The 72089-nt window shown below is 39.5% G+C and overlaps 1 protein-coding gene across 1 annotated transcript; it reads left to right on the top strand.

Moving 5' to 3' along the window:
* The first annotated feature begins 31142 nt into the window (after positions 1–31142).
* On the top strand, positions 31143–40229 carry KLF6 (KLF transcription factor 6). The gene is made up of 4 exons (XM_057398866.1): positions 31143–31682; positions 34537–35110; positions 36823–36946; positions 37371–40229. The coding sequence occupies exons 1-4, from the start codon at positions 31581–31583 to the stop codon at positions 37420–37422; spliced, it is 852 nt and encodes a 283-aa protein (XP_057254849.1). The 5' UTR covers positions 31143–31580; the 3' UTR covers positions 37423–40229.
* The last annotated feature ends 31860 nt before the right edge of the window (positions 40230–72089 follow it).

The raw sequence follows: 72089 nt of genomic DNA, 5'->3' as shown, positions 1-72089 counted from the left end.
CTGCCTATGAAAAATTTCCAGTTGGACAGGACAGCTTATACAAATAAGTAAGTAAACAAGTAAATGCTCTATTAAAAACAGTTTCTAAGCTACCCTAAAGCTACTTTCTTATGTTAAGAAAAGAAAGGAGGGAAAACCCCAAAACCAGACCTTAGCAGATCCTTTCCAATCTCACTTTTGGAAGGAAGATGCTTTTTTTGATAACACACATACACTATAGTCCTCAGTGCATCTAAAAGAAATCCTTGTTATAACGTGCAACAAAATCCAGTTGATAGAATTAAATAACATTGTCAAACCACACTTACCTTGTTTGTGTAAAGTCTGATTATTTTGCAATGCTTGCTAATTTTTGAACTTCATGGAGCCTGTTTTCTTCATAGAGCTGTACTCTAATTCTATAACATTTCAATATAAATATATATATTTTTTTTTTAAAGCTGAGACTGCCAAGACCATAAAAATATTTCTAGTGAAGGAAGAAATGACATCTTTTAAGATCATCAGGAGCATTAAAAAGGATTTACAAACATAACAAACAAGTTTACAAACTGCACACTAAAGGTTGCCATTGGTTTTGCAGATTGCAGGCCAATTCCCATTAAGTGATCACAGCAGCTCCACAACAGGTACAAAGATAGAAAGATATATTCTGGCCTATATTTCTTTAAGCATTTCTTAGAAAATCTCATCTTTTATCGGCTATGGAATACTAATCCATAGTATTTCACAACATGTAATAAAAATTAGGAGGTTTTAATATCTGTATCTATATTGTATTAATGTATCTATATACTGGTATCTATATTGTGATATAGATACCATTTTCATGCACCATTTAACAACAGTCTCATATATAATATGAAGTGATAATAATTTGAATTGATTTTAACTGTTCTTCTATTGGGCTTGGAAAAAGACAGGAATCTCTCTATTTTAGCTATGATAGTGGAGCCAACATTCTTATTCTGTGATGAAAACACAGCTGTATCAGTGATCTCAGATGATTAGGCCTATGTACAGACATCCTTAAGTCAGTGTGTGGAAAACAGACTTTGGAAGTGGCCTGTATTATTTCATGTAATGACAGGTTTTCAAGGTTTTGATCCCTGACCCCCTGCAGAACAGGCCAGTTGCCAATTTATTACATATCCTTTGTGATTATTTAAAAGTGTTCTGATTATTCCATATTATAGGTTATATGAGAATTGTATGCGTACTAGACAACTTCCAGCTGTCTAGTATTAGGCCAGTAATGAAAGTGCATTACTGAGTCAATCAGAAATCCATTGAAGCCTACTGCAAAGTTCTCATTGATAACATGAGGCTTTCTGCCACTAAAAATCTTTTATAGAACAAGAGAAAAATTAGTCCCATTGTAGAATAACCAAAACTTTTTTTTTTTTTTCACAGTATGGAAATAGCTAAGCATCACAATAACGCCAGACCCGGCTTTCTAGGAGGAACACAGGCAACTTGGATAAGTCTTGAAAATGCCACATGAATTGCTCATGTAATTTCAGTAAATAGATGGAAAAGACATGGCTTTAAGTAACTACAGACAGATCATTAAAATCTAAACAGCTATATAATATGTATTAAGAGAATAAAAAAAGTGACAGTTTTGAATGATGCCAGTGTTATTTTTCTTGAGGACACTAAGAAGAACATTCAGCATGTCTGCAGGTATGTAAGTAATTGTTACCTGCACAGGTCAAGAACCATCTAAACTACACAGGTTTACACAATCCAAAGATTTTGTTAACTGTTCAATGGCTGATGTTAACTGTTCAAAAGCATCAAGTGAGTCATTTGAAAAGAAAATCAAGAATATTTCAGTTTAAACAATCCTTCAGTGAGGGCTGCCCTACCTTGAAGGCCTGTTTAATGAACTTGTAAACTGCACTATAAAGTTAAAGGAAAATCTGACTGCTCATTTTCCTTGTTTATAGCTTCTTTAGGAAACATCTGCTAGCCATTCTGCTGCTGCTTCTTCCCCTGGCCCCTCCTACCCCCCCCCCCCCTTTTTCCCCTTCTACTGTTATTTCTTACATGCTATTGAGTCAGGGGTTGAAAGTTTAGCCAATTTTTTAGTCTTTAAAACCTGGCATTTCTGGTTTAGTTGAGGTCACCTGAGCAATGAAGAAACTAACAACTGTTTGTTGGAATTCGACTGGGGAAATGATTTTTTTCCCCAGGGGGCAGAATTGTGACCTGGTTACAATGTGGGAACAGAAGTGAGCTTTTTTTTTTTGTAGGATTTACCCCTCTTGCAACTATGTCACCACACATATACAATCCCAAGCTATTAGGCTGATAGAAAATGCAGTTTGAACACTATGTGCAAGCCTGACTGCTACAAAGCTGACATTTTATTAACAAGTGTTATATTTGTAAGTTGTGTAGTCCCAACTTTACTCTGGAATTTAAAAGGTCACTGCAGGCACTAAATAAGGCTTCAAACCTCTAAGACCTGCTGTGAAGGACAGCTGGCATGGCACACAGAGCTCTGCCACAGGGTGATAAAAGAATGAAGTGAATATTTTAGCAGTGAGCTGTCACTAATTAACACAGATTTTATTAACTTGAAAGATAAATATACTTGGAAATGGTAAGTGCTCCAAAAAGAATGTTTGGCCATCAACTGTGCAAGTGTTAGTTAAGTAGGAAACACACAAGACATGCCTTGGCTAGGAACTGAAGCATCGAGGCTGAGCATCTCCAGACTCAAGAGACATGAAGCTGTTGAATTGGATGACGACATCACACCGACTTCAGGAAATCTTCTGGGTACAGTGGAATGACTTCTGGTTGGCACCCTTTTAAAATGAGACAAGAAAGGCATCTTCTGAGCATCATGCCTAACACTTGAACTTTCCTGCAACTCCATAGCCTGGTGACACCAACCTCCAGCTGCTGTGGAGCACCAGCATTTTGAAACAGCAATACCAGAGACTTTCATCCACAGGATTACAAATATGAGGCACCAGGAAAAGTGTTTCTCCAACATCTGGCTCTAAGTATTGGGCATGACAGGACTGACAGTACTGTCTCACATTTTCAAAAGGTTCAGGGGTGTGCAGCATGTGAAGGGAGAGTTATAAAAGTAAAGTTCCCATTGATTTTTTTTATCCTTCAAGGATATTTCATATTGCTTCTTTACTCCCAGGAAATTTTAATATACATGAAATGCTGATTTCTGTGGGTATATTTTCTTGTATAAATGTCAAATAGAGCAGGGGTGAAGCTTTTGCTGTTAATACAGAATAATCTTACACGGTTCCTATCCAATCACACAGAGCATGAAAAAAGGCTGCTGAAAAACTGAAGACCACAGATATACTACCTGGGACTGGGGGGGAGAGTAAAAATATGAACAATCATTATAATTTGAAAGTGCTTCTTTGATAATGACCTTTAAGAGGGACCACAGACATTTCCTCTTGAAAGGAGTTTGAAATGGCCATGTTGCCCCAGCATTAAGTAAAAAAATATCTCCTTAAGCATTAAACATATTTAAACCCTGTGGTAATATGGAGACAACTTATTGTGGATTCCTTCATGGAAGACCACATCACATGCTAGCAAATCGTAAGCCATCTTATGAGTGTGTGTGTGACCACCAAGATCTTTATGCGTGGTCACCATGTCAAACCATATTCTCCCAAATAGCTCCAATACAATGCTTTAATGGGCGCTTTAATGGTCAGTATGCAGTGGCCACATCTCAGCAACAAACAATTTTGAGAACACCCATCCCAATATTGATATACAGCACCAAACTTATTCTAGCTACTAAATAAAAAGTCAAACTGCTGGACAAGTGGTCTGCAGAGTAACTGTCCACCAGTGTACATCACTCACATTTGCAAATTACCAGAGCATTGCAGACAATGGCAGGCAATCATAGAATCATACAATAGTTAGGGTTGGAAAGAACTTTAAGATCATCTAGTTCCAATCCTCCTGCCATGGGCAGGAACACCTCACACTAGACAATTTCACCCAAGGCTCTGTCCAACCTGGCCTTGCACATTGCCAGGGATGGAGCATTCACAACCTCCCTGGCAAACCCATTCCAGTGCCTCACCACCCTTACAGTAAAGAACTTCCTCCTTATATCCAATCCAAACTTCCCCTGTTTAAGTTTGAACCTGTTACCCCTTGTCCTATCACTACAGCTCCCCATCTCCCCATCATACTTACATAATTTTAAACTGTCTTAATGTGCTGCCCAGCCAGTCTTCAGAGCAACTGGAAAGCACATACATCTGAGACAGTTAAAGAGATGTGGTGCTTATCAAGGTGCTGACTGAATGGATTCCACTATGTTAACTGAGAATCCATCTGTTTTTGCCAGATGTTAAATAAACCTCATCTCAGCATGACATAATTGTTTCTTAATATATGCTTTTTTCTTTAGACTCATTTCAGTTTACACAATTAACCCAAAGCCAAGAAATAGATGTACGCCATTACTAATAGCATCATGCCTTGTCCCTGAGTGAGAATATGTATGAGAACTATATATTCACAGGTCACTGGGTTCAACTGAAATCCATTCATTACAAAACCTCTGCAAGGGGAGGTGACCCTAAAGCACAGTAGCAGTAACTCAGAGATTGTACAACTCCAGAACTGCTCAGTCTACAGCACAATTTAGTGAAGCTTTTGGATGCTTAGATGCTATCCAACAGAGAAAATCCACTGGAGCTGCCCCTCCACTGGAAGCTGTGTGAAAGAGAATATCAAAAATTTCTATGACATCTTAAGTCACCAAGTAACAAAGAAGTTCACCAGTCACAAAATCTAGACAATGCATCACCCTTTTGAGCCTCTGGAATAACACATTGGGAAGATGAATGGAAACATGAGATTGTCCTTTTGTCTGCTTTTCCCTTACAAATCTTAAATTCAAAACACATTTTATACAGTATAATAAAACCTCAGAAGCACTAATGCATAGTCTATATGATTGAAAAGAGAAGCAAAGAAGTGGGCAGTCTCAGAATGCTTTTCTTTGTAATTGCCTACTGCAGTTGGAATGAAACATTCTACTTAAATTATGCTTTATTCTGTGTTTTTTCTTTTAGTTTCAAAAGTGCAGAGACACTGCTGAAATGAAACATTAGGACTCCACTCAGTTTTCAATGACTGAAGATGATGTGCTTCCATGTAGTACAGTATCTCATTAAATCAGGGTCTAATCCAGCCATAAATGAAACATGCCAAGGCACTGGCTAGCTGAACTGTCTCATTAGGATGCAACCTCCACTTTCAGAAAAACTCCATAAATACCAACTTCCAAAATGTGAATATTTTTGTTTCATGAAGAATATTGTACTGAATAGTGTGTAGTTATGGTACAGGGTTACTTCAATGTACTCAGGCAGGGCCTGGAAGTTTAATTCTGCACGATGCACTGTTTCTTCAGAGCACTTTCAATTCAGATTATCTTAAGAGAAATTGAAAATACCAATGAATCCACATCTGAACTAAAAGGCAGGATCCATCTTACCTATTGATCTGTGTTCTGCAGAACCAGGGCTTGATTCCAGTAGTCATCAACCTCTGATTCAGAACCTACAGCTGTGATAACAAGTCTGCTGCTTTGAGGGCCATATTCTGCCCTGTATTTAATAGTATATATGGAACCAACATGGTGAAACAACTGTATGTAGAAAATCCATTAGCAGCAATTTCACAATTTCTTACAGCTTCCTTTTATTTCTTCTGAAACATGTTCTTCCCCTTTGTTACATCATAGTAGTGCTAAGGCTAGAGGAAGAGACATGAAGAACACAAAAATCTTTCTAGCATCCCTCTGTTTCAGGGCTGAGAAGAAAGATATGGACAATTTTGACATGATTGAAGCTAAATACAAACTTGACCCATATTTCTTTGCAAATAAACCTTGCCAGAAATCTTCAGCATCTTCCATCTCCTGGCTACTGTATCTTGATTACAGAGCTCCCCATAATTTTTACAAGAATTGTCTCAGAAGATGGCAGACAATTCTGGTGCAGATAGTGGCAAAAATCTGGCATCCAGCATCTTACACAGGAGGGCAGAATTGAGAAATAAAGACGAAAAAAGATTCTTACAAATATTATGAGATCTTCAAAAGTTCAGATAAAGTAGACATGACCCCAGCCCTTAGCATCTACTCCAAAAAGCACAAAGAATAATAACTAAAAGTGCTAATAATAAATGCTATTGAATATAAGGAAAAAAGTGTAAGAGACTCACTGACCATTTTGGGTAGCTGCAGGACTGAAATGACCTTTTTGTAATGTTGGAAAGTTTTCTAAAAAGAAATGTTTAAGTTTCATAAGCAGAAGTCAGTGGGAGTTCTGCCATTGACTTAACAGACCGTGCTTTTTTAAGTCACTGAAAGGGAGGAAAGCGTGTAACATAGTTAGCATTTGGAAGAAAAGAAAGGAGTGCTGAATTTGCTGGAAGATGTCCTGGAAGAGTAAAGTTGCAAACATGAAGCATATGTGTAATTTGAAGCTGAGGGGCACTTCACATGCATAAAGCTGAGCACATTACCATGTCGTCATGGAATTGGGATCTTGAAAATTCTTAAAGACAGGTCACATATGTATGTTTGCATTACCACATCTGTCACTTCCTAGATTTCATTAAGAGACAGCTATTACATTAATCTTGGTATCAGTAACATTCCATAACTGAATCTTTTTCATCATTTTGGAATCTTTCTCTTCATTAAACTTCTCTCCTTCTCCCTTTGGAAAAGAGAATCTTTACATTAAGAAAGAGGATTTGATAACTATTATAAGTTAATTTTATGCACAGAAATTCTTCTTATATCATGGTTGGTGGCCAAAAATTGTAACATTTCTCTTAGAAATATCACTTAACTCTGATGGCTTTCTGGTATCATTTCCTTGCGCAGTACTTGGTTTTATGTTTAAATGTGTTCAAGCTTTCAAAATTAGAAAACTTCAAAATTAGCATTCCTAGAGTGCAACAAAATTCTGAGTACTTTTCAAAATATAACAAATTAAACAAAAATAAAAGGATGCAGTATACCACTGAATGTTGTCCTGTGCTAGTTCTAAAAATTGAAACAACCACACAAAATGACAGAAAAAGACTAAAAGATGCAAAACAGGTAATAAATTGCATTTCTGTATTTCCAGAGCTAGTTTCTTTATTTATTTTTAAAAAGGAAAGCCACAAATGACGAAGTCTCCACAACTTCCAAGAGCAGTGAGTGATAGAAGCCAGTATTAGTAATTTTGTAATTGTAATTTGTAATTAGTAATTACACATTTTAGTCTCAGGAAATGGTAGAAGTCAAAGCAAAGTACTGCTGCTGCAGTCATTGAGGTATATGCCTGACTTTAAGTGTATGAACTAGGGTCCAGTGTGTACTTCATGTCCGTGGGCTTAGCTGCATGCTTGGGACCTAAATTTCAGTAAGTAATGCCCATCTGTGTGTTGTAAGTTCTGTTGCTGGCTTCTGGAATTGCATGTGAGATATGGCATACACACATGAAAAAAATAAATATGTATCTCACTATTTAAGAAAATAAAAATGCCTTTATAGATGTCCAGTGCTGTATCGGCAACAGTACGTTGACAGCCAACATTACTGCTTTTTTATCACAGCAGTATTCCTTATCATGTTTGAATGCTGCCTCTTTCCGTCAGTGTAATTCTGCTGTTTATCCCTTTGCTCTATCTTCCCCTTCTCTCTGTGTAAGTATAATAAATGTGCAGTATGACTGGTATTTTAGTCAGTGAAACCAGCAATCACTCCCTGGTGCTGGCATTTCACCTTTGACTGAATGCCCTGTAATCCTGCTGGATGCCAAGCTCTAAAGTTCTCAGGCTGTGTCCGTGGCTGCAACCAAGAGGATAGGTATCAGATGTGTCACAATGACCTCACCAGTGACTATGTGCACACTGCCAGCTATTACTAAATGTTATTTGTTTCAGTGATGCTACAAATTGGACTATGATGTTATTCAGTACTAGTGAGATTTTAAAGATAGGTTTCGAATGTCCTCATCACATTATTTAACTTTTGTGAAAAGAGCTAAATCTTCCCTTCCTCCCATCTCTTCCCTCCCCTGCTGAGTCATGTACTGATCAAGTGACATGGAACCAACATATGACTACTGAAATTCTGTTCAGCTGGTCTGAAGAGGGTCTTTATGTAGGGAAAAAAATAAACAAACGCAAAGTAAAACAGTCTGCAAGATTGTTTCAAACATTCAGTTTATCTCTGCTTCGTTGGAATGTTATTTTCAGAAAAAGGCTGAATCTGCAAAGGTTCTTCAAGCGCTAGCCTTGTTAACTCCCATGATTTTATCAGGAGTCTTGTGATACTTGCTGTCCTGCGAAAAGCTTCACTGCAGAAAGGAAAATATTAGAGAATCTGCTTTTCCATGATTAAACAAACCAAGCTTCGTAGCTGCGAAGAAATCTCACAATACCTAAACCCTACAGCTCAAAAAGCTAAGTTAATAAATTTGGTAGGAAGAAAGTGGGGGCAACTTAAAGGTTTGTTATCAGTGATTTTAGCACATACCCTGGGCTTGTGGCTCTGGGATACATGATGGCCCTGTTATAAAGGCATGGGCCAGCGGCAGAACCCAGACCCATGCGTATTAAAAATTTCAAATGTCCCCAAGGCTGGGTTGAGCCCCCTGAGGACAACACACAGTCAGAAGTGGTGTGAAGATGCTTGTCACCAGAACAAGCAAAACAAAGCCCTGCCCAGCTCGTAGGCATAAAAAAACTAAGTAATTGCTCACTTCCCCATGCGATAGGCAAGATGGGAGAAGGAAAAAGAGTCATGGTGTTGCATCATTCACCCCTTATCCAAGGAGAAGGAGGACGGGCAACGTGCCAGGACCTTTCACTGGGATTTTTTTTATGCAGTGCATGCAGAAAAGAAAAAGGAGGAATCCAGCCCTCAGATTTTGATTGATAATAAATTATCACATAGTGACTAGTCAAAGGCATGCCTTAAAAACATCAACATTGGCACCTACTGTTTTGTTTTGCAAAAGACTCCATCCTGTCTCCCCCTCCCCCTCTTCCACATGCACACTCACACACACACACTTTTGGCATTTTTCTGTTCCTGGCGTTGTTCTCATTAGTGATACAAGAACACAACCAGCCTCATTTTCAACACATTTTCTTCAACAGTGCAGAGACAGACTTATTTTCCTAAATGCTTTTCATTTGTATTCTAATTAAAAAAAAAAAAAAAAAAAGCAAAGAAATTTTGAAAGGGAGACTACTTCTATCCCATAGCAACTGTGGTAGGGAGAGTTTTCCAGCCCTTAGAGGTCCCTAGAGAACTTTGAACACATTTACTAATATCAAAGCAGGGCAATAGTTTTTAAATGACATCATCTTCCCACTCCCTGTAACTGAGAACTCACCGTTCCCGAACTAGATAGTCAGGAGGTTTGAGTGCCAAAGGTCTTACACCATAGTTTCACCTACACGTATTAGGATTTTCAGGCAATCAGTGGCTGACCTGCTGCATTTGATATAGTTTGCTGGTGGCAAAGTTCTTTGCTGTCTACACATCAATACTCGAGTTACTCATGTCAAAATGCAAGGTTTATTTTAAGACACCCCTAAGAGGCTTGAATCCAGTATTAATATGATATGTGTTCTTAAAAAAAATGCATGAGATTCTTAATATCCAAACTTAGGGCTCAATTATATTCACAGATGTATTCAGGGAATGAATAAGCTCACAGACACGGAAAGCTGCCCACAGCAGAATGAATGTTCAATATATGTGGCACCAAACACTCATGAAAAATGAACCTTAGGTTGCAGCGATATTCTCAGTGTCCGATATGTTAAACTGAAAACAAAGACAATCATCTCAGGCAAATACAAATCCTTTCCACTGATATAGCCTGGAACACTGTAAGTGCAGTTTACAGCCAACATTTGTTCTGTTCTAGGGAAAAAAAAAGAAACGTATACAAACAACTGTTCTTTTCCATGCTGAAACAATGGAATAACACATGATAGCTCCTTTACAGTGGTGAAATTACGACAGCGATCTCAACAGCTGCTTAGCCACCAACCACAGCATTTACAACTGGTTAATTACAGACACCCAAACCCTTGCAACACATTTTGCTTTCATGGCCCAAACAGTATAATCAGTGACTTTATCCAGGACTGCACAATAACGTCTCTGTCTATCAAAGAACAGAGCATAGTAACTGATCCCAGATTTATCATGGTCAACTTAAAAATATCAACTTACATTTTCTGTTTTCTTATTTAAACTAAGGAGAAAGAGAGGAGTTGAAAAATGGTGGACTTTCTTCTGTAAAAATGTGAAAGCAAGAAAACTGCAAATTAAGCTTGGCTTGCTATTAGCAGGATCTTTGTTCTGTGACATGTTTATAATAACTGGATTTTGAAAGTGGGAGGATAAAAAGGATGTTCAAATTGACACACAATCAGTGTGATGCCCATCCTCTTGTGAGTCGCTTTCACAAGAACTTTCATTCAGCTAGGCTCCTCTGGATTTGTATGAAGAGCGCAGGCACGAGAGATGCAGGCTATCTAGGACTACCCAACACATGGCTCTCAGGAAGAACTAGCATAAATGATCCTGCAGGATGGACATTAAATATAGAAAACAGAGCAAAACAAACTCAAAAGGATCAGTTTTCTGTGTGTCTGCTTCTGCTTCTCTATATAAATACCAAAACAATTTAGAAGTTTTACCTTTTTTCTTTCATGGGAGGGGAAACTGAGGCAAAAAAAAAAAGTGCAGGTTAATTTTTTTTACTGCCTTTTAATTTAGAGGAACAAATATGACACTTGATTTTTAGGGCAGAATGCAAGGATGAAAATCCCAAAGAACATGTAAGACAGCCCCCACTCCCCACCCCCCACATCTTACTAACAGTCTCAGAACAGTCATTCACATTGCAAAGAGTGAGTCAGTAGCTGGGATTCACATACAGATCTGATGGATCACTCAGAACTCAGCCTGCCAGACACTGCTCCCAAATTATGTTTGAAGCCTGGGGGAGGAGGGGAAGCAATAATAGTATTGAAACTGAACACTGGATTGGGCTTTTATTTTCTAGCTGGTTTAACTGCAGAAAGGGCTTTTGCCGACTCATTTTGCCCAGGAAATCAATTCCAACCTGTTATGTAAAAGCCCTAATGAATTCCTGCTCTGCTGAATCAGCGGTGCAGCAAAAGCAGACCACCTCTGCCTGCAAGCTGAGCAAGTGCCAATCTTGCTTAAACGCAACCAAAACCACCATATGATTAATATTTTGAAAGGTAGCTTAAACATGTCTTTAAAACCCACCACAGTCAAGAAAATGCTAGAGGTTATCTGTTAAGTGACAAGTGGAATGAACTTCCAGGTACTTTTCAAATCTGATTCCTGTAAATAAGAAACAGCTGACTATGATCCTGCAAATTCCAGTTGAGAAAGCTCTGATGATAGTAATGCATTATGTTGTGTCCAGAATCCCTTGATAGAATTACAACATTACTGTACACAGCTGGGTGGATATTATTATGTTGCACAAGAAATCAGAGATTATACTAGCAGGACACTCTAAGTGCAACCAAGATCTGACACTAAGGCACTTGAATGCAAAGCTGGTGCCTCCTAATTTAGTACAGTACGTTTTCCAACACTAACTTTCTAACAACATGGACAAATAAAGCCATCCATACACTGGCAAACTACACTGTGTGGCTAGAGAAGTTTGCTGATGACAGTCTTGTTATTGTAACAGGAAGTGACTCAGCCTTGGCAACAAGAGATCAGACACTTTATTCAGAAGCATTAGGTCATTTCTTTTTCCCCTAACCAACCGTTTCACAAGGCAACTGGTTTTGTTTGAAAATAAATATCTATTTTGAAAATGATTTGCTGAGGGAGTGGAGTTAAGCATTTATGGTTAAGAATAACCACTCTGTTTAATTCAAGGCATCTGGAAACCTCTTGTCTTTTTAACTCTCTTAAATTTGCTGCATGTACAAAATTCCAACCCCCAGGCAAGAATTCCCCCACGTGGGTGAGTAAAGTAGCACCAGCTACATTATGATCGTGAGAATGAGGATGAGTGAGGAGATTTGTGTCTGGACCAGTAACTTTCCATGACAATTATACATGACTGATATCAGCGTTACAGCTAAAGTAAAACTACTTCACACAGGCATTACAGCTGAAGGAAATATGTGCCCTGTTGTAACAACCTATTACATGGCTTTCCATCAGTTATTTATAAATGGCACATAATATTAAGCTACTTCTCCCCTAATCAGTGTAAACCAAAAATTCTCTAAATATCTGGCATCCAGCCTAGCCCAGAATGATTTATTTCCCTCTCTGCTTCTGCACTGTTATTTATCGTGTGTATCTTTAGCATTACATACAAGCTCATAAAACTATGTGGAGACAGAAAAAATAATATTCTTTCCAATGCTACACTGGCATTACTAATTTTTGCTTCAAGTACATTTTAGCACAGTTCACAACTGCATAGAGGCTGCACAAAAAAAGAAACTAACTGCTCAAACCAAACTAAAATTCTCCCTCTAACGATAAAGAGTAAACACACCACCAGTTGCAGCACTCTGAGAACAGGATTTCGTCATCTTCCTAATATTTTCCTTATCTGTTGTAAGTTTTATATTTTTAAAATACCAGTGAAGAATAATACTCCACATAACAATGACTCAAATATCCCATGCAAACGCATAAATAACATACAAATAACAGTGCCAGCCTTTTATTTTGGGCAGGTAGTAAGCAAAAAAAAAGTTCATAGGGATATCTTAAAAACCTCTATTAACAAGAGTCTTTATCTATTGCCTCCATACTGTGCTTAGAGCCTAATTTTAGGTATTAAAAATAAAACTCCAGACAATTTCCCATAACAGGCACTGCAAGAACACAGTAAGGCCTCAAGCATTTTTCTTTGTTATCAAAACACACTGGTTTTGTAAATGTTTGAAACATTAAACTTTTCTGAAAAGCCACTGAGGTGAAGATGAAATTACAGTTCAGCATTATATGAAATATATCCTGAGAAACCTCAGCGCCTTACATTATTTCACTGTTACCTTCCTTGTGGCACAAGCAGTATTTTATAATTCCAGCTCACTAAAACAGCAGATTTCATAATTTTGCTGCTAAAGCAACATGGTTTTCTATGCTCTGTCAAACAGCATTTTTATCTTCTAGCAGGAAAAAATAGCTATCTTGTTCCACCATCTGCCAAAAACTACTAAACAGAGGGTATGCTTCTGTGATTTCAAATTGCAGAAGCTTAAGTAACTCTAGTGTTATACCTATTAAATATAGTGACAATCAGAACCTAACATTTTCCAAGTACTGTAACACATTATTTCAGAAAGGTATTTCTACCATACTGGCCCAGGCTTCAACTGGGCTAACATGGTCCAGGTTTCAGTTAGCTGTCCCTTCTGAGCACCATTATGTGTTAGATGATTTTAACCATGGTCATTGTGATGTGCTTGACCAAGCCTCACTATCTATTCATAGCTTAACATTGAATTTGAGAAGCGACATTTCTTTGTTCAAACATATAACCATGTAACACAATATGAACGTAATTTCAGCTCTTCTGCAAACTCTTCCTGTTCCAACTCTAGTCTCCTAATACAGTACACTACTGCAATTGTCTGAAAAGACTTACTGCCTCAAAATTGCAATTTTATACATGAACACTCTCACACACACATCATTTTTTTATATATCTCAAATTTGCTCAGACAGATGTGAAAACGCAAGCCCCCAGTGTCTTAACACTTGAAGGAAAATAAAAGGACCTTACATTTCTTATTAGCCACATTTCAGTACTTTGAAGCCAACATTGTGCTTTCCTGCGACCTAACATTTTATATACATATGCCTGGAGTCAGCTTTCTCTGCGTTACATTCAACAGGCACAAATATATTGCCATCTTCCATTGGCACCATGTCAGTTTTACAATTACAAATCCTCCATTCGAATGTGCTCATCTCAAAAGTACTCATGTTTTAATGGGCCTCCATTGTACATGAAGCCTTAATCTGGGAACTGACAAGTTTCAACCCTGATGTTGTATTTTTCACTGAAATAGAGAGTTCAAAGGTCTGATTCAGCCCAGTCAGGAGCAGCAGTTGACAGGAACAGATAAACTGCAACCTGCTTGCTACTGTGTGCAACTCCCAGCTTCATCTCAGGCCAAACTGACCCAAGGAGCTGAGGATGCAGAAAACATTCTGAGTTTTGCAGAAAAATGGCTTATTTTTTTACATTCTTTGTAGTGCATGATATGATATTATTTTAACTTATTATGAAGCACAGTAGCAACCAACTATATTCATGATTTGTAAAGACAGTAAGATAATACAAGTTACATTTTCACAAGGACAAAAATATTTCTCTAGTTGTATACATTTCTGATGTTTCTGTGATGCATTTTAATGGTCTCAAATTCTAAAATTAAAAGATTCTGAAAACTCATTTAGGGCATGCAAAATGAATTCCCTACAAAACACACAAGCATTTGGTGGAATACAAATATCAAACATACAGAGACTCATTAAACCATATTCTGAATATTTTTCTTTTCAACAGGTACTGCAGCATAGAAAATAAGTGGGGAAATAGAGAAGCTGCGCAGAAATTCTGTAGAAAACAGAAAGGAAACAGTTTGCATAGGAAACAATGTCTCCTTGAAACTAAGGAAAGACATAGAATCTCTAGTTAGAAAAAGTATTTCGGAAAGTGGTCTTCATTTGCCTAACTCATTCTAAAAGTGATCCTAACAGGGTCACAGAACTAGTTGTCAGGAAGGGAGAAAACCAAACTCATGAATCACAAGACTAAACAGAGAAAATGTGCTATACTGAAATTATATCCTAATCTAATGTAGAAAACTCATGCTCTTCCTAAATATTTTCACTTCCCTGAGGCTTCCACTATATAACGGTGAAAAGTGATGCTCCTCAGGGGTTGGCTTTGGGACTGGCAATGTTTAACATCTTTGTTAGAGACATGTACAGTGGGACTGAGTGCACCCTCAGCAAGTTTGCTGATGACACCAAGCTGTGTGGTGTATTTGACATGCTGGAGGGAAGGGATGGTGTCCAGAGAGACCCTGACACGCTTGAGAGGTGGGCCTGTGCAAACCTCATTAAGTTCAATAAGGCTAAGTGCAAGGCTTTGCACCTGGGTAGGGGCAACCTCAAGCAGAAATACAGGCTGGGTGGAAAAAGGATGGAGGGCAGCCCTGAGGAGAAGGACTTGGGGTGTTGGTTGACAAGAAGTTCGCCGTGACCCAGCAGTGTATACCTGCAGCCCGGAAAGCCAGCTGTATCCTGAGCTACATTCAAAGAAGTATGACCAGAAGGTCTAGGGAAGTGACTTTCCCTCTCCGTTCTCGTGACACCCCATCTGCAGTACTGTGTTTAGCTCTGGGGCCCCCAACACAAGGACATGGACCTGTTGGAGCACATCCAGAGGGAGCCCACAAAGAAGATCAGAGGGCTGGAGCATCTCTCCTATGAAGACAGTTGAGAGAGTTGGGGTGTTCAGCCTAGAGAAGAAAAGGCTCCAAGGAGACCTTAGAGCAGCTTCCAGTATCTAAAGGGGGCCTACAAGGAATCTGGAGAAGGACTTTTTATAAGGATATGTAGTGACAGGACAAGGGGGAGTGGCTTTAAATGGAAAGAGGGTAGATTTAGATTAGAAATTAGGAAGAAATTCTTTACTATGAGGGTGGTGAGACATTGGAACAGGTTGTCCAGAGAAGCTGTGGATGGCCATCCCTAGAAGTGCTCAAGGCCAGGTTGGACAGGACTTTGACCAGTCTAGTGGAAGGTGTCCCTGCCTGTGGCAGGGGTGTTGGAACTAGATGATCTTTAAGGTCCCCTTCAACCCAAACTATTTTATGATTCTTTGATTCTCTGACTTGATGAATCTTCAAAGAATTGCAAGGACATGGTCCTGTGAAATCTGCTCTGACTGACCCTGCTTGAGTAGGGTGGTTGGACAAGATCTCAAGAGGTCCCTTCCAAATATTCTGTGATTCTGTGATTATTTTTATATTTGTTCCCAGATATTTACAATACCCAATTGTTTTCCTCAATTTACCAGTCCATGAGTCTTGCCTTCCCTAATGACTTCCACAGCCAACAAGTTCATAAACCAACCTCCGTAAGCAAGTAATCTGCTTTCTGCTGGCTAGAGAGGATTTCACTTTCCTCTGTGCCCTACAACATTTCCCAATTTGTGATCATTCTGACTAGAACTTCTTGTAGCATGGGGTTTCCAGCTTTATTTTACATGACAAAGTTCTTTTCCTAGCAAAAATACAGTCTAAGATAAGGCACAGTGATACCAATAGGAAGCTAGGCTGCACTGTTGAATCTGAAAGCTCAGAAACATTCTTCAGCCTTTCCAGTTTACATGCAGAGTTCATGAGACTTACTGACAAACTAAAATTGATTATATTGAATTGACCTTTAAAGACATGAAATCCTTCCTTGCCTTGGTTCTTGATGTGACTGTGAACTGAGGTTGTGCATGTCTGGAAAAGGTTAGAAGTTCCATCAGTATTGTCTCACCGATGATCCACAAGTCCACCACCTACCAGAAAATGTGGATGCCAATTGCACACATGGATCTTTTGCCAGTACAAATAGGATTTCAACTATTAATTCTTGTATTCAAGAAAAAAATAAAAATCATATGCTAACAGTTTTTCATGAAATCTAAACTTACCACTACAAATTATTAACATTTACTCAATGTTATACAATCATAGTAACAGGCTTTTCTGCTCCGACTCCTCAACTGAGTTGACTATTTCTTGTTCTGCAGTTTACACTGCAGAAAAAATTTCCTGTTAGCCATAAAAAGGGGAAAGAGCAATCATCATACACAGCTTTTAACACAATGATGTGTTTCCATCTCTGAAAAATAAAGATCTTGCAGAGCAGGCACTGTAATGGTCATAAATGCATGTTGTGAGTCAGTTCAATAAATCCAATAAAATTCTTGTTAAAACTATTGCAACAGAAGATACTTAACTACTAACAGAAGTGAAAGCAGACAACCCTTCTGCCTCTATACGAAAGTATTTGTAGCTTTGGTTTGAGAAATGTGACATATTATATAGACCAAAGAGAAAAGCAAATCTTAGACAGAAAAATAAGGCAAATAAAAGAATGAGAAAAAAAAAAAAATCAGGCCTTTAACAAGGGGGTTCCCAGAGAGACATTTCCTGACTTCTTTATGACTATCTGAATCTCACAAAGAATACGGATGGGAGTCATGGCTCTAAAAGTAAAGTTGTACAGAAAATATGACATCCAAGGACACGTGGCAGGTACAGGCAAAATGCCAGTGATAACGCAGAACAGTCACCCTGACCACACCAGCACTCTTGTTGAAGAGAAAATACCAGACAATGGAATATCCACTCCCATGACAGAGTCTGAAAGACAAAGGTGTGTTGGAGGTGAGTAAGTGCCAGCTCAGATCTGCCTCCAGACCCGCTGTCTGAAACTCATGCAAGGACAATCTTGACTGTCTTTTAAACAACAGCACTGTAAATTACATTAAACTTTCTTTCCTTTTCTGTGTTGTGCAACATGCAGATGCTGGGTAATTGCCACTGGTCCTTGTTTTTTGATAGCGCTTGAAAGTGAGAACTGAACTAACAACTCTAGTTGAGTGGTCATTTCAAAAGGCAAAAAGCCTATTTAAAGGCTAAAATATGTCTGTTATGTATCTTAAAAAGTGAATGTGTACATATTTGTTTCAAATACTACTTGATGACTGAAGAACTTGTGATACCATCAAAATATTAGTTTCTATGTTACAGATACATAATATTTTGCTGTTAAGAAGCTAAACATATCTTAACATGAAGAGTCACATAGTTCAGGATTTTCGTTATGCAAAGGGTGACACAAGCAATCACACGAGTCCAACTTGTTTCTGCTCAGAGCTGCAACACAAGATCACTCAAAGGGACCTACCTAGATACACAGTCCAAACCCCCACTATCACAGAAAACAGACACCTATCAATAAAATAACACTAAAGAAAAATAAGGGATTACACAAATTCATAGATAACAGGTCTATAAAGAGATTTTTTTAAACACATATAAATACAGCATCTAACATCATGAGCCTGACAATTCTGAATGCTAAGGGAATACAAAGGGAACTGACTGCAGAAAGTGGATAGGCTCATACACACTCCCTAACTAAAATTTTTGCCACTGGGCTTTTGCCCTTGTTATTTTAAAAGGAGAATTAAAATCTAGTCCTTCATTACCACAAGGTCTGAAGTTGAATGTCTGACATTCTGCATGCATTTTATTGTGGCTGAAGAGAGAATAATGAACATGATATACCACTGGCTTGATCCAGTAGGGCCGTCTTCTTTTCTTATCATTAATTAAGGGACTTTCATTCCTCTACCCCTACTGCAAGATTTAAAATACATTCTCACGCCCAAAACCACAAAACATTTGTTTCTAGTCTAGACCTTTCCATAACCACCTTCTGTACAACTCTTCTTTTTCCTGTCACATTTATTAACTAGTTTTTCCTCTCTGATATTTTTTTCTCTTCATTCAGAGGACAAATACGTACTCTCTCAGCTGTTCTCTCTGGCTAAACAAACATTACCTTTTATTTTCTCTCTCTTACAACAAAAGTTATCTGGGGCACATGTCACCTTTCTATGCTACTTTTTACACACAGTGTACTTTCTAAACATGGAAGACCACAGTTAGATATGGTATTCCAGACATGACCTACCTTAGGAATTTGCAAGTTAGAATCTCTCTCTGGAAATACTTTTTCCTTACAATTTCACTTACCTTCCTGCAATTGGCTGAAATTCCTCTACTCAACCCTGTGATCTTGTGATGAGGTTATCTCATGATCAGTGACTAAATGGCCTATTCACTCTTATGTCAAGGCTAACTGATCATATCCTGTAATGCAAAATAAATCCTTGATGTTGGTGCATAAGTGCATGACCCTGAATTTTGTATAGTTTTGGTTTTTTTTTTTTCCATTGGTACTACCCAAGCCCTCAAGGCCATTTTTTTTTTTCCTGTGGTATTACAGTACAATCCATCTCTGTATTGACAACATCTCCCAGCTTTGTGCCATCAGTATATATTACTACATTCCTACTACTTGTGCCAAGGTCAAGAATGGAAATATTAATAATAATTCTCCATGCAATATCAATTAAAATATTTTCATGAAGTCGAGGAAAATCAGATCTGTCAGAGTTGCCTTGAGAAAATCTATTGATTTTCTCTTGATGAGAAAAAAATCTATGCTCTTGTCAATTAAATGTCTAAATAATGATATCATGTTAGTCTAACAAAATCTAAATTAGATACTAGAGAAGTCTCTATGGAAATCAGCACAAGGATCATAATTCTGTATTTTAAATCTGTCTGATATCCTATTAAAATCTGAAAAATTCCCAATGATCTCCTGTAATATTAAAAAAATAATTAATAATCCAACAGATAAATAAATCCTAGATATTATTTTTCAGGCTTTTTAAAATTCATGAAACTATTCTAAAAGTCAGTATCACAAGTGTGTTAGTATTAGGCTGGACTTCCAGCTTCTGAGTCCTTGAAAGGCACATTGGATACTTTAGGATTTTCTCAAAGATAAAAAGGCAGTGACAGGCTTTTTTTAATTTTTTCTGGTAGAACTCAGATGTTCACCTATTCATATGCCTTCAGGAAAAAAGTCTTAAAATTAAAAACATAAAATTGTTAAATTTTATAGAGGTGTGCGAGTGTCAGATGCAGTCAGGCATATGCAGAACTTTTGAAGGGCTAGGGAAAAAGGGCATTTTACAAATAAATATCATGCTGAGAGTTGACATCATATTGAATTTTCACAAGAAAAGTAATTTCACAAAGTGATTGTTGCTCAGACATCTTTTGTAGGTGGTCAGCACTATTGTAATTGTACTGAAATAAAAGTACATCCACTGAGATTATTATGGATGCAAGAATTACACATATTGTGTATTTATCTAACTCTGTCCTAGTTCAACCTCCTGGCATGAAATCAGCGGTCCATATGTCAATTCAAAACTGAAGCATAAGATGATGGATACTGATTCAAAATGGAATTAATACATGGATGTGTGTGAAAATTGAAAAAAAAACCCTAAGGCAATGCTGATATACTGTAGGAAGGAACTGAATGGATTGGAAAGGACTCTGATATGGGTGACAGTTTGAAATGGGAGGTTTGTGTCTTGAGGTAGACCTCGGGAAGCACCTTGAGGGTTAAACAACAGTCCTGGCAAAGACCTCTTTCCTTGGTGAGACAAGCACAACCACTTATTCTGGTTGAAAAAGTCATTGCAGGTGTCCTGCCCTTTGGCAACGCGCAGATTAAGCTACTGGTGCTGGGCCCTTAATGTGAAGCTACACCAGTGATTATTCAAATACAAGAGCTATTGCTGAATGCCAATGTCTGACAAAGCAAGACTTCGTGAAGCCAGCTGGTTACACCTGAGTAGCATTTGCAGGAGCTGTTTACTTGTGGCTGATATTCATAGTACAACATTTCAAAGATGTAGTCAGTACCTAGTAAAATATCATCTTTATTCTCTATTTAGAAATATTGTTATAAGTCACAGAGTGCTCAGACTAGTGCCCTTTTTTAAACACTTTCTATAACACATTTTCAGTAAGAAGTCTTTCAACCTGAAACTATATCCAGAGTCCACACTCATTAACCTTCCACGCATGCCACATGGATCATCTTTTCATCCCACAGGGATGTAGGAAGATTGAAAGCTACTGGATTAAAAGGAACTTCACTTGAGCAAGCAGTGTTTCTATTTCTGAAAAAACTCCAGAAGAGCTTATTTACATTGAATTGCATTTTTTTGAATTTTCAATTTTTGTGTTATTTTAATTTGTGAATGTCGTGGTTTAAACCCAGTCAGGTAACTTGTTCACTCACTCCCAGTGAGTGGTGCCGAGCTGACAACAACCGAGGTCCGTGTCCCCCCCCCACCGGGGCTCTCCGCTTCCCCGCTCCCGGAGGAATGGGGAGGAGGATCGAAAGAGTGCAACTCCTATGGGTTGAGACAAGAACAGTCCAGCAACCAATGTACACAAATCACCACCACTACTATCAACTACAACAATGATAAGGGAAAATAACAAGGGAAGAGAATACGATACCACCGGCCAAGAAAACGAGTTCCACCCAGAAGCCTGTGTGCTTCCGGGTAACTCCCAGTTACCCCCCACCCCGGCCATGACGTGCTGTGGTACGGAATACCTTCCTGGCTAGCCCGGGTCAGGCGCCCCATCTCTGCTTCCTCACAGCTTCCCCTCCTCCCTGGCAGAGCATGAGCCTCACAAAGTCCTTGGTCAGGGTAAACATCACTTAGCAACAACCGAAAACATCGGCTTCACCAACACTGTTCTCAGGCTGGAAGTCAAAACACAGCACTGCACCAGCTAACACAAAGGAAAAAAAAACATGACTGCTACTGCTGAACCCAGGACAGTGAAGCAGGATTTATAGCACTGTTTGATACTTTACAAATGTACAGATACACCACATACTCTGAGTTATAATTCGTGGAGGCAGGGAACTGGTGGTATTTTAATTATCTGCACACATGCACCATTGCGTCTTTAAGCACTCAGATAAGAAGATTTTCCTCTCCTTCAAACAAGGAGGCACCTTAGAATACCCAACTTTTTAGTGGTTCACTTCCCACACTGCTTTCCATGACACTTTGATCAGTCATTCTTTTTCCTGTGTTCACGTTTAAGCATATCCCTTTCCAAATTATGAGACAACCTCCCTAAGAGAAACATGGTTGTTTCACCACTAAAAAATAATACAATGAACATCAGCCAAAAGCTAGAGAGCAATTCCACAATGCTTTGGGCCCAGCAACCGCACAGAGGAGTAAAGGATAGAAACCCCCAAAGCTCATACTTCAGAGGACATTCCCACCGTGTAGCAATAATGAGTCACAGTGAAGCAAAAGCCATCTGTTCATCTGGACACCGATACTGCTTGTCAGTTAGCAAGAAACATTTCCACTGAGAATCCTACTGCACTGTTAATCTCCCTGCATAGACAAACTTTGTATTTCAGATCTTCTGGTCTGTAAATTGGGAACACTGCAGCTTCCTTTTACCCTGTTTTGTCTTTTCTGAAAGCAGGCTTGTGAGGAAAGGGACTGTCTGTGTGGCTGTATCTATCTTTAAAGCTTGGCTATGACCATGAGGTCTCCAAGTCAACTCATGAGTCTAGCATTTCTCATCAAAACCCAAGTGATCAAACACAGTGACACAAAGCATCCTCAGACTCAGCCAGCGGCAGTGCTGTGCTCGCAAGGCCTTTCTGCAGCACTGCCTTCATGTTCCTTCTTTCCATTCCCACTGCTATATTACTTGGCCAAGTTGGGACCCTTCTTAATCCTGGGGAACTGCCACGTTACATCCTTCTCCCTACAGACATTCCTGACATTAGCTATTGATGAAACTGGGCAAAGTGCAGTCATAATTAATATGTTGTATCTTGAAATAGTTAGCAGCAGAAACACACTCTGTAAAGGGACCAATCAGCCCTAATTAAAGTCATGTTTAACTAATCTTTTTGAGATGAGGACTGTCATTTAGCATGTGTTCTTGCCACATGTAGCCCAATGGGATTTAGCACTGCTGTTGCATTTAGGTGTTACCACAACATAAACAATGGTAATAATAACTACAGAAGTATAAATCTCTTTTTTTTTTCCTACTATGACTGCTTCAGTAGACATATTTTAATTTGCTTTACTATTGCACAGTTTGGGTTACTACTATGTAAATGTTTAGCAGCTCACATGGGCTAAATGTGAGGGTGGGTGGCTAATTCTTTTCATGTGTGTAATGTTTTGGATCAAATTATTTCCACATTAATTTCGATGGATTATGTTTCAGGTGGACAAGACCCAAAAAAATCAGATGAACTCTTAAGGATCTGGCTGCACTGAAGACATTCTTAACAATGACATTTAGAAAGAATGAGAAAGAACTTCTTACTTCTATTAAAATTAAATTTACAACATGTAGGCAAAATTATCTCAAAAGACCATCACAATTCTATAAAACAAAAGTGTGATTTCATATTAAATCAGATGATGCCAAAAAGATCAACTAAAAAGATCACCTTTAAATTTAATTTTAAAGAAAATTTTAAAATTTTCTCCCTCAAGTTAAATCTATTTGTTTCAAATGACACTACTTTTGATTTCTAGTATGTGTGTAAATTCCATGATTGCCAAATGAGATTAAAAACAAAATAAAAATCCCCACATGAATAAATTTCATAAACTGCAAGAGAATGGAAAAGACCTAGAGAAAACGATTTTGGTTTTTGTGCATGCATATTCACTTAATTGTTTGTCCCTTCAAAACAGCAAGTTGCCTGGAGCGCTTAAAGCAAAAAGTGCTTTTTAAAAGCAAAATATTTTTATTTATCAAAAATTTCTTGGACAACTTCTAAAAACCTGTCTACAGATTTTTGAGAGAGAAGGATTAGATACAAACGGCAGGTAGAGAAAACAGAGAACAGCATGTAATTAAAAAACTATAATAGATGATTCCTGCACCCGGTAAAAATCACACAGCATAAACCTCCAAAGAAGACAGGCAAGCTTTGCTGGAGAAATCTTGAAGGAAGCAGCCTATCTTTTGGGGATTAAAAAAAAAAAAAAAAAAAAAAGAAAATTATGAGGGTGGGGGAAAGCTTTCAAAGGCTTGTGAAACTGCCAGCAGGAAATGAAATGACCACCAGATAAGAACTCCATCAGGTTGTAAATGTATAGGAATAGGGTTAACACTTTGGTTGTTATTCAAAAGCAAATGAAAGATGAGCTTATGATAACAAACTTGGATTAGGACTCAGAAGATCCGAGTTCATTTCTCGACTGCCATAATCTCCCTTTGCAATTTTGGGTCACAGCTTACATTTCGCATAGACTGAAGAAGGAAGTAGTATCTTTTTTGTATACTTTGGGAACTGAGACCCAGAGATAATACTGGCCAAGGATTCACGACACTTTATAGGCATCTATATTCCAAATATATTTCACAGCAGAGAAAGATGACTGAGAGCTGAGAGGTATCTTTGTGTGTCTGATCCTCCAATCACATCTGTGTTTCTGTTTCCTTATAGCATTTGGATAGTAAATCCTTTCTCCTCCACTTTGAGCAAAGGCTGGGGTTTGTTGTTTGGTTTGGGGTTTTTTGATGGGTTTTTGTTTGTTTATTTCGTTTTGTTTGTTTGGGTTTGGCTTTGGTTTTTTTTCCTCATCAGCCTGCAATATAAGCTCTCAGGAAAAATACTCTTTTTACATAGTTTTTTATGTTTTTCTTACAACTCTGCAGTCTCATAGTGAGGATTCAAGAAGCTTCTAATTATCAAGAAGTAACTAGTTAGTATGTGTGTATATAGGTATAAATATATACCTATGCATTTCAGATACATACAGAGTAAATATCCTTACTAATTATTATTGCTACTATCCTAGTGTACATTAGCAATAATGACAATAATGCGAGTATATTGATGGGGTCTGCCTTGGGGCTTACACAGCAAATAATAATTTCCCTGATTTCCCACACACCAGGCTGAGTTCTGACACCAACTGGGACTAAACCCAAAACACTTCAGTGGAAACTCAAGATTACTTCACAGTAGTCACTTGCTTTTCATTTCCTTTTCCCTGCTGATCTTCCGAAGCTACCACAGTTACACTGATGTGAACAAGATCTGAATCCTGCCCACTGGCAACAGTTACTGAAAACAGGAAATGGGATATTTCAAATAACAATAGGTGGGAACAGCGAGTAAAGGTTCACTATGTAGTAACGGTGCTGACTCTTTAATGACTGTGTTTATTTCCTTGTGTCCTAAAGAAGGCCACAGTTCATTTTGATCTCGAATACGTGTGTATTGCCACATTTATATATCAGACACTGTATCTAATTTTGCAGTTTTTATTAAGGAGAGGGGGGGGTGTCTTCTCATAACGAGGGACACAATTAGATTGCCCTCCTCAGCTATGCCACCAAACAAGTCAAATTGCAAGAGCCGAAAGGTTCACCCCATGCCCTGTTAAGAGGAAATCTCCCCATTGCTGCAGAAACAGCGAAGCAGGATTTTTCCCTCCCATGCACCACAAAAAAGGGGTACTGTGACATGAGAGAGAAACCCTTTGCAAAGCTTACAACCCACATAAGGCGCTTCACATGAAGTTAGAGCAGAGATGTTACAAGTTCAAAAAGATATCCAGGGCCATGCAGTTCATTCCAAGCAAAGGTCTGACGTTCTTGGCTGAGGTTTCCACACTCCTTGTCTAGTCTCGACATGACTAATTTCCAGAAAAGGCAGTTTCACTACCACTCCAAGCCAGCCCTATGTCTAATTGGCATCACTGCTTAAGAAATACTTCTGTGCATTCTTCTATGAAAGTTTGCAGTTACAATCTAATTCTATACACTTTTACTAAGCCTCACAAGCCACCAGTGAGACAGTCCAGCTATTTTTAACAATCATTAGTCCTTCAGTCTCTCAGCGCACAAAATGACTGGTTCATGTTGGGTTCCTTTTCTCACAGCTTCCAAAATTGGTCTTAACTAGGTTTCCCAGCTTAATACACTGTTAAATAATGGCCACTAATTAGTAATGGCAAAAAGGAAGAAATGGTCATATGAAAATGTTAAAATGCCCAGCCACACAGGATTTTGGGTTTGGATTTTTTTTTTTTTTTTTTTTTCCTCAGCTCAAGCTGCTTTTTTCACCATTAACCATAGTGATTTCTGCTCCTCCACTTGGGGAAGCTGTCACTGAATTTCTTAAATGCCACCAGACAAGTTCCAGTTGCCCATATTTGCTGCTTCTCCTAAGGGTGCTTACCCTAATCCCCATCTTTCCTAAAGACACTTTGCAAAGAAAATGGTCTTTTTTCTAAGGGGAAAAAAAATAAATAATTAAATTTAGAAAGAATAGAAAGAAAGTTGGGTTTGAGGGTTTTTTTTTTATTTATTTAAATAGAAATCCAGGTCTTCTAAATCATGGAAGATTTCATGCACTGCTAGAAAAATAGTAATCCTAAAGTTTGGATACCAAGAAATGAAAACTGTTAACTTTTTGAAGTGCTTTTATTCACCCTGTAAAAGATGAGTGATTTTAAATACTTGAAACCCCCATACATGATTATTTGCTATATTAGAAACCACAAAATACCTATTCAGTTAAGACTTGTAACTCCTAATAATACTCTTGAGTACTATTAAGCGGACTGTTCAGCTGAGCCTTTTGTGGAAATAAGACCTATCTTTTTCCTAATACAGTAACCCAAGAAAAAGCTGAAAGTTAATATATGTTTTGTTTATAAATATATCCAGTACCTAAGCATCAGGGAGGAAAAACACCAGTACATGACAAAACAGGTATAATCAACTGATTGCAAATAGGTCGGGAATTAAGAGAACAGTAACTCATAATTACAGCACCAAGAGACACAATCACCTTCCCAGTGCCAGCTATGGATATGGAAAATGTAACAGACCTAAGGAATACATTCTACAGTACTGCCCAGAAAAGGACTGATTGTCAATACCTTTTGTTCTAATGCCACTTCTGGGTGCTGATGAGGTATAACAGACCACTTTCCAGAGTGCTGCCTTCTCATCAACTGTTTAGGCATGTCTAGGAGTATCAGAGTGAAAACAGGAGTGTGAAAGCATGAACTCCAGGGTGCTCAGTACCAGGTAAACTTAGAAATTACATAGCTCCAGGTCTGGTCTGAAGAGGTAAACAAAAACAAAAAAAACACACACACACACACACACACACACACACACACACACACACAGTAAAATAGAAACCTCTCTTTGACTCAGTGTGGATCATTAACTCATGTTCTGTTCACATTAGGTAATGACAACAATTTCTTTCCTTACATTCTGGTTGCTTAGCAGTATTTGTAGGGCAACACATCACCTTAGCTAATTATTTTCTACGTCTGCTGAACAAGTTCATTTTACATTTACCTAAATTCTTCCTTAGTTTATTTTTGTCATTATGTCTTAATTCTTTTAACCTTTCACTGTGTCTTAGGCTAGCTGTGGTCCAAAATGTAATTTGCTAATTCTGCCAGACTGACAGATCAGGAATCATCTCACTTGCTTGCCTACTCATAACAGTTCTATTTATATATCCTCAAAGAGCATTTACTTTATCTGTGGTAAAATCACATTGCATGCTAGTTACCACCTCAGAAGCAGATAATTTCAAGTAGTGTTCTCTGCTATCTGAGAATGCTTTTATGCAGTTGACACTCTCTCTCTTTTCCCCCAAATAAAGTCCATTTATCCTAATCAAACCACAAGTTATTAATTCCTGCCCATTCCATCTAACCTCCCTGATTCTGGATGTGCATGAACCATTTTCCAGAGGTTTTCTCCTCTTCTTATTCTTAAAGCTGCATACAGAGCATGTTAATGTGTCCTCTAAAAATGCAAGAATATTCTAGGAACAGACCAGGTGCTCCCCCTGCCTCACATGGAGCTCAACCCAACTGGAAAACACTGCCTGTCTCCCGCTATGGTGGGAAGCAGGTTTTCTAGGAACAGTCCACCACCCCTAACAAACACAGTTACTACAGAGAACTGGTGGAGCCTTTAATGTGGCAGTATTGCTTTTCAGACAGAACCTTATTAAAATTAATGAACCAAAAAAAAATTAAAGCACACAGGCCTTTTTCTCTCTGCTCATATTTGTAAATCAGTGGCTTTAGAGGGGTAAATTGGCTGATTATCCTAAACTGTGGACAGCCCTACTTAAAAGTCATGCAACTCTGCAGGCAGAGCACCAATATTTGGAGTAATTCTACATAATTTGTACTAATTTTTGCTATTTTTATGAATGACCTAGATCACACAGCTTAAAAACACACCAAGCATCTGCAGGATGGGAAGTAAATCTGTGACTACCTCTATGCCATTGCAGGCACATGTACTGTATTAGCTGTATGGCAGTCACAAGAAATTTATCCAAGGAACTCAGTAGTTGTATTCCTTCACTACCAATCAGCATTGCCCGTTCAGTGCACATCCTTGGGCATCCCTCATCGCTACTACATGTGAAGAGGCCTCTGCTCTACATCAGCTGGTCTCTGTCTCTGGCTGGCACATCCAAGTAAAGTTGTGCAGTCCCAAGGGACTGACTGATTTCTGAATTCAGTTTGGGTTTTGTTAAGCTAGAACATGTTTTCATTTAAGGTTTCCCAGGTGAATTCCACACTGGCACATGATTAAAAAAAAAGCAATTGTATAAAATCAGTATTTGAAACTTTACAACCATGTATAGCTTGAAGAAGGTCATTAGGGAGTAAATTGTATCTTCAAGTATCTCCACTAGTTCATTCTTTCATTTTATTTCATTTTGGAGCATACTAAAATTTGTCCTAATGTTCATTATCTTCTGTAGCCTACAATAAATTCCCTTCAACTCACATCAACCACCATCCCTTTGTTCCACCTGGCTGCTACAAGTGCCAGTATAGCTTCCCCTCAGCTTGTGTTCCACGGAACAGTCTCCTAAACTGCAGCATCTTACTATTTCATTTTAATTTCTGATTAAAAACATGCTTGGTAAAAACACTACATCTGTTTACTTCACATTACAGTCTTATCCATTCTTTCTTATCTGGATTGATTTTTAGTTCTAATGACGTTTTTTGTTACTTAGAATTTGTTACTGCAGTTGCAACCTAGAATTAACGCATCCAGTGACACTTATGTTGATTTTCTTTCAAATGCCCATTGATAACAGCCTAATCAAGGCCAGCATTTAATCAGGATACAACTTAAGCAGCTTTTACTGCACCACAGTCACATCTGTGCCACAGTTTTCTTTGACTTGTTTTGTTTTTTTTTTCCTATAGCAATAACCTTCATCCTGCTCAACTCACCACAGACTGGCAGAAGCCAGTCAACTACTCGTCAACTAACAATGCACTTTAGTAAAGGACCTCTCTTTTTTCTTTTTAACATTGCATCGCCATCAGTCTACATCTGCTATTTCCAGTTGTCCTTCACCAGGAGATACTGCCTGCCTGAGAATAACCATACAAAACAAGATACTTATGTTTCAAACCCCACCTGGGCACAGTAAATCTCATTCAGTCTCTGACAAGCCCAGATCTCTCTTTCACGAAGCACGGCTAAAAAGGGGCAGGTGTAAAACAGAACGAGTGGACAGTTGTGTTCATTGACGCTGTGGTTGAAAATAAAATCTTCTCCAAAGGGAGCAGGTCGGTTAAACAAACACTAAGGATTTCCAGAGCTATGTTACCAGGTTATATTTGACTGGAGCCCACACCGCATTTCAGGCCACAAAATATTTAACTCCATAGAACTAAAAATAGTCTCAAGTAAGGTGCATAATTCATCAGCTTAAGAGGGACTTTATTTTTTTCTCTGCACTGTTCTTCAGAGGATCTAGTTTTGGCCACAAAGTAGACACAAATCGTTCTGCACTATCTGTTGTCCAGAAGGCAATTTTGGATACATATTTATGTGTTTGGCCACGTGAAGCCAAGTAAAGAATTACTGACTAAACCAAAGGAGCTTCGTTCTCTGGATTTAGATGGTCTTCAGCACCAGCTTGTTTTTCTAAACATAAAATCACACTCTAGTTGACTTTAATTTTGGGTTTTTTTTCTGCTTTTTTACAGACTCAGGAAATCCTAAGCATGAACATCAGTTGTTTGTTTATGGAATCGCCTCATTAATAGTTTATGAGGGGCTAGGAGATGTGAAGTTAGACTGACATTTTCACACCAGCAATCAGTAGCTCTCAGAAGACAGTAGGCAGAAGGAACACACATTAAACACAAGTCACCCTCTGTAGGTAATTAGCAACAGATACAAAGTGGTGAAATGGAAATAACAGAGTAGAGATTATGATGGAAACATCAGTGGAAAATTATAACTCCTTTAATAAAAGAAACACACTAGCAGTGTATGTTCCATGTGCTGGACACTCTTTGGGAAGCAAACACCCAAATTTTTTCAAATTATATTAAGAAATCTGTATCATCAGTAGATCTAGTCTTAAAAAAGCTTGGGGCTAAGAGATACACAAATAAATAGCCGTGCTTGGGTGGAATCGGGCATGGAAGGGTAAACTCTTTCTGCAGAAGCACTGTCTGATGGTGTACGCCAGGTGTGTGCCTGCCACAGCACTCATATGCGGGGCAGCTGCATGGCCCCAGCCTATGGAGGGAACCTCTCTCATGAAGACATGAAGATCAACCTGTTATGCTTTGCTATCCAGCTACCCTACTGAAGCACCAACGATGGCATCAACTGTTGCTCAGAGGCCAAAGCAAGTCATCTTCCAGCTCTCCTGCTCACTGGGAAAGCAGAACCCAAGAGACCTACAGCATGTATAGGCTTTCCGTTGAAGCCTCATGGCGAAGACGCCAGTGGGAGTGGGGTATCAATGGCTGGCACCCCGGTTAAGAGAGGCCACCCCAACACGCCAGGCAGGCACAGAGGGACTGCCATTCAATCATGGGGCCACGGACCGTCCTGCGGACAGGTTTCTCCGGCCGGAGAGAGCCTCCCCTCCGGCCCCCTCACGGCGCAGGCGGCTCCGCAGCGCCCTCCGCGATCGCGGCGGCTGCCGCCTGCTCCCCTCCCCCGCGAGAGCGCCGCTCAAAGCCGCCTCGCGAGCGCACGCCTTCACTCCCGAAAAAAAAGGGGCCGCTTCGCCGCCTTATATACCCTGCTAAAAATAGCCTGCCGCCGGCCCCGCCAATCAGGACTGGGCGAATTTCGAATCGGGCCAATGGCGGGAGCCGTCACGGCCAGGCTCGGTCACGCCAGGAGGAGCCGCGGCGCTCGCCGCGCGGCGATTGGGAGGCTCTGACATCATTGGCACGCGGGGCGCGGGGGTGCGGGGGCGGAGCCGCGCGGGGCGGGGCGGGGCGGCGCGCTCGGGGCGGGGCGGGGCGCTCGGGGCGGGGCGGGGCGGGGCGCCGCGGCCGGGCAGAGGCTTGGCCGGGGGAGTCTCGCGGGGGGTTCCACTCGCAGCCGGCGCCGTGTTTGCAAATATTGTGGTGCGCGGAGGAGCGGAGCGGAACGTCCGCCGTCGGCCGCGCAAGGCGGGGGAGAGCCGCGCCGCCGTCCACCGCCCCGGGAGCCGAACTGCCGCGCCGTGCGATTAAACTTTGCGTGAAACTTTGGGTCTTTTTTAAGCTCCTCACGGAATTAATACATACCTACATACACGTCTATACACACGCCGCTGTTACTGTTATTATTCTTCTCGGAGGAAGGGGGGGGGGGCTCGGAAGCTCGAGATCAGAGGTTTGACACCCCCCCGCACGCACCCCTCAGCCCCTGCGCACCCAGGAGGCGTCCGCGTAGTGCTTTTGGTAACCAGCACTGACTTTGTTGTTGCAACTTGAGACATGGATGTGCTCCCCATGTGCAGCATCTTCCAGGAGCTCCAGATTGTGCACGACACGGGTTACTTCTCGGCCTTGCCGTCCCTGGAGGAGTACTGGCAACAGGTAAACGAGGGTGCCGGTGGTGGTGGTGTCGGGTTGGGGTTTATAAGCCGTGTTAAACGATGACCAGATTTAAAATGGAAAGGAAGAAAAAAGGAAAATACAAAAGGCCAAGTGTCATCAGCGAGCTTGGGGCGCGTTAAGCGTGAATGCGGGGGAATGTTTTGGAGCAGGTGTTTCTGTTTTAACTAAGACGGGTTTGTGGGGAGAGTGCAGAGGTGGATGTCAAGAGATGCGCAGCTCCAGCTTCTCCGCTCCGCAGCCGGCCCGGGCCGATTCTGGAGCTTCGCTGCCGCCGGCTCCAGCCACAACGAGTCCTGGCAAAAGTTGTCCGCTTGTACCAGGTCCAGGCTGCACAGCTGGGTCTTGTCACCCGAGATCCTGGCCTCGGCCAAGCGCTGCTCTTCGCCCGTTGCCGTGATGGGGTTTGTTTTGTTTTTTCCTTTTATTATTGTTTTTTACTTTCTTATTTTTCCTGGCAGTGATGAGTAAGTAGCCCTGCAGTAGTGTATGGACACATATGCACACGTAGCTCTGTGTGTGCATGTATAATCCATACTTGTGTGTGTGTGTATCGTAGCCGTTCCCAGCGCAGGGAGCGTTGCGGAGCCCGTGAGCTGTCAGTCATATGACAGCGAGCCCCTCTCGCTAATTGCCTTGATCGGGAAGGAAGAAGAACGGAGGCTCCTTCCCTTTAATGGACATATTTTGTTGTTGCCTTTTTATCCTTCTTTTTATTTATTTTTTTTTTTTTTTTTGGTTTTTCTCCTTTCCCTCCCCCCGCCTACCGAGCCTGCCCAAGCAGCGGGCTGGCAGGAGCGACGGTGGCCGCCCGGCGACCAGACCAAGTACCTGCTGGCTTGGACGCAGGAACCTCTCGGAGAACGTTGAAATGCAAAGTGTTACAGCCCTCACATGCACACTAATTGTATGCAATGCCTTTCCTTTTGAGTTTGGTGGGTTTTTTTCCTCCCTTTCTCCTTCCCTTCCCCCTTTCCCCTTGCAGAGAGGCAGCTTGACCGTACGTGATTGAAATGGAGCTAAGTAGTTTCCTTCAGGCATTTGGGCTTTTGGCGAGGGGCCAGCCCTCATTCCCAGTAGCCTTCAGAGGCATTTAAACTCGGAGAGAGCTTCACTACGGTCCCCATTACTAATCTACCTAATGAGGAATTTAAATTAGCCGGGAATATGAAAGTTTAACAAGATCTTAATAAATGCTTTTCTACCTGTTTTCATGGGAATTCAATTCACTATTGTGTTGTCCCTCACGAAACCTTTTTTGTTTTTAACATGCATCACGATCCAGTTACCTAATTATAGACAAATACATAAATATTGTGTGCAGTGGTTGGTTTAGTGTGGGGGTTGATTCATTGGTTTTTGTTTGGTTGTTTGGGGTTGTTTTTTTTCCTAATTTTGCCCCACTCTAGCCTGGCCAGAACATGTGACCCAGTTTACTTTGAGCAGTGCTGGGGGAAAAAGGAGGCAGCTCCTATGGCGGCTCTGCTCTTGGACAGATGCAAAGGGGCTGTGAAGGGAATGTATGGCATTTGGGATCAGGTTTTGCTACCGGGCTTGGAAGAGATGATCTTGCTAAAATAAGTAGAGTTTGGTATGGAAACTTGATGTGTCCATTTTCTGTGTAAAGCTTCCATGTGGATCATTTCCTATAGTGGAAAGAATAATCTCAAAACATCAGCTTGTTGCCATAACAGTTCATACCCTTTTTTTTTCTTTTTTTCTTTTTTTTTATTTTTTGTTCTCTGAAGATGGCCAGAAAGCCAGCAGGGTGAACTGAAATTGAAAACCACAGCTTCACCCATTTAGGGTTGTTTTGTGTTTTGTTTTGTTTCATTTCATGGAGTGGAGGGGAATGTGGTTGGGGGGGAGGGGGGGGGGGGTTCGGGAGGTTGTCCATGTACTGTTGCATGTATATTTCAACAGAGTACTTTCTTGGCAGATGGTCAGGGTTTTAAAAGGAAGTCTCCCTTGGCATTGCGTGAAAGAAAGAGAGAGATGACTCATACAGTGCACTCTTGGCCAGTAGATAAAGTTCTTGTTCATTGTGGGACTCCCAGCAGGACCTCAGAGTAATTTCCCGTTTTGCATCCTATAGAATAGGACATTTCTATTCTGGAACTTTTTTCTCCACTCTCCTCTGTTGTTGAAGTTCCCCATGTTCCTGCGAACACGTATGGGAGCAGTTTGAGTTACGTGGTGTGCATGCCAGTGTGCTTGGAAATGACATTCTTTGAAAGTCGAGTGTGCTGCGTTCTCATGCACAGGAAATGGGAGGATGTCTGCTGCTCCATTGATGTCCCCAGAAGACGGGCCAGCAGCTCCGCAGCCATGCTGAAATGTGGCTTTGTTTTCTGACACAGCATTTGAGTTTTAGCTGCCTGTCAGAGCACATTGTGTTCACTTGGGTCCTTTCAGCCTCATGTTTGTGTCAGATACAAAACAACTTGAAATTAGATGAGGCGCGAGAGCAAAGTGTAATTATTTGTTGTGGTTCTCTGTGGTCCTTTTCAATGTCAGCTTACTGAAAACACAGATTTTATGATGAGAGTGATGATAATTTGACTGACTCATTAGAATGCTATTTTGGAAACCAAAGCTGACTTGCACCTTCAGCTGTGTGTTTGAACTCCTGCCCAGGTCTCAAAAACAGATTTCTTTTCATCGTAACAGTCACCTAGTTACGGCTGGAGGAGCCTTTAATTTGTTTTGAACCTAGAAACCTCAAATCGAGCGCACTACGTTCCTGCATGCTTTTTGAAGTGTAAAATACAATTGAGTTTATTTTTAAGCAAGGTTGTGACTTTCATCTTTTTTTTTTTCCTTCTCTTTCACCTAGACATGTTTGGAGTTGGAACGGTATCTTCAAAGTGAACCCTGTTATGTTTCTGCATCTGAGATCAAATTTGATAGCCAAGAGGATCTCTGGACCAAAATTATTCTGGCACGTGAGAAAAAGGAGGAATCTGAACTGAAGAACATTTGTGTCGCAAAGGAGGACAATCTTACTAGTCAGAACTTAGAGACCAACAGTTTAAATTCTGATGTGAGCAGCGAATCTTCAGACAGCTCTGAGGAGCTCTCGCCCACAACAAAGTTTACCTCTGACCCTATAAGTGATGTTTTAGCCAGTTCAGGAAACTTGAGTTCATCTGTCACTTCCACTCCCCCTTCGTCTCCTGAGCTGAGCAAGGAGCCTTCTTCCCAGATATGGAATTGTACCCCGGGTGAGTTGCATTCACCGGGGAAAATTCGTACCGGTACAGCTGGAAAGACTGCAGAAAAAGGTACACCCGCCAATGGTGACACCTCGCCAGATGGCAGAAGGCGTGTTCACAGGTGTCATTTTAACGGTTGCAGGAAAGTTTACACCAAAAGTTCACATCTGAAAGCACATCAGCGCACTCATACAGGTTAGTAACCGTATTGCTTATTAAGAATTGGCAAGTGCTGTAGGGAATACCCCTGATGATGGTGGTGTCACATTGTTACACAATCACTGGGTGGGAGCCCAGGTTTGGAGAGATGATATAATAGTAATAGAGGCTTACCAGCATGGACATCACTTCCTCATTCTTTCTGTAAGTGAGCTGAAGCCAAGGCAGTTGGTGGTAGATTAGTGTGCTGTCATAGCAAATGGGAGCCACTCATCTAAATAGGCAATAGTAGTGAAGCTGCAGCAGTATGCAGTCTTCGGGAACAAAGATCTGGCCAAAGTAGACGCTAAACCTTTCTTGACATTTATTTCTAAAGCAAAAGAGAGCTGAGACTTTCTTGCAAAAAAACGGAACATCGGTCATCCGAAAATCAGTCAGATCATTAAATCCCTGTTTTCACGGTTTGGTCTGCATTGGATCTGTTCAATCAGACATCCCAAGGCCTTGATTATATAAAGTATAGCTATAGTTGTAAATCATTCAATGTTTTTGTGTGCCATTGTTACTGGCCAAAATCTTGTCACAGTAGTCCTTCTAACATATTTGGGCTTACAAATGTATGATCTACTGTATGGTTTCATCCCAAAATGGTGAACAACAGCATTTTGTTGTTATGGAACCTGTACTAAAATGAGCAATCCTGTGTGTTACTGGGAAGGAAAGTGAGGAGGATAAGACACTTCAGGGCTTTTATAAATATTTTATGGTTGAAGTAGCACGCTGATTTGCTTGCTTGAGCATTATTATTTGACATGTCTTTATGACAGCAGTTAAATATGTGGAGCTGGTGGAGCTGTGCCTTGGCTCAGTCGTCATCATTTAACATGAGGAATTGGCCTGGCATTCTTGGTGTACCAATCCAAAGACCTGTACATTGTGGGTTTTTTTCCCCCAAGAAGTGGAAAGAGAATTCAAGGAAAAGATCCTGTTTTGACTCATGAGGTCAGCATTTTGTGGCTTTTATGGGAAGTCTGAGCAAGCTCGGATGTTCCCATTGTCATGCAGAAGTCAGATAAAACAAGATTATTTCAGGAGGAAAGAACAGCTTCCACTGAAACCGTGGTGGTTCAGCAGACATAAATAGCTGCTGGCCTCAGAAGTGTTGCAGAACTGTTGTCCTGGTGCTGTCTGGCTGAGAACGTTCCTGTGAATGGAAGTGGTATTTCTTGAATGCTGAAATAGCAGTGTTCAAAGTGGCATGAAGGCTTTTCCAAGAATATGTAGCTCAGCAGAAAGGAGGTTGCGTATTATGCAGATGAGTGAGTGACAAAGGGCTTTGGTGCAATACAGTAGCCTAATTGCATTTTGGAGCCTAGCTGTGCTGTCTTTAATCAGCTTCATGAGGTGCATGATACCTGTTTGGGAGTAAGCCTGCTATTATGGATGGACAGGAATGGTAGAAGGTTGGATTTCTTTGTTTCCTGTGAGCCTGTTTAATCACTTTTTTTTTTCTTTTAATAAGAATGAGATTATTTGGTGTGCTTTTGCAGCAAAATAGTTAAGTAGAAATAGTGGGTGAATTTTGCAAGCTTTCTTTGCCTACATGTTCTGAAGCATTCAGATAGGTAGTTTAAATAAAATTGGCTGTCTTTGGGGGGTGGAGGAGGTTTACATAGAAAATGAATGGGGTAGCACCTATCTTTCTTTGAATGAAGTCATGACTAATGTGTAATCTGCTTTCTTTGTAGGGGAAAAGCCTTACAGATGTTCATGGGAAGGGTGTGAGTGGCGTTTTGCAAGAAGTGATGAATTAACCAGACACTTCAGAAAGCACACTGGTGCCAAGCCTTTTAAATGTAGTCACTGTGACAGGTATGTTACTGAAGTGCACCTTTTAAAATAGTTATTTTTAATGCTTGTTGGAAAGCGAGTCTAGGCTGCTTTTGACTTGTGAAGGAATCATTTGGGAATGCAACTGTGTCTGGTATTTTTAAGGGATTATTTTATATTTAGACTGGGAAAAAACCCTCCCATTTTACCAGTCATTGGGATGTGGCTTGTAGCCTGATGCTTCAGATAAGTTTTGGCAAGTCCCTAGTCTTACCACTCATCTGTGGAGCTCCTTGGTGCCCACAGACACCTTGAGTGCTCCCATGTATCCAGGGAATGCCAAATCCCTCCTCCATCAGCCGTGTTTCTGAGTAGCAGGGCAATGGGGGAGTGCCTCGGCCATGCATGTTGTGTTGTGCGTGCCTTCAGCAGGGGGCTAATGCAAAATTTGGCTCTTGCTTTGCAGGTGTTTTTCCAGGTCTGACCACCTGGCCCTTCACATGAAGAGACATCTCTGAATGGGTCAAGAGGTAAATCCTGCGGGCTAAGAGGCGTCAAGGTTGAAGAGCCTTGAGCAAAGGGATGCGTGTTCCAGCCAAAGCATGCCATTTTGCACCCTACCCAGTTGCCTCCAGGACCTCACTTTCTTGAAGGTCTTTTGAGGGCTAATAAGTCATGTAAGAAACGGCATAGCAACCGCGGTGCGTGATGTTTGGGGTTTCCTGGACTCATACACTGGTATCTAACCTTCTGAGTGGCTCCTAAGCCTTTGCCGTGAGCATGTGCACTGAGAATGTTAATGATTGGGTGACTGTATGCGATGAGGATCTCTCGATGACTGTATGCTGAGGCACATTTTTTTTCTTGTGGTTGTTTTATGACTGTAAGAGAAAAAAAATAGTCTGAATGTCTTGTATGTGAGGAATATCTTGTGAGATGGGACGACCACCAATCATTTCCAAGGGGTGGGGGGAGGGGTGTCTGCACCTTTTTAGAGGGGAAATTGAGAGGGGAAAGGGGGGCGGGAATAAAAAAAGTCAGGATGCCAGAATGGAGATGGGGTACCTCCCTGTTCCTGTGTGAGAGGAGCTTTAGGTGTCTGGTGCAGCTATTAAACGTGCAATGTGTCAAGTAGCTTGTTTTACTTGCTACAGAGCTCATTTGTAATCCATTGTATAAGCTGTGTATTTACAAATGTAACACAACTATAACTTTTCATTATAATACCAAGGTTATTGCATGGTTCTGGGGAACTATATGCTTTTCCATTCTTTAATCAGGACTGCAGTTTTGATTCCAGTTAAGAGCAGCTAAAATACGATTGGTCTAATGTTACGTAATGTATGGAACATGAATAATTTTTTCTGTTGGGTGGATAAAACCACTATTGGTTAGAAACTGATTTTTCTCATGCAGCTAATTTTTCTCTTATTTATGCCTTGAGGACTAACTTCTGGTTTTCTAGCTGTTAATGCACTGTTGACCTTAATAATGGTGCCTTATGCAAGTGACCTTCTCTTGCAGGGGGTCTTATACAGGGGTATGGGTGATGCATGCTTTATTAAGGCTCTCTTTTCACCTGGCATTGTACTGTATCAAATGTATAATATGAGGGGAAAAAAGGTTACTTCCAGGGTCCTCCTTCACAAAGACAAATATAGAGAAAAGTCATTCATGTCAATACAGTATTTGTTTAACTTAGACAATTTGACTGTGTTACAGTATAATGCATATGCCAATTGAATACCTGACCAGTTCTGCCACCTTGAGACTTTTTTTATATTGACCTTGCACAACAACTGTGTATATACACACCCCAACTGTACTTAATATGTCGAGTTTTCATACATATTAAAGATACAGAAGTATTAAAAGATGTATTTGCTTAAAAGGCACAAGTTTCACATCTATATATCTAGCTATCTGTTGGTCATACAGAAAGAAACTATATTACTTTTTTTTTTAAAAGTGGGCAGAAAAATAATTGTGTATGTATATTTGTGTGTACAGTCTGTGTATGTGTGTATATATATAGATAATATATAAATATTTTTTTTAAGAGGAAAAAAATTAGAACACATAGCTGGAAAATGCCACAGCCCATCAAAATATTCCCTCTACCCCCCGCAATATGGTCATTAAGGAGACAAAGAAGTAAAAGATACAGTTAATTAAAATCTAGCATTTTTAGAGGCTTTACCTTTAGCTTAATTGTATGCTAAAGGCTTTGTTGGCATTCAGTCCTTCTCAGACTGCTGACTGTGTTTTGTAGTTATTAGGTTGTCTGGAATAGCGTTTCTGTGGCCATTTAAGAATGATATGAACCGAATATTGGCATGCTAAAAAAATATTAGCTGTGTGCAGATGAAGTACACTCGAGTTTTGGCCTTCCAGTTTACTGGAGGAGCTGTGAGTGAGCTAGTCGTTGTGGTGGTTGAGCTCTAATTTTACATAGTTCAGCTAAAATAAAGACTCTTTTTTCCTAGAGTAGAAATTGTCTGTCCAAAAGCAGTATTTTCTTTTTTTAAACCAGCTCACTACAGTTGATGCAATGAAACATGTGACCTGTTTCTTTTTCTATTTATTATTGGTCTTGCTTACTATGCTAATATTTTGGTATATCTTCCTGGAAATGTATGTAGATAAGTGGTCTAAAAAAAAAAAGTATATGCAAGTGATCTGGTTCTAAGGAACACACAGGCTTAAATCATTCTCATTTCATTTTTGGTTTAAATTGCCTGAAAATGCACTTTTTTTTTTTTTTTCCCCCAAACCAAACATAATTTTCCAGAAAATGGATTTCTGTTTAAGGTTGGGTTTTGTTGTGTTTATAACTCCTTGTTTGCATTGTCCTTGGCTTAGCCATAATTCTTATAAACAAGAAAGTAAACAAAAGCAAAAACAAACAAAAAAACAACCCCAAACAACAACAAAAAAATAAATTAAACTTGCACTGGCTTGTCTCAATTGTGAAATACCATCAGAGTTGTGTGGATGGGGTGGGGCTGTGTGCCATATGTCAAATGCCTGTAATTTTCTTAATAAGCAAGTACATTTTGTTCAGGTGATAACTGAGCCTCAATCAAGCTGAAAAATAAAAAAAAAAAAACATTTTTGCTTGAAATTTAAGAAGAAAATGTTTCTATTAGTGAAATTTCTTTTTTTGTTTTTGAAGCACCCTGTTATCTAAAGAATCTCTTTGTAAGATTTTTGTAAAAATTTTGTTTTACAAGATTTTATTTGAAATTGTTTTTTGCAAGATTGTTATATTTCTGTATGAATGTATTTTTTATTGGAATAACATGAAAAGAAATTCTTATCAGCATCACGTGTCTGGTTCCATCTTTCTCCCCTCTGAAGTCCTACACATCAAAGGATGTCAAGCATTATGCTGACATTTTGCCTTGAGTCACCTGGTTGCAGGTACAAACACCTTTGAATCGGGTTGCTTTGTGGAAGACAAGCCCTGATGAGAAAATAATATTGACAGTAGAAACTAGAAGTTCTTCCGTATCTGAAAGACTGTTGTTGACTTAGTTTTTGCCTCAGCAGAATGAAGTTAACACGATTGTTACTGCGAGACTGCACCTTTATTCCAAATAATTTGTCCTGGAGAGGTGAGTGCATGTAGGACAGGTTCTGCATGTGGGAAAGGAGAGTCAGTGGGCATTTGAAGTGAAGGAAAAAGAGAAAGGCAATGACTGGGCTGGAGCCACCTGTCCTTAACTTTTACTGCAGAGTGTGAGCCTTTGAACTGCCCAGTCACTGGGGAAGCAAGTCTGAAACCTTGAAGACTCAGTCGTGGGAAGGAATGCATGAGATGTGCCTGGCTCAGATGCAGAGATCTTGAGTCAGCTGTAGGGCTGACCTGACCCACATGCTGGTGGTGACCTTCAACCAGACAAACGCAAGTCTCTGTGAACTGCATTTTTTCAGAGCAATGGCTCTTCAAAGCGTGCCTGGCACGTATGCTGGCTTGGGACACATGCAGAACTTGTTTCATGTTGCCTTGTGGCTTCTACTCACTAATGCTGGTGTTAAAAATCCCTTAAGCAGTGGATAAAACTATTGGCATAAAATGCAAAGCTATATGCTGAGAAACTGACTTTTACCATGTGAATTCAGTTCACCATAACTGAAGGTTTCGTAGGTTTAGATGAGAAATGGCTTAAAATTGATGCAGAAAAGAAGAACTGAATCAATAAATGCAGATTGAGGCCAAAGTAATGTGGAGGAGAGACCCTTGCCATTATTCTCAGTTAGACCTGCAGCTGGCTAGTGAGTAGTCAATATGCCTCCCTATAGCCAAGGAAGAAATGGCAATTTAAGCAAAATCTGACCTGTAACAAGAGGGATATATTAAATTTTACCATTGGTACAGTATCTCACACAGTGAAACACAGGTGTGTCCTGGGAAGCTTAGTTACAGTTGCAATAGAGAAGGCTACCGAGGTTTAAGGGATTCTGACATTTTGCCTCCTCATCTGTATATAACATAGAAATGGAAAAATTTTTAAAGAACTCAGTTTGACCTTGGAGGTTCTCCACCCAAAATGTTCAGTGGGTGTGTGACACAGAACAAGGATTGGAAATTTTTTTCCTGTCTATTGGGTGTGTGTCATCTAGGGCTGTGTGTGTAAAAGAAAAAAAGAAAAGGCCTGATAACTCCATTATTAAGGATGTTATTGAGATCCCATCCTCTTTCATTTCTCAGAGAGACTGTAGTGAAAAAACAGCAGTATCCAGGACAAAAAAGAGCTAGTGACAGAGCTATTGGGCAACAAGGAAACTACAAAGCAGAGAGCAATAGCCATTTAAGGGGTAGTGCATTTCAACATGCACATCCACTGCAGGCTTGCTTAATTCCAGATTTTGAAATGCCAAGCAGATGGGAAGGGATGTGAATTTGAGGGTGAAGAAGTTAGGTGGCTTAGGTATGGACCTGGATTGGTAGCCTCAGCAAGTTCCAACAGCTTCAACAGAGGTTAGCAAGGTGAAAGTGAGGACAGAGCCTGTGAGCCAACACATTAGCTTCTTGCTGCAAAGGTCAGTTACGGCATGATTGTGCACTTAGGCACACATACATGCATGCATGGGTCAGGATGAGACACTTAAATCCCCAAACAGAACTTGCTTGGATCTGGAGTTTGTTTTTTTTTGTCTCTTGGGTGTGAAAAATCCTGGCATACAAGGGGTCAGTGCAAGTAGGGCACATCACAGTTTACCAATTTATTTGAACAACTGTGTATTATAAATACAGCATGACTTTGAAGTTCACAATAGACAAGTGATTGTCATTTTTTTAATTGGATGCTCATATTGTTTAGAAGTTGCTGTTTCTCTCACCCTTAAAGCATATTATGATCTGTTGCAAACGGAATCTAGAATTGTTGTGCCTGTTAAAGTATGCTGAAGACAAGCTGTATTTTGTTTTTTCCTCTTTAGGAGTCATTCATGGTACCTTTGCCTTTCTGTCTGTCTTTTACCACTTCCATTCTTCTCAACTACTTGAGCATTTGCTCTTTAATTGCACCGAAAGCTCTCAGGAGTCAAAACAACCTCTGTAAATCACACAAACAGAGCAGCAAAATTGCAAACAAGGAGAAAGAAAAACACTATGGTGATTATTTCAAAAAGTAGCTGAGTGTTATTTATGCAGCACCAAATGAGTACGTGATCTTACATATTCACACAACAGGGAGAGGCAACAGTTAATAAGAGGAAAACTTCATGGTCCACCCATTGGAAGTCTCCTTAGCCTTGTCTGGAGAGAGGAGTTAAGGTAGACTGAAACAGTAAGGGGAGCTCTAACTACATAGGAGTAGGGGGAGGGGAAGACACAGGTGAAGGTTTCCCATCTGCCTTTTAAAGAATAAAAGGATATGTATTTCCTCTTTGTTCCTCCATTTTTCAAAAATTCTGTGGAGACAAAATGGCTCAGATAGGAAATCTCTATAAGACCTCTTTCTTAAGCTTTTCCAGCTTTGCTTCCTCAGGTAGCACTGGTTTATAGACTACGCAATAAACCAATACTCCACTTCTTTATTTCTGGTGACAAGAGGTTACTGAGCAGCTCATACCCCCACAGAAGTCTGCCTGATCCTGCTTCATCTCATGGGATTGTGCAGCCAACAGGCATTAACAGGTACTTCTGAAATAAAGCCTCTGACATGGCAAGAAACTGCTGAGATTATACAGTCCAAGGCAATAGTATCTTTATTTTTTTCCCCTTTAGCTCTTACATCTACACTGGCTGTTTCATCCCTTATTCATGGTCCCTAGATATATGGCATTTATTTTTGATCAAACCTGTAGCAATACTGTCTCATAACCATTTGAGCTCTTACGTATAAGGGAGAATGAGCAGATAGAGTACTGCTTTTGCCCATAGGTCTGCTGAGATATAATCAGTCTTGGATTCATTGGAGTTACCCTGGGAAATAAGGGTTTCAGGTTCATACATTAATATTGTGAGGCCTTGGTCAAAAGCTCATTTAAGTAAAGGAGAAATTCCTCACTGAATTCAACTTGCTCTGACGCATGCATTTTTTCACAGAGCAGAACCTGAGGAGGAAGTATGTTTGAAATCCATTCAGAACCAAATTTTCATTCAGTGGCATTTCTGACTATATTTTATCCATTTCCCATTGAACATTTGATAGCTGGAGTTTGCGAGTGCAAGCACTGCAAAGCTGATTTTTTATTTTTTTTTAACAGAAATGCAATTTTTTCCCTGAAATTTATTTTTGATTGCAGGCTGACAGTAAACCATGTAATTTGTTCTGCAGTTTCAGTTACACAGCAGCTACATAATAATTTTGTAAGTTATAGCAGTGACTATATTGAACTGTAATGTTTTCAATCTGAACGCTCCACAAATTATTAGTTGCAAAATTATTAACTGAAGAAATTAACTGGATTTTTAGGGTACCGTAGCAACAAAGGTGGCCTATGGCTTTTAAAAAAGTGCTACATCAGATACAAGCTAGCACATTTTGTTAAAATAAAGAGTAATTATTCAGAATTTGCAATTGAGGCTACAGATTGGTCGTGTTCTTGAAATATAGGTTTATAATTTGTCACAGGAAAAATAACTCCATAAAGTAAAACCGCTAAGGTGTTTTAAGATGATCTATTATGCGGAGGTGTCTAGTGCAGCCATTTTGGATTGGTGTCATGATAGGAAACAGATGGTATATGTGTTTCTGTTTAACATTTAAGGAGGTATATAAAGCAATTGGGAGGTGATGTATTTTGTTAATGGGTGAGTAAAGCCTCATATGTACAGTTAAAATAGAATGTAAAATATAAGCAACATTTTTTCAGCACAAATGAGGCAATGCAACAACACGCTTAAGTAGATTTATTTGACTTGTTTCACTTTAAATAATTTTAATGAGAAATTCTCTAAATGTTTTTGAGCGGCGATAGAAAGTAATCTGGTAACCACATGTCTTGATGTAAGCCAAGCTGTTCTTTAACAGCGCTTTCTTTCAATACAATATAAATTTAGCTGGAATTAGCATTGCAGAATATTAGTCCCTCTGTGCCTCACTTGCTAAACCTCCATATTCTTTTTATTGCCTCTGTGCGTTTCAAAAGTGGTCAGTTCTGGACAAAGGCAAATGATCTAATGTGGCTGGGAAAGGCAATATATTCGCTGAATTCTGTAACGTAACAAACACTACTGTAATAATTCAGGAAAGCAGCAGATCTGCACTGGATACAGTAATATATTTTTCATGTAATGTGCTACCTTTTGGATTTCATACTGAATATATCAAAAAACTAGTTATGCATGCAAAGCTGTATTTTTCTGAATTTTATCTACTGCATCTTACTGTATGTTATTTCATCTATAAGATTTATCTTTGAACATGCAGTGATAGTCAAAGACTATTGTTCATTTCCGAGCTTAGCTACGCAAGTTACTCGTCTTCTGGGTTTTCCTTTATTTGTTTTGCTAACTGTGAAAAGGACACTGAGGGCAACTGGATTTTAATAGGTCCTCACTGTAATTAATTGTTCATCAGCAGTAGAAGTAGTAGCAGTAATAGTCAGACATGCAGAGGAGGCTGAGATCTTACCATGGTGAACATACAGGTAGAGAGACTCTTCCATCTAGGTCCTGCCTAGTTAGACCACAGCACGTTTGGGATTACCCACATCCAAAGACAGAGAAAGAAGTTTTGCAAACCGTTCTGTTGATCTCAGTGGTTTTCCTTTTCTTGGTCAGGCAGATAATGCTGTTGATATTCCACCATAATTCCATTCAGTCCCATCTGCCTGTCACAGATGGACTTATTCTGGACACCAGGATGAGAAATCACCATGCAGAACACTAGGTTTCAATGCATTTCAGTGAGCATTTTTAGGTGAGACCTTGTCATTCCTATCCCTGTCTTACATGATTAGCATATTTCTTATAATATCATGATTTTATTTTCTACTTCTAACAACCTTATTTTGGCAATAACTTTGGTATATTCTATGTGAAATTCTTTGGATGTACTGAGATTTCTTCTTAATTTGAAAAAAAGTTAAGAATTAATCTTTAATCCTAAAGATAAAAAAGAGTAAATAAGAGATGTAATAATGTTATAGTGTTAATGAGATTTGAGCCTCAGTAGGAAACAGATGCATTATTCATAAGGATTGATGGTCTTTAGTGTCCCAACGGCCCTTGTGGGGCTTTGGAGGTATTAGACCGGTCACTGGAGAGAGGGTTGCTCTAATGCTCAATAAACTAAACTAAAAATATCTCTAGAATTATAAAGCAAAACCTAATCAAATCCTAAATATAAATATGATGATACAAATCCATCCCCTAGTTATCTCCAGAAACCACCCTGCCTCGAAGGATTGTCAGTGACTTGTCCCTTATTATCTTTAATCAAGCAGAAGAGAGAGGCATTGAACGCCACAGTGGATCTGTCTAACAAGGCACTGCAGGTGAAATCTATAGTGCTGTGCTTCCTGCTATACGAGTGCTGCTGGCCAGCCTGTGATCCACTGGCGAAGGAAAGGGCAGAAAAGAGACAAAGGGATGCAGTGTTTACACAGTGCCTGTGAAGTCCTCTGAAGCTTCTTCTAATTTCCATCCCCAGAGTCCAGACCACAGATCCTTCATAGGGCAAAACCAGCCTGGATGCCTGTAGGTAAAAATTATGTGGTAACTAACACACAACAAAAGAAGCTGACTAAAGGAAATTTCTGCAATAAGGTTTCCAGCATTTACACAGATGGGATCTACTCAGACTCTGGTCTCTGTGTTCTGTGACAAGACATTATTTATCTTAGCTATAATGGACAACTTAAAAAAAGGAAAAAAAGAAGAATGTGTATTCTTTCATTTACCCAAGCAGATTAAGCACTATGGTTTAAGCAGCAGCCTGAGAGCAGCTAAAACTGCTAGTCACCAAACAACTGGAACTGTATAATTCAATATTAAAAACCATCCTTTTCATTAGACTTTAAATATCTTGGGATAATGATGAGGTCATAAAAAAACTAGCGCATTTGTCCAGGAGAGAGAAGAAGATTCATAAAAGAATCAAGAGCTGTGGGATATGACTGCATTTGTCACAAAGGGTAGCGCCCAAAGTCTGCTCAGGCAAATGTGTGTGCAGATAGTTTTATATAAAGCAGATTTAAGCCTCGATTCTGAAATAAAGGCCATGCAAACAGCCTGCTGACCCTCACCTCCTGTCCCCTGCCTAGGTATCCCTTACCAGAAAAAGAAGAGACAGTACCCTCTTCATCCCCCATATACTTTATGGTGTCCTTTCAATCCATGTAAATATAATCTTATATACTAAGGCTAAAATTAAGTTCTTAACATGAAGGCATTAAAAAGCTCAAGAATCTTCATATTTTCTGTTACAATTTATATGCATATGCACACATGCATAAATGGAAAAAGATTTTCTTGTCTAGGATTTTTATTTTCTATATGCTGTTACATTCCAATAAGTGTCCTTCAAGAGTCATTCATAAGACTGATAATAATATATCAGCCTTAAAGCAGGGTGGAAGATGAAACCAGCTGAAAATACTGAACAGAATCTGTCTGTGCTACTGAAACAGATGCAAAAAAAAAAAAAAGAAAAACAACAACAAAAAACAAACAAACAAAAAAAAAACAAACAAAAAAACCCACCAGAAAACATTAAAGGCAAAAAGTAAATCCAGCTGTCAGAGTTCTTTTGAATTTAACACTTTGTGAGAATATAAGTGACCTAAGCATGCCAACATTGAAGTTGTTGATGGTTGTATTCAATGAGTTATAGATCCAAGCTTCCATAATTTAGGAACCAGCACTTAAAAAAAATAAATTACTAAGTGGAAGATTGCCTTAAATATCTGAAAGTTAAAATAACAGTAACATGAAACTTTAAAGAAAAAAAAAAGTGCATTTTGGATTGAGCGGGGTGCATTCAGAACATGTTTTCATTATATTCTTTACAATTAAAGTCAGAAACTTTTGTTTTAAAAAGGAAAGTAAAGAAACTAAAAAATAAAAAAGGCAATAGATACTCAAGGTCATACTATAAAATGGTGTGAATTTGTCATGCTGAGGCAAGTGTATGCAAATAAAATCCTTTGCTAGAGTAAATCAGTAGAGTTTCCTTGATTTCATGGGCCAGAAGGTGTAAGCCATATCTTTCAGGCTGACAATGTCTGGAAAAAAGCTATTAAAAGCAAACCACCCCAAAATGTCATCGACTTGGTCCTTCTTCACCTAAAGCCCAGAGAAGGAGCTGAGTCTTAGAAGTGTCTAAGGAACATCCTTAACTATTCCTTGTGGGAAGTCCAAACAAGCATTGCTCTGAACTGATTTTTTTTTTTTTCCTTCCTACTGTTCCACCTAACATTTTTATCTCATTATTCTTAGCAGTGGTAAGTAACTATGACAGGAAGACAGAGTGGAAAATTAAGGCTTGTTAAGACTATTATACACCAAAAGGATCATGTCATAAATGAGATTTGAGTCTGCCCAGTTTGAGATATAATTAAGTAATCATGTTCAAGTTGGATGGGTTTGAGGCAATAAAAGGCCGTTGGAGGTTGCTCAATTTCAAAGGGGTGAATCTTCTTATGCCTAGAAGTTACATAGATGCCATTTCGGCAGCAGTGAGGGACACTGTCTGCCTCCCAGCTGTTGAATGTGGGGGCTTTGGCCCCTGGGAGAGGAGAACAGCTCTGGCAATCCTATCATCCCTCAGAATTATCTTCCTGCCAAGCAAATGGTGTTTTCCTCTGTCTCGTTTTCCATGAACGTATCACCAGTGCACGTCTGCCTCCAGCTTCATTCTACAGGAAACTCTGAAGAATAAGAACAATAAACACAGCACCTGGGAAAGAGCTGCATGTGCTGAAAATTTCACTGTCAATTCACTTTTGAGGGAAGCGCGTTTAAAACCAGTCATCAAAACCGTGAATAATGATCATATTCCAATACTATGGACACAACAAGGAAGTGTCAACAAAAACCGCATCAGGAAAACAGTGAGGCTTTTTCTTGGCTTTGAGATAATACAATGACTCTAATGTTGCTGCTTTCTCGTTTTTTTCTTATGTTATCAGCATGGAAAGCTGGGCAGGACTTAGCTGAATCACCACTCAGAAATCAGTCTGAAATGTGAGTGAGTCAAACAGTGTATGGGATAGAGAGTGACATGAGTGTTTAGTGTCAGTAGGCTTGTCATGCAATTCTTGAGGGCATAATGGATGACTTTACTTTGCCCGCAAGTAGCCACAATCATTATATGAATCATTTAGGGGAATAATATTCAAGCTATCATATCATAATGCTCCAGAGTTTTCCAGTGAAAACAGCAGCTTAGAAGAGCTAAAGAACCATGCTAACAAAGATGGTACCTTGCTGGAATATCTATTATTACACACACAAAGAGATTGAGCTGACATGGGGGAGGGAGTGTTGGAGGAAGGAAAAGAAGAAAAGAAGAATCATAAAAAGTGACAAATAATACTTTTAAACATTATATTCTTCACTTTTAAATTCAAGATTGAAATGTGTATATTTTTTCTCAATCATTCTTCCTCTATCTTCCTTTCTTAATTCCTCAGGAAAAAAGTAGGAAAAACCTGTTCTCAGGGTTTTGTGCTGCTATCTTTCACCTTTTCCAGTCTGCCACTTCTTCAAATTATGTCTGTTTATGATTTCAAGCTGTGCAACTAGCAATATATTAGTCAAGACTTAAGTTTATAATTTGGCAAAACAATTTTGCTTTCAATAAAATCTTGGGAAGGGGGGAAAGAGTTGATGGGACAGGACACAGCCATACCCAGCAACAACAATAGATTAACACTTTATTAAAAGTTCTATCAGTCCTACTATCTACATGGGGAAGTCCTTCTTTATTCCCTCTTTGTCGTGTAGGAATGCTGTGGGGGTCCTGTGAGACATGAAAGTGGAGGCACAGTGTGGAAGGTGGCTCCCCTCCTCATCCTCAGCACAGGAAGACTGGGCTAGTGGTGTCCCTGCAAACAGCATTTGTCATGGTGGTCATGCTTCTACATGGGGGAAAGCTCGCAGGAGCCCACTTCCTCATTGCTTCATCTGCATTTGCTTTCATAGCTGCGGTGGCTGGACGTTTCCCACTCTGGCGGATACATACATGCTTTTCCAGATTAACTTTACTCTAACACAGTATATCATCATCTGCATCACTATTGCATCAGCATTTCCTGCTGATTTTGTCAGTCCCAGCTTCTTTGCTGTGGATTCCTAATGACAGACCACATCTTAAGAAAGAATTGCATAAAAGGTATATATTTGTTGTTAAGGCTTGGAAACAAAGAATGTCAAACAGTCAGATGTGCTAAGGAACAAGGGAATTAAATTAGCCTTCCTGCGCCCCACTGTGCTGAATCTGGTCCAGGTTTCTAGAAATGCTGGTTCAGCAAAAGCAGGTTGCAAGGAATCTAACTGGAACAGCAGGAGGAACTAGATTTCAAAGTTCACTCTTGTCACAAACCTTTTTCTTTAACTTACTAGGTTTGAAATAGCTAGTATATACATTAAAGAAACCTTCTTCCCCCTGCTCTTTTTGTAGTACAGGGACCCATGACTCTCCTTAAGGCAGATATTTTAGGGAAAGCTTTGTGTAAAAATGCTCTATTAACATAAGATCAGAAGCAGTGTGTTTCCACAAAAAAAGTCACGGCAAATGTAATTTTTGGTCAATAAAGGATTTCTCACCTGTTTTGACTAAAGATCCTTTTTGTTTATTTGCTTGTGAGATGCAGAAAAAAATAAAATCCATGTTTATAGAATACATTCAATAGCAATAACTCACATTTAACTATTAATGGAATCAAATTACTGAAGTGACACGGATTTCTTTTTTTCTTTTTTCATTGTTATGAGAAATAGCTGCATACAGAAACCTACAGCAAAAGTATTCTCAGTCACAGCTGATCCATAGGCTAAAGCAGGGACGGACATATGTTTTCTAAACTAAAGCTAGAACTTCAGTATTGCATCTAACCATTACAATACATCTGTGAATAATAAGACAAGAATACAACTGAGTGTCTAAGGACATCAGCTCCTTAGAAATATCACAGGCTCTTTCCCCTTGTGACAGTTTAAATTTGGGGTATCTCCTTCAAAGTCAGTGGTGTCAGAACCACGTAAAACTGACGTGATAGCAGGATGTGATCCCACCTGCCTATGTAACATCTGCCATCTTCACCAGTTAAAAGATGTGCATTATATGTGGGCCACACATATAATAATCAGACTTACACTGTTTTCTGGGGAAGACATAGCTGCCAAAGGGTTATACTTGAAAAATATCTAGAAGTTTAATGTTGATCTAAACGCGCAGTCACTACAGCAGTCTCAGAGCATCTCTCACACAGAAATATACAGCCTGCACGTACATATTTGGGCTTTCATTGAGGAGCAGGAGGTGCATTTCCCACATCCAAGAGCTCTGCACTCAGAGCACCAGCCCTGGAGACTCAGTTGCAGGCTCATCCCCATTGCCAGGCCCCTACCTGGGGAAGAGTTACCGCAGAACTGGCAGCAGGGCATTTCTGCTGCTTTTCAGCAGTCACCAGCTGAGGGTGCCCACTGTAGGCAACTGGTCTGGGTTCCATTGTGAAGGTCCTAAGTCTGCCTATATGTGATACAGACGGTGTATTTTCATAAGCCAGGACTTGGATATGACTCTGAGGTCAGTCACCTAAAACTTCAACACACAGTTTTATAGATTTTCATGTCCTTCCTTATACTCACTCATAAGACATTTTCCTCAGAAATCTCATTCTTGAATAGTCAATATCATAAGGACTCTCTGTCTGCCTGAATATACATATAAATGTATACTTATATTCATCAGGAACCATAGTGATAGGACAATGGGTTCAAACTTAAACAGGGGAGACTTAGGTTGGATATAGGGAAAAAAATTCTTCACTGTTAAGGGTGGTGAGGCGCTGGAATGGTTTGCCCAAGGAGGTTGTGAATGCTCCATCCCTGGCAGTGTCAAGGCCAGGTTGAACAGAGTCTTGGGTGACATGATCTAGTGTGAGGTGTCTCTGCCTATGGCAGGGAGTTGGAACTAGATGATCTTAAGGTCCTTTCCAACCCTAACAATTCTATGATTCTATGTACATATGCATTACACATACACATACACATTACATTTTAAGCTATGTAGCCCCCTGTCATTGATTTTTACAAGAAAAGTGTATTTAAAATAAACAGGAAGATTAATATTGACTTAAAAAATGCAAAAAAAAAAAATCCTGTTTGAGTATTCAGGTTGTTGAAGATATTAAATGAGTCACTGTGTGGTACCTTAGTTGTTTCACAATATTTTATTTTTACTGGTGGGTCTAATGAGTCAGCTGAATGTAGTCAGGATTTAGGACAATGGGTAGCATAGGTGAGTAAAAATATATGCTGCATACCATTCTGTCTCCACATGTTATTTTTCCTTAATCTGATGCCAGACCCATTTGATAAAAGTGAGTCAGCATTCGCTGAGTTGGCCTTGCCATCGACAAACTCACCCTCAGGAAATGACATTTTCTCCTTCCAGAGGTGGACTTGTAGTAACATATTGTCAATTTTTAAGGTTAAAATTTAAGCAAGAAGAGAAAAAGAACATGCTTCTAAACTCTTCTGTAAGTACTGTAAAAGTATATCTATTTCCCTTGAGAAGAATGTGAAAACACCAGGTAAAGATGGTCAGTAAAATCTCTTCAGAACATACGAATAATCTTCAACCTCTACTCATTTTCCTGCCTTTCAGTGAGAGTTCTGCTTATTCTTCATTTCCATCCCAAGATGCAACAGCTGAGAAAGTAGAATAATTTTTAAAATAATCTCCGTTATGTCTTCACATTATTTAAATCAGCACATCTCCAAACATGACAGTTCAACTACCTGCTGAGAATCTAATTCTCCTTAAAAACCCCTACCAGCACCAAACCACGCTTTATTAATTTTATAGGTCAATTTACTTTACAGACTTAATTCACACAATATTTTTAAGGCCATTGGCCTTGCTTAGTTCACAGTGTTTTCCTACAGCATTGTCTGATTATATGATACTGGACTGTCACTTCCAGACTTGAATTCTGTTTTCATCTAATGTAAACCAGGGTAGCTCAGTAGATGCATCAATTTATACAACATTTAAACTGCAGTTTGTGATCTTTTTAAAGTCATTGTTAAGGTGAAATAGGCTAAAGGAGAAAAAAAATGATAAAGTCTAAAGAGGCTTGGAACATTTTTCAGATGGCTTTCTCTCATGTGAAATCAGAACTCTTTATAATTTATGGGCAGAACAAGACACCTAAAAATGGGGTTCAAAGAAGTCAGTGCTTTGTGTGAAGTATTAAACAGTAGGAAATGACAAAGAAATGTTCAGACTTTTGCTATGCCATCAAAGGTTGCTTAGCAAATATAAGGTTAGAAGGAAATATCTTCTCCCATTTTAGATTTACAGCTGCAAATGATTCTTGGAATTAATTTCATCTGTCAGCTTCATCTTTTCTTGCAAACAGCAGAAGTGATAATCCCTTGGTATATGCGAGATCCACATTTATATATCTTTGAAATCCACTTTGGAGCAAGAAATTGCACCAAGGTTTTCCACAGTTCAGAAAAGCAAATGCTCTCTTTGGAGTATTTTGGAATGGTGCTGAAACTTAGTATCCAACAGAAATGTCTTCATCCTATATAAATTAAGAAAATCCTAAGTGAAAGAGAGACCGGAGTTTTTTCTCACTTGGTTGCAGAGTTATTTTCTTAATGCTTTTTTAATCTCTACTTCTGAAATCAGAAAAAGGTAAGATTTGAATTTAAGCCTCACCAATCTTAAGAGAATCCTTTAACTACCAGGTTTCTGAAAGGAAAAGTACTCATGAAAGATTTTTAGTTTTGGTTTAGAATCTAAATTCAGATTACCATGTTAAGTAGGTCAGGAACTCAGGTGTAAATCAATTGCTTAGTTTCTGCAGGATATCAGACTGTGAATTTCCATGTAACAGCTATGGATCAATGAAATTTATCTGTATAGCAGCCTATATAGCAGATCTGTGTAGCAGCCACTCTTACAGTAGCCTTCTAGTACATAAAGGGGGCCTCCAGGAAATCTGGAGAGATGAATTTTAGAAGCACATGTAGTGCTTGTAAGGGGGAAGGGGGAATGGTTTTAAACTGAAAGAGAGGAGATTTAGATTAGATATTAAGAAGGAGTTCTTTACTGTGAGAGTGGTGAGACCCTGGCACAGGCTGCCCAGAGAAGCTGTGGCTTCCCCATCCCTGGAAATATTCAGCGCCAGGTTGGTTGGGGCTTTGAGCAACCTGGTCTAGTGGAAGGTGTTCCTGCCTATGGCAGGGGGTTGCAACTAGATGAGCTTTAAGGTTCCTTCCAACCCAAACCTTTCTATGATTCTACGATATTTTATAGAAGTAGCCTAATCCATCTGAAGCCAGTGGTAATCCTTCCAATAACTCCGGTAAGCTTTGTAAATGCCTACGTGCATATATGTTACTCTGGGATGATCTATATTCCTGGTTTCTTCACTGTGACAATAAAAATACAAAAACTACCTATAACAGTAAAATGTCAGTAGGTTCTGCCTATACATTCATTATGCATTTACTTGGCTTTGCTTTGTTTTTGTGGGGGTTGATTGCTGAATTATCACATTTGATGAATTTTCTACATCAGTTTCAATCTTTAGGAATCCCCTCATTGCCTTCACTACTTAAAGGGAAACAAAAGAAGTATTTCTGATGCCACACATTGCCTGCTCACAGCAACAAACTCTGAGGATACCTTCCTTTCCTGCTGCCTAAAGGACTCTCTGATAAAACTGATGAACTTTTTTTTATGTGACTCAATGATGCTCATAAGATCTAAGATGCTACCCGGGGAGGCATCAACATTTTACAAGAATCTTTTTTTACACCTCCAAATTCATAGTTCTTCATCAAAGATTTTAGCCCAAAGAGCAGTTAATAAAGCTGGATGACCTCTTGCTCCAGAATTTTTTAAGTCTCTTTCAGACTAAAATTAGATTTCCTCCTTTAGGAAAAGAAACAGGCCAATGTGTGACCCTTGAATTGTCAATCATCTGGAAGTAAAGCCGGGAAATGATTTCTCTCAGAGCAGTGGAAGGAAATACTCCAAAATAATAATAATGTGGCTATACATATTTATAAGCTCATCATTATTAGTCTTTAGTATGTTTGTTCCTACCTGACATTCACTGGTAATTTTGGCCCATGGATATATATACTTGGTTCCATAAGATACTCTAATTTCAAATAAATCATGCTTTCAATGAGTTAGCCACTAATTAACTGGCTGTTCTCAAATAACAGTCATCTACGGGTAATCATAGCTGAATGCTCTAGTCATGTTTGACAGGCATCGGCATTATGTCCAGTGCTGTTTATCATTTCAGTTGATGATCCAGGAGTAAATATAAACCTGTTGCTGAAAAAACAAATTAATGAGACAACATTGGAAAGAATAGTAAATAATAAGAACAGGTTGATGTAGAAGTTCCCTTTTGCATATATGCATTTTAATACACCAAATGAAAGAACTTATTTCTAGGAATAAAGATGGCAGATCATAAATTTACAACAAAGGAAATCAGTGCCTCTGTAAAAGAAATAGGCATGTAGTTTAAAAGCAACTTGGTTTAAATTCTAGAATAATGTGCTGAAAAGAAAAAAGAAAGAAGAGGAGGCTTGTATGATCCTTGGCTGATAAACAGAAATGAGGGGGAGGAGGGATGCAGTTTTTTCTTGTTGCATAGCAAAGCTGATCCTGTACAGTTCTGGCAGCCATATGTTAAAATAGCAATTGAAAAATTAGAAAGCATGCAGAGATAGATGCCTTACCCTAAGACACACAAAGAAGATAAAGTCTGCTTATTTGAACAAAAACCATGCTGAAATGAAACTTGATTACTTCACCTAAAAACCCTTATCATTTCTCTCACACCTTGCAGGTGAATGAGACAAGTAAAAAATCACCATTTGTTTTTGAGAGCTTGTTTTTCTCAAGCCTTTTATATTCACATGTTTAAAAGGTGTTTGTAGCCACTCCTGTATTGCAAAATATGCCTCTAAGTCATAATATCAGAGGGCAGGGATAAATGCTGAAAATTAAAGGGCCTTTTAATTTAGGAGTGAAAAAAATGAAAAAGACCAGTAGTTAGAAGAGGGAATCAGACAAATTCAAATGGGAAAAAAGGCACACAATTTTAAGAAAGAGGATGATTAGCTGTTGCAGTGGTTTGCCAAGGAAAGCAGGGGAAACTTTGATGTCTGCAGATAAAGACTGGATCTTTTTCTGAAAGGGATGATTTGGACAAATAAAATTTTGACACTAATACTGGAATAAATGGATGAAACTTAAGGGCCAAGATTGTACTTTAAAGGTCAGACCAGAGGTCTTTGTTTTTAAATTCCACTTCGGAGAGACTCTGATTTGGGAAGGAGAATGCAATTTCTCATAAATATAAAGGGGAAAAAAAAAATCACAGTGTGAATGGCTAAGTGCTGAACTGTCTGCCAAGAAATCAGGGAATCCCCACCCGTAGACAAAACTCGGCTGAAAATGCCCTGAGCAACCTGATCTAATTTTGAAATTAACACCTCCTTCATCAAGAGGTTGGACTAGATGATTTCCAAAGGTCCAGTCCAGCATGAGCTTTTATACAGTTCTGTAGTGTTCCTGCTGTGCAAGATGTGGATGACATTTGATGACACATTTATAAAGAATTCCAGAGTCTGCAGATTGTCTTCTATCAATGTACTGTTTTTATCTGTATGAACAATGGATAGGCAGTACACCTTTAACCTGGATGTGATCAAATTAAAAATTACATGTTGTGAACACTTTTGACAAACCCGTTAAAGAGTCCATATATATTTTGGTTTATTGTCTTGTTGAATGTGTTATTTGTATTCATTCTGCTTGAAAACATTGGAGACAACCTTAATTAAATAACTGGTAATTCAATCTAGATGTTGCTTCGCTCAGGTTCAGTGTATAAATTTAAGTTTTGCTTGTTCTCCTTCGTGAGCTCATGCTCAGGCACAGGTTTGAGAACATGGCACCACTAGCTGTAAGGTGGGTAAAAGAAAGTCCTTAATTAGGGCAAGGTGGCTCATTAGACTTCATTTCAAACCCTCTTGTAAGTTTGAAAACTCTGAGATGATTGTCATGCTATGAACACAGGAGAGTTCGTATGCTGAAGAGGAGCACTGGCAAGTTCCCCTTCCAGCCGGTGCACTCGCAGGTGAGACCTGGTAGCGCTCCTCTTGGTTAACAGCTTCTGGCTAGAAAACACTGACATTTCATCCCCCAGCTCAGTTGCTGTGTTGTTCACTGCTCTACTACCCTCATGTGTCAACAAAAGAAATCTTAATTTTTTTGTTATGGGGCATTATAGGGAGATCACGGTATTGCTTCTATTATCAACTTAGGGAGCAAAACAAAAGGGGACCAAAAAGGAAGCAAAGTTTATCACACAGCTGAAGCAATGGTGACCCTGTTTGTCCACAAGCAGAACAGCTAATTAGGGAGGGAGGTGCTGCGATTTAGTACCTATGTCTTTAGATTTTAATCCTAAGTAAAGTCACATGATTGTATTGAGCTAATGCTTATTTACACTATCTGAGAATATTACCATTCATTTTAACTTCACTAAATTCTCTATCTGCTCTAGTACTGCTGATGCAAAGAAAATTAAAATAATCCGGGCCAATCTGGCCTCCCAAAGTAACAATGAAACATTTATGACTGCAAGAAGAAAGGTACACAGAAGCTCTTTTATTCTCTCCTACTTTTAAGAGTTAAGTGAAATTACTGAAGCATGTTCTAAATTTTATCAATTATGATATATTTTATGCTACCAGCATAGTATATTCAACAAGTGCATTAGGAGAGTGCTTAGCACTTTGTAATTACACTCATATTTCATTTTAAGATAATTTCATGCAATTCAAAAGGCATCAGATTTGGAGCTGTACTCTTGAAACAATAGGATGTGATGTTAAAAATCAAATCTATAATGTTCTTCTACTTCTCTAATGGAATATAACTAAAATACAGTGTACAGCTTTCATTCAAAACCCCTTTGTTTTCAGAGGGATACTATTGATTTGAGTCACAATTAATTTAATGAAATGCCATTCTCTTTTTTTTTGTCCTTCTTTGTTTCCACCTCAGTGAAAACTCAGGCTTTCAGTCTCAGTTGTCTCAGCAAAAAAAAAAATATATGTTAAACTAAAACTTCTGGATTTTGAACTAAACCATTATTATGACACATGGGTTTTGCTTCTGTGAGGAACTTTCTGACTCAGCACTGATAATGTGGACATGTGGTGACTCTTCTTTTTTTTTTTAAAAAAGACCATTTCCTGTGTGAATATGTTTTCTATATTTAGCTGTGCTTTGTGCTGGCACTGAGAAATGACTAGACAATGCAGGTTTATCTGCATCAAATTCAATGGGATTGACACATGTAAAGAGTTTATGAAATCAGGACTTCAGCAAGCCTTTCTTGCTTCAGCAAGCAAGAAAGTAGCAAGCCTTGGTCTTAATAGGATGGAAGTTTTTAATACAGAGGGATTGGAGCCAATTAATGCAAGGTCTAGTTGTGGAGAGCCATGGGAATTGTACGATGGAGGAATTGCAGGACTGGATTCTAAATAACAAAGGGAGAAGTCCTGATCTCACCAAAGCGCAGGGCTGTTCTCTATGCAGTCCTCGGGCCAAAAATGCAGAAGGTGCGTAGTAGTCACCGTCTTGATCCAAGGCTGCTTTCAAGCCTTGCTGTCTTGCTTCAGGGTGTACGCAGGCAGCTTGTGCACAGCATAGCTGGAATTTGGTTGCAAAGCAAAATTCCCTGGCACTGTAAAATACACACAAAGAAGCGTAAGCCTTTCACCACTTCAGCATTTTAGACCATATGCAAGGAAGCAGTACAATTAGGCTACAAGTTCTTTGCCGTTTGCAGACGTGGTAGATTTATTAATAATCTGACTTCAGATTTGTGAGGAAAATCTAAGTAATGTGGTTCTGTTAGCGTAGGATGAGCCTCCCTCTATCCTGGGAGAGAGGAGTACATGAGCCGGGAAGCCTGCCATCAAACACTGCCTCCACATTCAGTCTGTGTCTATTTGTTGTGCCATGTGAAAGATCCCTTAGTTAGCTTTTTGCACACTGTTGTACTACCAAGAGGTTTTTGAGTCGTAGAAACAAAGCTAAGTAGCTCAGGGTAAGGGTCATGGAGAAAAATTTATGGTGCTACAGACTGAGCACTAGCTGAGGGATCTATACTTGGGCTCTGCTGGATAGAACAAAGCTATGCTTGCCAGAAACAGTCACTGCAAAAATCCCACCAGATACAACAAGACATTGAGATGGGGCATGAATAAAGACAAATATAATCCAGCAGGTTTCATGGCCAGATTAGCAAATTACATTTAAAGGATACAATTTTGGAAATTAGGAATACGAAGTGGCTTGGCATTTGATGTACATGTACTAAATGTACAGGCCTGACCCCAAGTTCTGCAGTTTGGAGCAGTATGATGAGCACCTGATGGGCTGTCTTGCAAAAATCCTTCACTTTAATTAAACCGAATACCACAAACCTCAGAGGATTGATGCATACTCAGTATAGCTCAGGCAGTTCACCTAAAGTGAGATTACAGCCCCCGGGTTATACAGGTTCTAATAAAATTTCTGTAGCATTTAATACATCACCATTCATGGAATGTACTGTGTTTTTTGTTTGCTTTTTTCTTTATTTTGTTAATCAGGTTCTCAGTAGGTTTGCTCTGTGACTCACTTTTACATTCTCATGCAATGCAACAAAGAGTTACTTTAACCACTGTGGTTCTCCTGGGCTGGGAAAATTCACAGGTGAGTATGTCATGTTGTTTGGCATGAACAGCAACGAGACAGTTCCTTTATTTAGAGTAATTAGTCCTGCTTGCAAGTAGTGGTATTTTCCACAATCTGTATCATTAAGTGGGAGCCTAGTTTTGAAAACTTATGCTAGTTCCCCAGTTGCATTCTTGGCTAAGGTTGGGCATGTAACATCCCACAAGGTCATTTAAGGGAAGGAAATACCTCATGTTTCCCAACATCGTCAGTTCAGGCATGACCTGATTTTGCAATCTTACTCATATTAGGCAATTCCCTTGCATGTCATAGGATTACTTGCAATAGCTCAGGCTACTTGCTTTGAAGGATGCTGACCTTGAATCTAAATTATCTGCTCCCTAATATACTTCACTGTAGGAGAAGAAACAATCTTTCACAGAAAATTAGAAGAGGAAGATGATCTTGGAAGAGAGCATGCAAATTAACTCCAAATACTTGTTTAATCGAGTAAGAGGTCAGCTCCCAAAAAGAATTTGCATCCACAATGAAGTCATTGCCATTATATAATACCTAGCAAAAATATTTACCGCAATGGTAGTGTAGAACACAGGGTTAATAGTCGTTGTAAGTGTTCTTTGCTGAATGCCAAACCAGCCCAAAATAAAGCACTCACTGTGCATTAAACAACAGCATCTAATGGTGGCATCTATGGGGTCAGATAACATTATTGCTTCAAGTTCTTACTTTGTGGATGCATTTTTTGGCCTTGAATCCCTCTTTACAGTATAAATTACCAGCTTAAAGGGCACTTTAAAAAGCAATCTTTTGAACAGGAGTGGGAAGAGCATTTAAGCAGCTCCAAGGTCCCCATAGACACAGTGGTGGTAGAAGCTGTCAGGGGAACATACTAATAGCCTCCAGAAATGCACTATGATTGCCGTTCTCCTTGATTCAGTTTTAAACTCCCCCCTCTCAGGCCATAAAAGCACAGGTCAAGTGACCCTGGCCACAAAGATCAAATATGTTCTCTGCAGCATTAACTTCAAGAGGGTTTTCATTTTTCAGACTTTTTTCTGAGTTTGAAATGAAACCCTGCTTTTTATTTTTGTTTTAATAGAACTTTTTTTCTAGGAATCCTTGGAGAGGGTTATTGTACATTACTGCTACTCCCTGGCTCAAATTTTCTCTTGTTGTAGAGATTTAAATGGAGCTTTGCCAGTTTACAGCAATAGAGGATATTTTCCCATGAGTTTTATTGCTGATGTTGATTCCTAGGGTTACCACATACCTGAAGAACTCTGGGCAGAAAATCAAGAACTTCATATGATATTAGTTCTGTTTTCTGTACATGGAACTTCACTGATTTCAGATATCCTCAGGTTTATATTGTCTATAAAGTGAGCACTAGCAGCAAAGTATCTCAAATTACAAACACAAAGGAGGAAGCCTTACCTTAATATTTGCTTACAGGGAAACTAGGGTAGACTCTTTCTACAACATCTGATTTGGTAACAGATATAGGAGTATTGTCTGGGATTATGAATGAAATAAATTGTATTAAATTATTAAATTGAATCTTCTATTAAAGCACAAGAAAAATCATGTTGTTTCAGTTAATGAAGTAAAAAGAGCAGTTAACCTTGTAATGAGTTAATGAATTGTGTTGGAAAGGTTTATAAAGTAGATAATAAGGAAGTTGTAGCAGCAAGTGTCCTTGAAAGACATCTGTGATGTTGTGTTTTGTAGAGCATTTGACAAGTTAATATTTGACAGCATTGCATGTAATGACATTGTAGAATATGCATGATGTAATTGTTTAGTTAACCAATGAGACCTGTTAGTGTTGTGTAAGGCTGGGCACGCAGTCAAGGGGTATGACTTCTAACTTTGGATGTAAGGGGGGTGTTTTGTAGATAAACAAAGCAACCTATCCGAGGATTTGAAGGAGAAGGCTCTGTGGCCCTGAAAAGAAAACTCTGAAAACTCTCTTTCATTTGCTCCTTCTAAGTCAGAGCAACTTTGTCATAACAAGCTGCTAAGATTTGCTTCTTAGAATACTTGCACATATGCTTAGAAATGAAATGAAAATTTACAGCTTGTTGGTTTTAACAGGAAAGAAACCAGTATTTCCTACACTAGCTTTAATGTAGCTGTTTAGAAGAATAAACCTAATTAAGGTCTATTGTTCTATGGTTTATTTTGTGTAAAGTAAGCAGTCACTATCTATTTTGATCTAATTTTATATCAAACCTAAGGCTCTAGTCCTTAAAATCCCTAAATCCTTTTCTGCATCATGCGTATCCCAATTCCAAGGAATTTTGACTGTCCCTTCTTACAAGGGGGATAATCTGCTTTTTATTTTGCTCTCCCACCCTTTTGATACATCCTCTCAGTGGATCCTCCACATGCAGAATCATCTATAACCCTCAGCCATGTTTATCCCCTCCTTTTGAATAAATTAACCCAATTCTCTAACTCCTGGCAGTTTGAGCTCAACTTGGGTTGCAGCAATCCCTCAGTAGAAAGCCCACTTTGCTAACCCTACAATGCAGAAAAATCCATAAGTAAGTTTTTCTCCTACTCTCTGAATATTCAACAGACCCCTACAAACCCCTGCATCTTCCTTCACAACCGTTCAGCAGATCACACATGATTTCTTTTTCTCCCTTTTTGAGTCCTTGGTGCTACAGTATCCTTGTGAGCAGTGGCAGCTCACAGTTGTCTGAAGAACTGCCTTACAGATCCATTTTCCCATTCAATGTGTACCTACTGGAACACCATGCTCCCAGCCATGGCTCCCCACAAGGTCAGGAGAGATCACATGTGAAGTAAAAGAGGCTTTAGGTACTTCTTTTTTTTTCCTTTTTTTTTTTTATTTTTTCCCCACTATGGGCTTGTGTTTCCCCTGCTGAACTCTCATATGAAATGACACTCTGGCACACATTACTCCTGAATGGATAGTCCTCAAGTCATGGGGAATCGTCAGGCTTCTTAGTTGTATACTGCACAGTTTCTGGGAATTTCAGTCAAGAAGCCGGATGCTACATCCCTATATATGGCATAGTTTGGAGGAAAGGGGGAGGAAATTAGTCATTTCCCATATTTGGATCTAAGCAATCCACAAGTTTTTTCACTAGTGAGTATCTACAGATTAGGGTCTCTAGCAGCATTGTAACACTGAAGGATATTGCATCAGATGTGGGATTTCCAGCTTGGCTGTTGCTGCCTTTTTCCTGTGGTTTGGGGTTTTTTTTTGTTTTCCTGGTGTGTGTGGTTTGGTTTTTTTTTTTGTGTTTGTTTTTTTTCTTTGTTTGGGTTTTCTTTGTGGGAATTTTTTGGTTGGTTGTTTTTTTGTTGTTGCTTGGTTGTGTTTTTTTTTGGTTTTTTTTTATTTTTATTTTTATTATTTTCTCCTGAATTTGAAGTTTAAGAAGGCTGACATGACTTCTTCTCCTTTAGCTCTTGGTCTGCTTCTATGCTTGGTTTCTGGTTTTGCCCTTCACTTGCGTTGTGTGGATACCAGATGCTGGCATTCAGAGACACTCTATTGTCTGCTCTATGGTGATTGATAGGACAATTCATGGAATTTCAACTGCTGCTGAATATGAAAATATGGGAATTTATGTTAGGGTGCCATTGCTTTTTCTTACCTTTGTTCTCCTCATTGAGTGTTTTAAGGAAGCAAAGAAGGTACACTTTTTTTTTGAGGTGTTTTCATTACTTGCTCCAGATTAAGGGCATACAGACCACCAATTTATTTTGCTTTCCTCTCCTGAATCGTTTACAAGGAATTTTTCAAAATGTCCACAGAAGAAGCCAAATATATTTTTGTTAAAAGAGATCTCAGGAGAGCACCTGCTTATGAAGATGTTTTTTGCAGAGACTGGAGCCCCTTTTCTGTGCTATTTGAGTCCATTAAAATATTTCAGAATGAGTAATGTACTGTAGGAACTTCTGAGCCATATAATTGGTCCCTTGTTTTTATGCAGAATGAGTATATACAGGGTGCAGAATGCTATCACCACAAAAATATACATGTGATATTCAAAATTTTTATGGTGCTTATATCAGAACACATCACTGTTTCTAGGAGAGAAACTGAGGCATGAAGACAAGATCCCCCGGGTTGCTTAAAGTCACCCAGCCAATCTCTTTTAGAAGCAGAGAAAGAACCCAGATTTCTCAAGTCCTCATTCAGGTTCTCCTTTAGCTCAAGTATAAATGAACACAGAGGGCGTTATTCTGTGGAGAACAAAACCTCAGATGTAGACAGAATTGGATATCTATATTAAAACAAATAATTTTTTCTTTCCTTGCCTTGCCTTCCCTTCCTTTCCCTTTCCATGCAGTGCATATGAGAAAGTTAGCTATGTCAGACTAGGTCAATGCATGTCTGCTTTTGTGATTCCACCCACTAAGGTTGCACCCCTGCTCAAAGCATAGTTTTGTATCTCTTGAGTTGGAAAGCAAGTGAGTGAGGAAAAGGGGGAGGGCCATTTCAATGACAGTGTTTAGCAGCAGTAAAGGTGGTGTCAGAAGTCTGCAACTTTTCAGTCCCTCAGTTGACACACTGCTTTCTGCTTCTTTCTTGCAGTCTTTGTCTTCTCAGCACATCCTACCGCTTTATTCATAAGGGAAATGTGACTGGAAATGCCAGCTCAAAAATATCATGCACAAAAATCTGCTGCCTCTTTGTGTCTGTGCTGGCTGCCTGTGACATCTCACTTGTTGCCCTCGTAGCTCACTGCTGTTTTTTCTTGCAGTCATGCTAACTGAATTTACATGCTTCAGTGTTTCCAGGACCACTGCTGTCCTTCACTTGCCCTAGTGGCACTACATAGAGCAGGAGGAAAAGGAAATGTTACAGCTGTCACAGTTGCCCTTGCTGCCTGGATTTTGGAAAGGGAACTTCACTAGGTAGTAATTATTCGTATTTCCTCTCTCTTCTTCCTTCTCTCTCCTTCTGACCTTTTTAAATGTTAGGGAACTGATTTCAGTCTGTCCCTCGCCTCTACCTGTCCCTGGTTGGAAAAAGATGTAGAAAAATCAGAGATGCTTTGTGTAGCAGAAGACCAAGGATATATGGTGGCACAGACTCTGTCCCTTCAAGAGAGCACAAGGAGCCTAGAAAGATTTCAAACAGGAAATATACGCAATGCCCTGACAGCACAGGGATAATATAGATCAGTACACTCCCTTACACTTCCTAACTGCTGCACTTTTTGAAATTCAGAGCACAGAATTACTATAATTTCTTTCATACTTATTCCTAGATGTCAAGACTATGTCTTACTTTGTAAACTTTTTATAAACAGGTACAACTGAGCAAAGCGCTGCACTGTTGCTCAGAAATAGCAGTTTCTAGCTCTGCTGCTGGTTTACTGATGCCCCCTAAAGCTGCCTATATTGAAGTATTGGAAAGACCTGGTATTAGACACAGGCATGGAAGTGTCTGAGCTGCACAGCACATACAGCACAGGCATTGCTCAGAGCACATAAACTCCTTATTCATGTCTGAAATTCTTCCTTCTGTCAAGTCGGCAGAAAGATTGAATGGCAACCAGGTGCACAAATCTGCATATCATCAGGCTTACACTAAATACAGATAGGCAGTAGAAAGGTTTCATACCTATTCACGGGAGTAAAACTGCAACACCAGCCCTCTGATAAGAGATACAGGAGCAAAAGTACACATTAGCAGCAATATGGAATTTGAGCAGCTTATGAAAGGTAGTGTGTAATATGCCAAAGCTGAAAGAAGCCTGGATCTGATGACCTGCAGGGAGATTCCTTTTGGTTTTAAGACTCAGCAAATGATAAAGTCTCTGCATAAATTTACAAAGAGGTTTTTATAGTGAAGGGGGAAAGGAGCATGAAAGTGCAGACTCTGAAATCTTGTCAGGGATAAGTTACCACTGATGTTGTCTGTGGAAGATAAAAGCTGGTAGCAACCCAAGAAGTGTGTAGGACAGGACAAGTGGGAGGGTGTCTGATCTATTGGACTCACTATTTTATGAATAGTTAGTGCTTCTCTCACCCCACCTCATTACTCTTCTGAGTAGTTTACATGTAGAACTTGCATGGTAGACAGTAAGCATGATCTAACCACTTATCACTCATCTCTTGACCATTGTTTCCCTCATTTTTCTTTTCAAGACTGGCTTTCCATTTCTGTTTGAGAAAAAAATCAAAGTCTAAACTAGGGAAAGGTAAACAGTACTGCACTGTGGGAAAGGTGTGTTTAGTGACTTGAGCATAGTGGCTGACTCTGAATTAGTCATACCCTTTCAGGAAGAATTCAGTCTCCCTGGACAACTCGATGGAAATGTCTGCTCATTTCATATTGAAAACAGGAAAGTGCAATGGTTGACTGATTGAGTGAAGAAAAAGAGAATAATAAAGAAAATATGTCCTTATACAAACCAGTGATAGTATCATTTTGAATGCTGCATACATGTTTTGCCTGCTTATCTTAGGAGAAAAAGGGTGCAAAGAGAATGCATAGCCGAAGGCTAAAATGCGTTAGCAGGGGCATGAAGAGAAAGGAAGGAAAAGACACTTTGCGTTCATCTGGTGTTCAGAAACAGCCCAATGCAGAATTCTTCAAGCAATTTAAATGAGCAACAGAAACTACCCCACAGAGATGTTTCCCCTCTGTTACTGAGTCTGGCCAAAAAATCAATTAAAGCTGATCTCTAAAGCACTATCCAGGCACTCCCTGAAAATACATTAAATGCATCGCACACTGTTCGTGCACAGATCCCCATATTCTTGCCTTTTTGTTTGGGGCAAGGGGCTCAGTAACCTTTATACCATCACCACTAACTTTGATATAATGGAAAAGCCACACTATGAGGAAAAGCAGGACAGAGGAAGAGCCAAATATGGAGGACCGGGGAGACCTGCATTGAGTCGTAGATGACAGCACAGCCCAAGGCTGATTCTCTCACTGCGACTCCTCTCTTTGGCAGGATTGCTGAGACAGTGGCAGCTGCATAAGTGTATCCTCTGCAATGAAAAGTTGGTAGGTCATGGGTGGTGGTTGTTTTTAGTCACAAACCTCTTACAAATTACTGGACTAAGGACTCCTCAGGATTGTAGCACTTGTGCTGTTGATGCTCACTGAGATTTTCTGCAAATGCTGATTTTTCCCCTGTGCAAAATTGTTTCCCTGATGAAGAAGAGTAAGGTTCAAAACCAGATATTCCCCTACCTGAATAAGAATAACATTATTACTGCTATTATTATTACTATTGTTATTGTTTATTGTTATTATAATTGTTAAATTAGGAATAGAAAGATTATAAATCTCTTAGTAAAGGTCCCAGTGTGCCTATAGCAGGTGAATTGGGAAAAGGGAGGGAGCACATCTTGTAGATGCTTTTGCTCTGTGAGCTTAGGGGTGTCCTTCACACCAGACAGCAACACTTCAGCAGAGAGTGAATGAAGGTGAGAGCATATTTATTTCCTTGAATCCTGGCGTCTGTCCCCACATCCTTCCTTCAGATCCTTCCTTCAGCTAAGGGAGTAGTCATGGAAACAGCCAAGGACAGACTTGTTCCAACAGCAAAGGTTTGGTCCCAACCATGGTGTAAGGACAGACACAGAGAAGGGAAAAACGTCTGGGGTGACAGGCTCATCCTCAAATATGTTTAGTAAGTGTCATCAAATCTTTAATTTCACACAAAACTGAAAGGGACAGGAGAATCCTAAGTTTAGCGCCTCCTCTAAAGGAGACCTGAGGCAATTTTGCTGGTTTTGCTTTATGTGAGAAAATGTTCAAAAGAGCTGTTGCAATCTATCATGTCAATAACTCACAGACGAAAGGTGCCTAATAATATGCATTGTCAGAGCAGCCTGTAATGGCTGCGTGGGAACCATTACATTTATTATTATACCAATGACCCATAGACTATGGAAACTTTTCTTTCTTTCCACAAAAATCTTTATTATTCTTTTAAGTGCCATGAAAGGAGATGAAATGAGAAAAAAGCAGCCATATTCAGCATATTAAGAAATAAAATACATTTGAACCACTTTCTATTCAGTCCCTGTTCACATCCTTAATAGGAACAATTAATGTTCCAGAGTATCTAGGCATATATATCTGGCACAGATAACACTGCTTCCTGCATTCCTGTCTTTTATAATGAGGTGAGTGAAAGATGGGAGTAAAGTACCTATCTTTGACCTTGCCTTTACTAATATAAACACACAGCAGAGTGTGTGTATCGTATATTTTAAAAAGCCCTTGCACACTTTTCCCCAGGGAGTGCAGAAGGAATAGAAAGACCTGCACATGACAGATGCTAATCATGTCACACTTGTGTGCACCTTCCAGATACTATGGTGATGAGGCTGTTTAAGTCTCCAGATAGAATGAAGAACGGACATTTGTGCTGAATAGCCTGACTTTTCACAATTTAAAGATGACCCTTCACATATTTTTCCTATAGGTTTGCTATGTTAATATTTATATAGGGAGGTATTAATAAACAGTGGCCTTTCATAAGTAAGTATTCAGCAAGTAAAACCCATTGTCATTCATCAGGAAAGGGAAGGTATAATAGAGTTCAGTGTTTTAAAATCTATGCACACATAGTTTAATTTCCCAGTTTTCCCAGGGGCCAGCAGCATGAATTTTTGTCTCAGTGCGATGAGATCCTTAACTGTAAAACAGCTGGGTATACAAGTAAAATATTGTATAAATGATGCAAATATGAATAAATATTACAGAGTAAACATAGTGATTAGAACCAAATAAGAGACATGCTAACTTTAATTCTGGACCAGGATGCAGGCAGTGCAACACAGAATTAATTATCCGATCAGAATTGTTTGGGGGTTCAGTTTTCATGCTGTACTGTACTGAGTAGAAAAGGATCACTGTCAGTGCTTGTGTGGTCTGTTCATAACTGCTGCAACATCCTAGAGCAAATGAGACTGAGGACTGCCAGCACAGCTGAAGCTACTGTGTTCAGTGCTGTTGCAGAACCATTACATATTCACACAGGTGGCCCAATATCCTGAAAAATCAGTGGTACTCAGTGAAGAAAACCTTCCTCACCTTTTGCTCAGTATGGCTTTTTTTGAGAGTCCAAGCTTAGACTACCTGTACTTCTTACTGGCTTCTGCAGCCCATATCCACCAGGACCCCTCCAGGGAGGTGACTTGTCAGCCCTATGACAACTGCATGATAGTGCAACAGCAAAACCTTGGGTACATTGTAGGGTACTTTCACTCTGCAAGTGTTTTACCCTGTGTGTTCTGAAGCGAGCTGAACCAAAGCATGAACTCAAAGCTGCACTCAGAGTAGGAAAGAGCAGTAACTCTGAAATAAGGAGCTGTTTTTAATTTCAGGCAGAATGACCTGCCAATATAGAAATGTTTGATTAGAGAGACCAGCAATAGCAATACTAGGCAATCAGTCCATCCCAATTTCCATCCTCTCCAAGTGCAACTCTTTTTTTCTTTCAGCCTTAACCTTAAAGGCAAACCTAACCTTAATCTGAGCTTCAGAAAAGACAAAGAAACTACTGCACAGACCAAAGTCTTTACACAAAAATTGTCCTGTTGTCCTGTCACTTTGCTTTGGCAGCCAACATTTCCCTCCCTCTTCAATAGGAGCTCTTGACTCCATATTTTTCTAAATGACAAATTTAAGCCTCAATCCAGCATTTATCCATCTGCCCAGGCCCCTCCAGGCAGTATCCACACCAAAAAATTGTTGTAACCACATTCTCTTTGCTCACCATCCTTTGCTTTGTCATCTCCTTTCCAGCTGCAATGCTGTGCTCTTTCTCAAACCTAAAACTTGCCCTAACCCTACCTCAAAGAGCAGCAACTGTACAGAAAGCCAGAACAACTCTAATGTTCTTTTTCAGCTTTCAGTCCATGCTTTTATGCTTTTTCATTATTTATCTTTGAGTTCGGAAGATGGAGGGGGGAAGTGGGAGGGATCATGAGAAAGGAGTAGAAGGTTAATGTTCATAAGACTCTGAAAGCTATAGTTTCTTTAAAGTGCAGGCTATGCTATATATACTTCTATCTTAAGAGCATGAGAAATGCTTGTATTTTCATAAGCACATAAGACATCTGTAAACATTCAGAGATTAGGCTTGAGTAAATGTACACCTTTGAAAACTGTCCCAGTGTTACAGCACTTTGAATCATTATCATATTAACAATTCTCATCGTTTTAATAAACTGACTAATTTGTGGTTTTCTGAATGTCCTTTCTGATTCCCGTTAAAGTCAATGTCAGTTTTCTCTTTGAATTCAATGAGAATACCCAACTATGACAGCTATTAAGTATCTTTTCCACTGTTACAGTAATGAGCAAGGCTAGAGTGAGAACCCAGTCCTGAAGAAATAAAATCATACACAGAAAAAAAAAATTAAAATTAAATATAAAATAAAAAAGTGATAGGGTCCTATTTCACAGATGGGGGAAAAAATATCAAAGAGAGATTTATAGCATGTTTACACAGACGGGTGCAGCCAGAATCAGCTGTGGTGCAGAAGCGTCATTGCTGCATTAGTTCATTGTGTGTGAGTTAATTAGGATTTTGACAGTCTTTCTTGGGAGAATCTAGTTGTGGCCTCTTCAAACTTTACTGCCAGCATCTGTCTGCTTTACACTTCTAACAGAGATTACTGCCCCTACATCTGGCTGAGCAGATGTGCTTGTGCATCAGCTGCTCCATTTCACAATTCAGCATCTTAGCTTCAGCCTCACTGAAAGCAGGCATATCCTAGGCTATGGAAATGTGAGATGGACTGGCCAAGACACAGGTGTGCATCTGTGCCTGTGCAGCTTGCTACTGGGGCAGTGACTTTTGCTGGAGGAGTAAAAGAGACATAACAATATCTGGACATTCCCGAAGCAGAGGATGTCTGTCAGCATGGAGACATGGGCATATGGGTTCCAGATGGGAGATGGCTTACGTCCACAGGCTCAGAACACAGGCAGAGGAGCTCCTGTTTTTCTCCTTCCATCCTCTTGAGCACACCTAGGTATATTGTCCAAGGTGACACAGGAAGCCATGGCAGAAACCCAGCTTTAATCACCCCAGTTTCCAGAAGACCTTGAGCTCTTGAAAAGCAGACCACACTGAAGGGATGGATTTACAGAAGGAGAACAGTATGCCTAAAATCCCCATCTCTCCCCCACTGGTATACATATGCTCAGTGGCTTGTGTATCCGTACACTCAGTAGCTTGGGTATCCATACAGTAGTGAAGCCAACCACACTAGCTGTACACATCCCTGTATTTTCCCCCTCCTTTACATCCCTAAGCATTTTTCTCCTAAGGTTGAATTCTAAATGGTGGGAAGGACAACATTCTCAACAGAGAGTTCAAATTCCCTAAGAACTCCTTTTCTATAGAAAGCACATTTGAAGACACCAAAATAATATTGAGCTCTCTGGGCAAGATTTGTCAGAGTTTACGTTTGTTGTGAACTGAAATAGTGGGATTGTGAGGTTTTGTAATTATGCTTTATAAATATTTGCCACAACTTTGGTTAGAGGTGCCTTCCCCTCATTTGGAGTGAATGTGTATTTTCTCTTCTTTCCTTACAATTCCCCCAAAGATTTGCTTCACCTCACACACCCTGCTCGCCTCCCCATCTGTCTACTTTCAGATTAGCCACAGCCTCAGATTTGGCTCACTCATATTTCCTCAAAGGAATCAGGAATAACACTCCAGCAGTCCAAATACTAAGCAAATTCTCCCGAAAGTAATTTTGGTTTTCAAATCTGAAATCTCCTTATTTTAGCCTGGAGTTTGCACAAAGGCCTTCTTTCTCCATCTGCTCTAGGCCTTCTCATTGCAACACTCAGAGGTGGCTCCAAGTGGGAATAATCTGGATCCAGGGTGGGTCTCTTCAGACAGTGTAAGATCTTTGGGTCTGCAGTTTTGGTCCATCTATCATGGAAAGTATTTTTTTGGACAATGCACCATCTGGAACTTTTGACATTCATGTTCATTCCACACTTGAACCGCAAGCTCCCTGTTTGATCTTGGGGAATTCATATGATATGACCATGATTCACCTTGTCATCCTTCATATCTATTTATAGCATAAACCCATGGGATAAGAAATATCCCTTCCTATGTGTACATCACACTTTGTGTTACACTGCATCTGCAATAACACTGACTTGCTCTCTGCTAAAGCTAGCCTCATGCAGATACTAAGGGCACAAGGAGAATACATGTTTACTACTTTATTTCTTAACTACTTTTGTACCTCAGGTCGTATTTCTTCCATCCCTTCCCACAACATTATCCTTCAATTTCTTCCTGCAAGACAGTAATGTGCCTGAGTCTGTAATGCATTATCTTCTCATAAAGGGTTATGTAATATTTTATATGCAGGATGCTGTATGAAAATAAATTGCATTACTGTACTGTATTAGGAAACTTTATCATAGACAAAAGGCATATTGCATCCTGTTTTTCTTGGAGGCTGAAACAATGAAACGGGATTAGGGATGGATGTACACTTCAGATGATTGTGGGGGGAGCCTTGGGATATTTGTCATTTAAGTTCTGAATTCCATCATTACTTAATATTCTAATTAATTCACAAATAGACTAGATACAGCCTTTTTTTTTTTTTCCTTGGTGGTTGTTGCCAAGGCGTTCTGCATCAAACACAAGACTGTATTTTTACTGCAAGGTAAAAACTTAATGTGGGTGATCATGGCTTGACTGCACACAGTTCACTTCACAGTAATCCTAACGTCTTCTATTCAGGGCGTTATATTACCT

This window comes from Pezoporus wallicus, unplaced genomic scaffold (genome assembly GCF_028554395.1).
Source record: "Pezoporus wallicus isolate ANWC-B61680 ecotype Strahan unplaced genomic scaffold, APGP_CSIRO_Pwel_v1 contig_7866, whole genome shotgun sequence".
Lineage (NCBI taxonomy): Eukaryota > Metazoa > Chordata > Aves > Psittaciformes > Psittacidae > Pezoporus > Pezoporus wallicus.
The sequence above is the reverse complement of the archived record's forward strand: the minus strand, read 5'-3'. Positions and strand labels throughout refer to the sequence as shown.

Excerpts from the sequence above, each read along its gene's own strand:
- KLF6 (XM_057398866.1), top strand. The coding sequence starts at position 31,581 with ATGGATGTGCTCCCCATGTGCAGCATCTTCCAGGAGCTCCAGATTGTG. Across the intron at positions 35,111-36,822 it reads ACATCAGCGCACTCATACAG|GGGAAAAGCCTTACAGATGT; the intron begins GTTAGTAACCGT and ends CTTTCTTTGTAG. Across the intron at positions 36,947-37,370 it reads AAATGTAGTCACTGTGACAG|GTGTTTTTCCAGGTCTGACC; the intron begins GTATGTTACTGA and ends CTTGCTTTGCAG.